This window comes from Phalacrocorax carbo, chromosome Z, assembly GCF_963921805.1.
Source record: "Phalacrocorax carbo chromosome Z, bPhaCar2.1, whole genome shotgun sequence".
Classification (NCBI taxonomy): Eukaryota; Metazoa; Chordata; class Aves; order Suliformes; family Phalacrocoracidae; genus Phalacrocorax; species Phalacrocorax carbo.
The window spans coordinates 3,010,018-3,064,779 of NC_087548.1; the positions used below are offsets into that span (position 1 = coordinate 3,010,018).

Below are 54,762 nucleotides of genomic sequence, written 5' to 3' on the forward strand. Positions count from 1 at the left end.
GTACCGGGCATGCGCCCCACTGCTGAGTGGGAGGCAGGGGTATGCAGAGCAGTTATTGACTATGCAAGAGAGCAACCTTACAAAAGGGGGAAACAGTGGAGATGACAGAGGTGCGTTCTGGAACATCCCCCCCCTCCACCGGCTTCAAAGATGCATCGGACACCTGGACTCCCCACCACCCGGACCAGATGGGCTGCCGCAGATCCGTGGTGCTAGCTATCGCAACAGTCCCGCTCTCTCCCTCCCTCTCTCCTGCTCGTTCCCTTTCCCCCCTCTGTTGTTTTTTTTCCACTCTTTCTTTGCTTTTCTCTCTGGTATCTATTTCTGGCCAAACAAAGTGACTTGGCACCTGACTCCGTTTTGAGTCTCAATTCTGTTTCCAAGAATGTAAAAGGAACCTAGTCACGATAACACATTGGAGTTAATCAGAAGTTAAGCCCAGCTGCCCCCAGCCTCCCAGAATTATCTGAGGTAGGTTGAAAAGCAAGGGGGTTCAACCTCTGCCAAACTGTTCAACCCAGCCATGGATGGTGACATCCTATCAGTTCAGTCCCACATGGGAAGAAGTCTTCTTTGTCAGAGGGTGCAGTGAAGAGACTGTCCAAGCTGAAGATGGGGTTTTATATTTTTTTAGACACATTAATACAATCCAGGTGGCCTCAGCGCCTACGCAGTGTGGACTTGGGTCACCAGAAACAGCATAATTCCCTTTTCTAGTCTAACCTCTGTTACTTAAATACCAATCCAGGTGAACAAAGTGCTTAGTCACGTGCATGCACGCAACAAAGCGCAAGAGTAATCTCCACTGACTTAAATGACTCTGCTGACCCGCTTGATGACACCATGCTTAAATACTTTGCTGGAGAAAACCTACCAGATGCGATTCAGCAAAACAAAGCGCCTCCTGGCTTCATTCCGAGGAGCGGGGAACGCTCACCACCCTGCAAGCCCAGACCTACAGCTGCTCCGCGCTGCTCACACCTAGGCCAAATAGGTCTGATCCCATTATTTCCCCCTGCAGGGGGGAAAGCTTGATGTCAAATCACCAACTGCTGGTACGCCCTCGCCTTGCAGCTCTTCTGCACATCACGGGCACTAAAAATGGAAGTCTGCTGGAGGATGTGAGGCCACGGCGGGGCTCTCGCCCTGGGTGGTGTCATCAGTTTGAATCCCCTGTGGGGCTGATCTGTAGGGTTTAAACCAGGCAGTGAATTAGAAAAGGCCAGAACCCCACTTTTATCATCTCCCCTGCAGAGGGCGGTCCGTCCTTGCCTAAGACAGCTCCAAGAGCTGCACATCTCTGAAGTCAGAGACTTTTAACCAGAAAATACAATTAGAATCATAGAATCGTGGAATCATAGAATACCCTGAGTTGGAAGGGACCCACAAAGACATCGAGTGCAGCTCCTGTCCCTGCAAAGGACAACCCCAAATTCACCCCGTGTCTCTGAGGGCCTTGTCCAAGTGCTTCTGGAATAGCGTCAGGAATATTGTCATTCTTCCCACCTGCCCAGTGGCCGGAAAGACCTGCCCTCCAGCGGGACATCCTCGGCTTGGGGACATCCTCCTGAAGGACACCTTTGGCTGGTTCTGCACCCCAGATACCAACAGGCCTCCAGGACCTGGTGGGAGTCCCTGAATCCACTACTGGCTCCTCTTCTTCCATCTGCCTGCTCAGCGCTCTATCCCCTCGGCTTCCTCTCCCCTAGGTTTCTCCCTCCACGCCTTTTTTTCTCTAGTCATCTCCTCAAAAAGCCAATCCCAGCTCTTTTATGGCTGCTGTGGAGCCACCAGCAGGAGCCTCAGCCAGAAACAGAGTGACAGTAGCTGGGGCGTGTGGGCTGGGTGTCTGCCCTTCCCCAGCTGAGCCCGTGCAGCAGCAGGGCTCCCTGCGGGCTGCCGCTCAGCCCATTCACGATAACTTCACCACCATAAACTAGATGATCTTTCAAGGTCCCTTCCAATGCAAACCATTTTACGATCCTATAAAAGCTTAATGATTGGAGAAGAAAACCAGAGGATACCTCACTCTTTTCATCAATCAGTCTAAAAGCTTTTTTTTTTCACATCTCCCATTTTACAGACGCGGTTAAAGACTGCAGAGTGAGCCCCAGCGCAGCGCTCTGCCTCGCTCCTAATCACCAAGCCAGGAAATAAGGCTTGGCTCTAATGGAAACGGAGCGTGTGCACAGCGATGCTCATCTGGAGATGCAGCAGCACAGAGACACCGCACAGCTCCTGGGGGTGCAGCTCGAAGCGGCAGGCAAGAGGATGGAAGATCTTAGCATTTACTGGCAACTGCTGCGTTTGCGGGTTTGAGGGACATCTTTTAGAGCAACAAAGTACCTGCTGTGGGAACGGACCCTCACTCGGTGGAGAGATGACGAACGGGTCTTGCCCATGTCTGGTTTATAATGAGCCAGTTCAGTTGGTGTGAAATATCAGTCGGTGTCTCTGGAGACAGAGAAGTCACAGCCAAAAGAGAAAAACTAAGGTTCCTGTTGTTCAGCCCCTCCATAAATGGCTCTGTGATTAAATATTTCAATTTGTTGCTCAGCAGTTCCTGGGCTGAAATTTTTGCCACCATTTCCTTCCATTTCCCGTTTGTTTTTTTCATCAGAGACTGAGCGAAGGCACAGCCTGGCTGAGGATTAAGGGGCGACACACAAATGAACTGCCACTGCCAGCTCCCTGCAGACGCACAACTCCGCGTGCCAGCACCGCCTCTGTTCCCAGCCCAGCCTGTCCCTCTGCCGTGGGAGGATGAGGAAGCTCAGGCAAAGCCCGTCCGGCTCCGGCGGCACTTGGGGAGGTGGTGGGGTGCAGCTCCAGAAGCAGACAGCAGGATGAGATGCGCAGCGGCCATGTCTGAGAGATGGCGTGGACCATGCGCGGGCAGTGTGGGCCCCGATTTGCTTCTAATTCTGGCCAGAAAAGCTAATTTCTCTGCATCCTTTTGTAGGAAGAGAATCATGCGCTATCGTGGTTGGTGGGACCACAGAGGGCTCCAGCTGCTCAGCATGCTGAATTAGTGGCAGAAGCACTCAGATGTAAGGCCTTGTTTTGCTGCCGTGACAGCCTTTTCAGCCTGCGATGAATAACCATCATGTACCGTCTTCTCTGGAGAGAAAGGCTTTTCTTCTTCCTTTCACAGCTGACAGTTGCATGGGATTACACAAGAAAAATCTGGAGGCCCCTCCAAATAATTTTTAACTGTTTCCAGGAAGGTTGTGTCTCATTTCCAGACCTCCCTGGAGACTGTTTTTCTCCACTGGACAGATGGCAGGCATCCGCGTGTCCCTCTTGCCTTGCCTAGCCTTCCTCACACCTGGCTGTGCCCAACGATTGACTCTCGAAGCTGAGGAGACCTTCTCAGTTGAAGGTCGGTCTCCTCCTCCCCAGCAGCGACTGCTTTGGGGACTGATGAGTCTTCCTTGGTAGGATGCGAACGCTGCCCATCCACAAATATGGTTAGGCTCATCGAACTCCTAAAAATACGGGCTACTCACTCAGGGAAGAACGTGAGTATCAACCATCTCCAGCAAGCTGAAAAAGCCGATGAGTTGTATGGGGACAGCTCGGCTCCTCTGAGCATTTGCTTTGTTGTATTCTGGCTCCTGGTGTTTTTATTCCTACAACAGTGCCAAGAAGCCCCTGTTGTGGGGAAGGAGTTCGCGTCTCCAGAGGGGAAGGAGGCTGAAGAGACATGGCTGAACTCCATGATGAGAGGAAGAGATGGAACTCTAAGGATGGAAACAAACCCTTCCAATCCAGAGGCGCGATCCAGAGGCTCCCCCAGGCTTTCAGCACATGAAACGTGCATTTCTATACCTGCACTTGCGCACAGACGATCTGCTGTGCCTGACCAAGCCCAGTTCATTCACATGGCACGTCTCCTTTCACCTTCCACCTCCTGCATCGCTGTCAAGTGTTTTAGAGAAGGACTTACCCAGGTGACCAGCAGCATCCTGGCACCCAGCGCTCACGAGCACAGGTCCTTTGCAGAACAGAGCAAAAACGCTTTGGGCTAAAGCCATTTTCTTCCCTTACTGCACATTATTGATTGGCAGGGGAATTTCATCATCTCTGTATGCTCACGTGCTCTCTTCCCCATCCCATCCCCCAACAGCAGTGTGTTTTCACTGTCCTCCTCACTCGGGGAGATGCAGCAATGAACTTGTGTAGAGCAAGAGGCTTTTTACTGTGGCTCTGTCCTGGGTGCTCCGGCTGGCACTGAAGCTGTTAACAACAACCAGCAGGATTTGGGGACAGACAGCATATATTTTTAAAGGGAACTTTTCTTTATTAAATTGTCATTCCAAGATCTATTTCACCCCATCCATCTGACATCAACCCGTCCTATTCTTGCTCCAAGAGCACCGGGGTAACCGCACGGAAGCATGATGGTGCTGCCCATCCCGTCACCCAGCCCTGTTTGCAGCCCGGTGGTTACTCATCCTGGAGCAAAACTTCCCTTTATAATTGAACCTGGCTGAGTTCAAGCCGTTCCATCGATCTTTACTTCTCTCCTGACGTGCCAGCGGGACCAACAGAAATGCCCCAGGATTTAAAAATAGTTACTGCAATAACCACAGGGGAGCAGCCAGCCCGGCGCTGCCTGCTCCGTCCCAGAGCAGCGCTGCCGCCAGAGGCACGGCATTCCCAGGGCATTCACTAACCCGGCATTGCCCTTCTTGCACTGAAATGTCAACCTGCAGCAGAGGAGAAATGGCAGGAGGGGGCAGGAAATCATGAACATGGTCAGCGTTGCACCCACATTTGTTGAGTCAAAAATTGGTTTGCGTACAGTTAGAAACGTAGACCAGCTCCTTTTAAACAGTTGTTAGAATTATCCAGGGGTGCCTTGCTGGTTTTTGGTGGCGGTTATGGAAGGAACTGCCGTAACAGGCACCGAGGGATGCAAAAGCACAGGCCACGGCAGCAAGACGGGACGTCACCACCAGCTCGTTCCCTCCTGCTCCCCGCGCGCCCAGGGCAGAGCTGGCAGGTGCTAACGGGCGTACGTACAGCGCTACGGAGGAGGTGCTGGCAGCCCCAGGCGCCCAAGCAGCGATACCAACGGGGGACGCGAGGCAGGAGCGAAGGCTCCGCAGAGCTTGAAGATTTTGCAATTTTTAGCAGCTGGTTCGTGATGGTGGTTTTAGCCAAGCTGCGAGGTTCAGGCTGCTCCTTTGGGGACTGTTTTCGTTAGACTTGGCACTAGGCTTAGGCTGTTCAAATCAGTTTTGAGTACAGGGCCATACAAAAATAGGCTATAATGAGAAACTCCTTATTCTTCAAAAAAAAACCAACACCAAATAAATCGCAGTTCTTCCCTCTGCTATCCCTGACCACAGAGCTGCTCCCACATACTGGTTATTCTTTCCTGCTCCATTCTGCAGCCTGGACTATCAAAGTTTTGTTTAATTACCCCAGATTTTCCCCCAGATATTTATACCACCACCAGTGTGAACCTACGTAGGATAGAGCCCGAACGCGAGGACAGAGCCGGCATCCAAGCACTAAGTGGTGGTCGGAGGGGCCCCGAGTGGTTCTCACGTGCAGGTACCAAAGCATGAAGTAAGCAGAGTTCAAATCACACCTTGAAGCACCTTTACCTACATCTATTGCCATTTTCTGGGAGGAATATTTTAAGCTTAAACTTAAGCTAAAAGCTTAAACAATATACCATCTGTGTGTACACACAAACACTTCATGCAACAGTGATATATCACAGGAATTAATTATATTTTCAGGTATAGTCTGTCTCGTCAAAGATGTACTTGGGTTTATTCTCTCCAAAGCTTAATAAAATTTATAGACTTCCTAAAACACCTTATTTTCACTGCAAGATTAATCAAAGCAACCCTTCTGAGATCCTGCTGTTGCAATCTATTCTGCTGCAACCCAAGAGCCGACAGAATAAGCCCTTATGAGAAAAGGTTGTCTTTTTAAGACAGATTCTCCTTTTTTTGACAAATAAAATCCTACTCTTTGAATTTAGCAACATGATTGTCACAATCCAGCTCTGACAGCAGCCAGATGGCAGTTCAAAATACCGTGGTAAGCACGGTCTCGGAAAGTGGAGATGCACTTTGAGAGGACTACGCTCACCCGAGTATTGTAGTACTTCAAAATCAAACTCCGCCTTTGAAAATGTCAAAGGCAGCTATTCAGGAGCAAACACCATACGGTGTATTTGTCCCCTTCAATCCCTCTTGCAACCAATGGGGGGAAAAAGAAAAGAACATTCCGGACCTGAAATGACTGCGTGCCACGTCGCAAGCTCTCCAAAACGTTAGATGGTGACATGAAATTGCTCAAATACGTGTTTGTTGGATGAAAGGGGACAGAACTCATCAGCCCTCCAGCCTCCAATAGCTCCGTTTGGAATATCCAGTGACACGGCGCTGTGGTTTTACTTTGGGGTCTGGCTGTGGCTCGTGCAGGAAACACTTCCTAGGATGCCCCTAAAACTATATTTAAAAGTAAGCTGAAGTTGATTTTTTTTCATGACTCTAATGGTAAAGCTCTGAAGATCTTGTTAACGCAGCTCTGTGATGGTGCAACAGCTGCTGAATCCCAACACGATTAAAAATAAACTGCAGTAAAAATAGTCCCTTATTTGTGACTGGGAAGAACAATCACCAGGCCAGCAACTGCACTGGAGGAGGCATCATTTCGACATTTAAAGGTGTTTTTAAGAGAAGCTGAGGAGGCAGCTGCACCCTCGTCTCCCTGATGGATTCCCAGTCCCCAGCTTGGTGGTTGTGGCTGTAGGGGAAAGGACAGATGCTCACATGGAGGCCACCACATGCAGCTCCCGCAGGTTCAGGGCTGGGGGGAAGCTGCTCCCCTTGTTCTTCTTCAAATAAAACCATGTAAAGAGCCGGCCACAACGGCTGGGACTCACAAGGCCACTTGCATACCTGATCAGCGACCCAACTGCCAGCTTCTAAACAACTTGAGGTCCTCCTCATCCCGAAGACATCTGCGGTGAAGTCCCCTGCGTCGTCATCGCGGTGCCTCCCCACGTCACCGCACAGGATGACATCGCTCACTCCTGAGCCTTGGAAATCACAAGCACCCTCTGTCCCTCCCGCCTCTGCCCAGCCAGCATATCTCCAAACCCAGGACGCCCATCCACCCTGCTGCCACGTGGCCTCGGTGGCCCAACACACCAGCTACACTATTAACGATAGCAACGCTCCCTTTCTTCTCTTTCGCAAGCGGCATCTGCAAATTTATTGAAATACCCGATGGTTAACCTTGCCCTGAAATGATTCTTCAAACTCCTGCAAGAAGTAGTAGTTTGAAGAAGTCACCGTGTTGATGACAAGGTCTAAATTCCCTCCCCGTGACCCTGAGCGCTCAGACGGCCTGCACCCGCCAAAGCAAAGCTCGGTGAAAAGCCACCCAACGCCAAATAACCCCAGAACGCAAATACCCATGCGATGTATGTGCTAATTCAGGTGTTCGTGATCGTTCGCAGAAGAAACCTAGCTACAAGTGCTGAAATAAACCTTTCAAGTCTCATAATAAGCAAAATAATTACACGCTACCAAGCAAGGAAGGCTCAAGCCTTAAATTTTATTGTTGTAGATGAGAAATAAGTCTGGCTTACGATCGGCTGAGCACACTCGGGTAACAAATTAAAGCCACCCCTCTTGTTACCCCCCCCTTTCCCAGCACGTGACGCCGAGGTTTTGGAACAACGTTAAATAACAGCTCGTGAACCGAGGTGGAAAATCTGGAGCAGCGGCAATAAACTTGTGAAGTTAATATTAGACCTTAACTGTGGGCCTCCAAGCTCCCACTCCTCCTTAGAAGATAATATTCAAAAGCCAACCTGTTACTTTCATGGCCATAATAAATAGTCCCGTACGCCTCTGGTGCAGACGTTCAGGCCGAATGTAACCACCCCCAGAAAATGGCTTCTGGCTTCAGAGGACGTGGCGACTGATGCCCGCCGAGGAAAACGCCGGCGTGGTTTGATCGCTGCTGATTTCACATGTCAGCGCCTCTCCGTGTTTAACCCAACGGTAGCAAATAGTTGCTAAATCTGTCAGAAGAGAGTTTTAAAAGTCAGCTCTCGCATTGCTGATCTTATCCTTCAGGTTTAAACTCCATCAGCTCCCAAACATTCAGTTGATGCCTCCGGCTGCAGCGTTTGTGCACCTCCCATCAGAGGCTGGGTGTTACCTGCTCCTCCTAGGGTGGCCCCAGGGAGTGATGGGGCACAGCTGTGGCTGCTGCCACCTCCTCCTCTCTGGGCACACGCTCACTCAAGCGCCGGCAATCCCAATCCCAGCTTCTTTTTTGGCCGCTGCCGGGTGCACGGCGAAGCTGAGCAGGACCACAGGCGGTGAGTCGTGGGCTGCCGGGGCCGGATTTGGCTGCGCCTCACTGCAGGGGCGGCTGCTTCGGCGTCTGAATTTCTCCCACCATGTGTAAAAGTGCTGAGCTTTAGTTGAGGTATATCAATAATCTGCAACACCCTGGAAACCAACCCTCTGTTTCTCCCTTGTTTCCCCTCTCTAAACCACCGTGGGGGATGTCCAAGCACCCGAAGCAAAGACCAGAGCCCAACGGCTTTGCCTTCCAGGTGCCTTCTCCAAAGGCTTTGCCTTCCAGATGCCTTCTCCACCCCTGCCCCAGGACTTCCACCCCATCCCGTCCATGCAGCCGGCAGCCTTCACATCTATGCTGCTCACCAGCTGGCGTAACGGCATTTCAAGCAGCCTAAGGAGAGATCTTCACAATAAGAAGTTTTTGGGCTTGTCGATGCCTTGCACAAGCTCTCCTACAGCTAAACCTGTACCTGATCCCACCAAGAACAGACACCAGGGTTAATACAGTAAATGCTGCTGTTAGTTATCATCCGAGTCTCACATGAGTTTCCTTCGCATCTCAGAACGTCGAGTAGATTGCTTGCTAAAAGGTTTGAAATGATTCATACAGGAATAATAGCTAAATGTGGACCTTGGAGTTACTAAGTACAGTAGTTTCTCTTTTACAAAGAGATAATTGTGCTGGAGAGCACAGCGACACGACAGCAAGGAAAGCGGAGATTGGCTTTTATGACAGCATTTACAGGTTTTCCATTTAAAAAACTGCCGAGTTTGATTAAATATAAGTATAGATCATTTCTTCCATATACAAACTCTTGTTAGCTGATTAATTATTAAGGTGCTCAGAAGTGTGGATGAAAACAGAAGTTACAGTAGATCAGTTGTGTTTGCGTCTATTTACAAACCGTGCTCGGTTGCCTGCTGACACCAGCATCTTCCAAGGAAGCTGGAAGCGAAGCGGCCTGTTACGAATCTAATGCCACAGGAACTGTTGTTTTCTTCACAACATCTTTGTCAGAAGGTAAAAGAGTAGTACTTCCATTCCTTTTTTTATTAGCAAAGGTGGGTGCCCTTGCTGAGTCTGCGTAGCTGGTGGTGCCAGGCAGCGTCGCACCGTCAGACACCCTGTTTGTAGCTCTCGACTCCCGCCCAGCCCTTACCACCAGAATTCGCTGGTCTGCTCGGCAGCTGCCCGAGACAGGATTCACAGCACCAGGTTGTTACACTGAAATGCATCGTATGGGGCCTCCTAAGGACTCAGAGAGCTCACGTCTACCCCGTACAACAGAAGGGAGAACTTATGTGTGAGAAACCAAACAAGGAGAACGCGCTTAGCAAAAATTTTGTCTTCCAATCAGAAAGAATAAAATCAAATCCCAAGCGGCCCATATTTTTGAGGTCAAATTCCTTCCCCGTTAACATTTTCTGTCCGATGGCCAAACTCTACCTTTAGTTCCATTCTCTGCCGACTGACAGCTGACCACGGACGCTGCCTGGCATCGCTTCTCTCCACACCGCCTGTACTCACACGGGTGTCTCAGAGGAGCTCAAAGTCTGGCGTTTTTTTGGGAACCCATCAAGCCAGGAGGGTATCTGACCATAACGAAAATGCTGATTTTGTCCTTGTCATTTTAAGATGCTATAGAAAAAGAAAGGAAAAGTTGATTTGACTTCTGTTTGTAAACTTATCACGTACTGTCATCTTTCCCTTGTACATTTAAGTTTCAAACAGGTCCCAGAGATTGCAAGGCAAGAGTGTTAAGGCAGTATAAGAAACTCAGTATTTCATTCACACCTCTTGATTCCCTTAAAGGTATTTCTAAGGCATCAAAAGGGGCATGTGGTTTGTGCTTGCCTTTTCAGAAAAAGGCATTCGGTATAGTGTAAAAAACAGATGCTCAATGACAGATGGAAGCCACTCAGCCCCGGGCAATGGCCGCACCATCGGAGAGGAACGGGAGATACAGCGGGGTTTCCTGGGTGCGGGTTCCTCACCATCGCTCCTTCTGGTACACCTCTGTTTGTACAATCTCACCGGGGTGCTCAGATATGCAGGCCCCGTTGATATCACTGAGCTTGTTGTCTGGAAGATCCTCGGGTTTTGTGCAAAGTTTCAGTGCCCTGGAGATGAAGACGTCCAAGTTAAACTCAGGGTCTGTTTCGCTGTTCACCTCTGTGGGTTCCTGGTGGAGATGGCGAGGAGAAGACGGCAGGCTCCGTTCTTGGATCTCCGGGAGAGGACTGGGACACTCAAGACCCACCTGCGTGCTCTTCACCCACTGAGCGATCTCCAGAAAGAGGTTGGATGGTTCTTCTTCCAGCGAGAGCTCAGCTGCGGGTGCTATAGTTGCTCTTTTCCAATGGGATAAATCTAAAATTAGCTTGGGCTCTGAGTAATGATGGGGCTTATTGTCTCTCCACAGCAATTTGTCCAAGTAGGAGGGTGACCCCACTTTGTAATCACACGATTTTCCACAATCGGCATCAAATACTCGGTCCATGGATGAGTGGGATAGCTCCAAGAACCTCTCCGAGCTGCTCTGTGAGTATTTCCGTGGATCAACTTGCGCTTCTTCAGCGATGGATTCAGACCCTGCCCGGGGGTCCCGCTGAACCTCATCCATGTCGTGGTATTTATCGTGCCTCCATTCCAAGTCAGAGGAGAGGCTTACGTGATACCTGCGAAAGACATGCTGCTATTAGACCCGCAGACGACGGCTTTGTTAGTAACAGCTGTGCTCAAAGAGATAGGCATGCTGCTGCTGCTCTTTTAATCTTTCTTTTTTTGCTAATATGCCACTTACCTACAGATCTTTAAGTTCTTATTAATATTAGAGACCTTTTTCTTGTGTGTTAAAAAAAGGCGGGGGGGGCTGAGTAATTTATGAGGGGTCTGAGGCTTGCCCAGGCTGCATGGACAGGACCATCTTGGGATCAAAACGTGATTAACAATATTAATAATGAAACCGTCCCCCAGCCCAGAGACAAGCACAGTGTGAGCGCTCCTTGTTTGTGGCCATAAAAGTAAAATAACTGAGCTTAAATCCCCACTGAGACCGGGCATCACCAGTTTACTCTGACATCGCGGACCAAAACCATCCCTGAGGGGTCACCTTACTAAGCGATAACTTCTCAAGCCAGTCAAACTCCCTTGAGCGCAATTACCCAACAACACCCATTCTTAGACATGGTTTTCAAAGCACCACCTAATTTACTGGCTCCTAACTGAGCTGCCTTTAAAAATGTGTTATCCCAGGTATTGGGGTTCTGTGTCCTGGCAATGAAATTCCCTTCAGGTGTCCCACAACAAACATTAATTTTCCATCTCAACTATCATTTTCCATCTCTAAAATAATTTTCCATCTAAAACACTCAGCTTATGTTGCAAAATTTACGGCCTTACAGCAGATATCCCCAGCTGGGTGGCAGGACCAACGGTCTAGGTTCCAGCTTCTTGTGCCACGCCAATAAAGCCGAGAGATAAAAAGGTGACAAGGTGACCTCCAGCAACGGATTTGCTGCTCTGGGGACTATAACTGGCAGGGATGCTGGAGCTGTGGGGATACGCTGAAGATAGATGATATCCTGAGAAAAGCTTCCAGCTTCCCTCCTTACCTAATTTACCTGCTTGTCCCTGCCAGCCGCCAACCTGATACTTGTTCACCCAGCCAAAGAGATTAATGATAGTGAAGGCAAGGAATTTCTTTAGATTAATTTTTTCAATGCTGGTGAAATATAGTGCATTAAGAAGGCGAGGAGATGTAATTGCTATGCAGAGAGGAACAACGCTGCAGACATCCTCAGCCAGCTCACCCCGCAGGAGCTCTGTAGGAAAGTAAACCTAGTTAATTCTTAGCTGCTTGTTTTGTCCTACCTGGTCCGGTACTGGGACTGGCCTAGTAACTGAGGTAGTCATCTAGGACATGAGAGACCTCAGCTCAAGGCTTTGATCTGCTCTAAACTTCCTGTACGACTTTCAGCAAACCACTTAAAAGTCAATGCAATTAAGGATTTTTTAAAAGACCCCAGATCTGTGGCCTCTGGGGCTTACATGCCTTGAAAAGTGATAAATATAGAGCTCCAAATCAGGCCCAGTCCCCAAAAGGTACAAGAACTACATTCTTTTATAACTTGTATTATAGGGACAGAGGGAAGAACTGTAGCGTCACTTAGACAGGTGTAACTCAAATGATGACAACATAGGCTGTGAATAAAACCAAGAGCAGGAAGATACTCAGTAACCAGAACTTGCAGACTCAACGTCTAATCCCTGTGCAAACCAATGCCGAAGCTCTCGTTGGCTTCAGCAAGGTGCCAGCTCGGGCCAGAATTACAATATGGCATAAAGAAGGAAGAGCAGGTGCCTTTTGTGGGTCTGGAACATGTGTGACTGTACCCAGTCACGAGCAGGTCAGAGACTCACCAGTCAAGTTCTGCCTAAAGAATTTAAGCCAGTATCTAGTCTCTGGCCCAGCCTTGGGTACCATACCTGTCCCAGTTAGACATCTGGCTCTGGTTGGCTTCCATCAGTAAAATATCATCAATCTCATCCTCAATCCGGAATGGATGCTGAGACACTGGTTCATCCTCGGGGCAGGAATACGGCCTCATGTAAGGATGCTGCAGACCCATCTCAGCCGTTAATCGATCCATAGGGTTAAATGTCAGTATTTTCTCCAGAAAATCAATAGCTGTGAAGCAGAGAGAAACAAGCTCACTAATTCCTCAAAAGCAATACCAGCTTCCTTTCCTCGTGAATCCCCCATAACAAATCCCCGCCCAGTAAGGAAGGAATTAAAGGTCGCAACCCGTGTACATCTAAAATGGGCACTTCTGCCCTTGCTGCGCCCGTCTTACGCCCCACGGGAGCGATCCTGCAGCCCGCAGGCCTTGGTTCATCTAGGGAGGCAGGAGAAACGACTGTGAGAGCATCACACCTCCACAGGACAGCTGCGATCCTGGGCCAGAACGCTAAGCTCGCACCCCAGAAAGACCTTTGGACTGTGTTGGGATTTGGTCCCACGCTCTCAGGTCCATTCGACAAGCGCATTGTGTTTCAGACAACTGATGGCACATCTTTACGGGCAGCTGAAGCCGGATTAGATTTGAAGTGTGATTTTTAAAAGTCCTCGGCGTGACCAACACTATGAAACTATTTTGCCCATTAATATTTAAAGAATCCTGAGCGCCTAAAATTATGTTAGAGAGACCGGGGAGCGTGAACTCTTTCTAGGATGATGAAGGAGGAAATTAAGCGCAGTTAAAGTGAGTAGAATGAACTCTAAACGTATAGGGTTTATTGTGATTTCTTTGATGCTTCTCTTTACTGAGGTTATGTGAAAAGATCAAATCCTATCATTGAAGATGTTGTTTATTCAGCTGATTCCTGGAGCATGGAAGAGTCCCTTCGAGTTCAGATAATACAAACAGGAATACGCCTTTCTTCAGTTCCATCTTTTGCACTGTACCTTCAGAAATATCCCCATTAAAGACTTGATTGTGTGAATGGGACCGTTTCTTTAGGGGCAAAATCACTCAGCAGAAAAGAAGGGCCGTACCTACTGCCTCAGTGCTTAAACATTAACCAATATCCGATTGTCTCCCATGGGACTACTTCATTGCTTGGACTAATTAAGTAGGAAGGAATCAATAGCTTCATAAGGTCACCGACTGTGGGCAAGAAGCACGGTGGAACGATATATTACGAGTTATATATTACGATATATTACGGGTCAGAGAGGCAGGAAAATGTTGACGAATTATGCAAGGGGTGCAGGTGACCTTTCTTCCCACAGTAACGACAGGGAATAAATCCATTCCTGCTTGCTGGGGGCTGACGCGGTCCCCGGTAACCCGCGCCGACGTGTATTGCATTGCCAAGCCCATATAGTGGCCGTCCTATAATGAAGAGTTACACCAGGGAACGTAAGCTGGGCTTGGTCTTGACGCCTTCCCAAAAGCAAGTGGCCAGGTCCCCCAGCCCAGTTTAAGCCTTGGAAGGAGCTCAGAAGAGCTGACGTGCCCTGGTCTGCGCTGCTCAAGTCTGGCTGCCGCCCTGCGAGCTCTCACTGTCTGCGAAGCCGCTCCAGGCAAAAGTTCAGGTCCAAAAGCCTGTGGTTTGCAGCCCCCTTGCAACAGCGCGCTGCTGATTTTTTTTTTCCAGCTTTAGCCAAAGGAGGGAAGTGGCTGAAGTGGTATCTGAGCATTGCAAGCTGTGACAGCCCAACGCGAGTGGTTACCAAGCCTCAGAGCACTCGGAGGATGTTTCTGCCTGTAGCAACCACCTCATGGAGTTCAGATATTTATGAAGTAAAAGCATTTACTTTCTTGTACTAGACAACTGCGTTCATGCAAGGGGCACAGCAGGAAAATGACAGGGCTTGAAGATAACCTCTGCGCTGAACCCTCGCTTACAGCTCAGGAAGAGGCACAGGAAGGCAGGGACGGACCTTGAAAGAGTATTGGAACAGTCTTGGAAGACTATTTCACCCTCATTTCTGTATGAGCTACCTGCAAGAAAGCTACTGCGTCATGAGCACTGTCCTCCAGCCCATGCCTTCCCCGGTGGGACGGTGAGCAGGACCTGGGGGGACAGCGGTGGGGACATGTAAGTGCCAGGCGGGAGCAAGCATCGCAGACCCTCAGATATCAGAACTCTCATTCACCAGCTTTCATGCATGTGGCCTTAGAGGATGATTCCTGTCACCCCCTGGGAGAAATAGGTCTGAAAACACGGCAGCCGGGGGAAGTCCCAGGAGGAGGACACCGCCAAAGCCAGCAGGTGCTACGGTACCTTCGCTGTCCACTTCGGGGAGCAGCTTGCGCAGCGGCTTCCGCACTTCCCAGGTGCTGTTGATAAATGTGGGCATCACTTTGAGCAGCTCCTCTTTGTCTTCCTCGTGGATAACGGGGATTGTCTCCAGAATAAGCTGCATCTGTTCCAGCTCGTGACCCCCTAAATGGGTAGAAAACAGGCAGTGAGTTGAGACCCAGAAGTTAAATTGGGGGTGTGTGTGTGTGATATTATCAGCCACCTCCCACGTGGCCACCGCTCTGAAATGAGCTACATCACCGCAGCACCGCATCTCATAGAATCATAGAATTATTAAGGCTGGAAAAGACCTCTTGGATCATCAAGTCCAACCGCCAACCCAACCCCCCCAGGCCTCCTAAACCATGTCCCCAAGTGCCACGTCTACACATCTTTTAAATACCTCCAGGGATGGTGGAGTCACCATCCCTGCGAGCCCCTCCACGCTGACACGTCCCCACGTCAGCCACCACTCTTTGCTCCAAGGAAAATGTGGTGGGGGTCCCAGCCAGGTCACCTCTTTTTAAGGGTGAAAGGGTTAACCTAAACAATTTGCCCTCCTGGTGTAACCACCCTGTGAAGCTTTTCAACTAACCTAGCCATCTATTTAAAAAATCTATGAAGCAGAAACCATACCCGTCTGAAATCACGGGGTATCTATCAGTGGGGTCCATCCTGCATGACGGAAAGAGATGGATGTTGGCTCTAACGGCCTCAAAACTGATGACCCTCTTTAATCAATCCTATGGCTGGGCTTGTTCGTAACCCCAAATAAAGCAGCTCAGCTGATTCAGCTGCGGCCAGGCAGGGCAGCGCCCGATGCCGTCCCTGCCATGTGCTGTGCTACACTGAGAAGCAAAGCCCCTCCATGCAGCAGCGACAAAAAGCGCTGCCGCATCCCCAACGATAACAAGAAGATCGTGAACCCAGCTCCATGAGTCCCAGAGCTTCATCTTTAAATGAACGCGAGTGCCTGACCTCTGCGCTTTGCTGATGGGAAAGGGCTTTTCTGACCGGGTCCCACCTGGCTGCTGGGCACCGAGTCAAGGCTCTCATGGTGATGATCCCCACAGCTACCATGAGCAATCATATATTTTAAATCCTTCAGGACATATTTACCCGTGCATCCCTAAGCCTCCGCTCAGGACTGGCTACCAGTCAGTGAGAGGAGAGAAGCAGCAGCGCCGGCGGAGCGGAGCCAACCGCCTCATTAATGAACGTTAATCCCATTCTTTAGTGCGCTATTGGACATGATCAAGAGCTCCGCGGCTGATTTCCAGCTTCCTACATGTACAGAGAAGCAGCCTGGCAGAAATACTGAGTTGTGCTATTGATTTTCTGTCTGCCAGAAACGCTGGTTATAAATACTCTGTCATCAGAGGCAGGACTATCCATTTAGACAGCAAGCTGGCTGGGGCGGACAAACCAACGGGGATTTTTGGGCTACCAAGCCCCTTGCTGTCCCACTGATGGATTTTAGGCTGCTTGACTGGCAAGCAGTGCCCAGCTCATCCACAGCAAGAGGAATGAAGCTCATTTATGGCACAACACTTCTGATCGGTCTGCAGGGAGGGCGGAGAGACCAGCTCGTAGGGGATTGTGGAGACCATCGCTGGCTTCACACCCTCAAGCAACCCCGTACCTTTCAAGGTCCCTGGCAGCTCACAGGGGCTGCCCTTCCCAGCCCAGAGCTCCCTGTGGGTCTGCAGGAGGTTTCCAGACTCACGTCCATGGAACTGACCTTGAACACCCTCCCCCCACCCCCAGAGCAAGGGGAGCTCCAAATATCAAGGTTGGGAAAGGGTCTCCATGCATCATGGCCTCATCACTCCAACAAGGTTTGGTTCAGTGCAGCCGTGGCCACTTTCACCCCGAACAGCAGAGCTCCGAGCCAAGACATGGCAATGAAATCAGACAACCCTAAACTAACACTGATGTTAGCACAGCTCGTCACCGTCACGCCACACGTCCGCTCAGAACAAACCCTCAGAAGAAGATAGAGCAACAGGAAAAGCGAAAGACAGAGGGACACCCTCCTAATACCAATCCTGGGCAAATAAATTCACTTTCCTATAGAAAAATACTAATTTTAGGTCATTTAGAGGTTCACGGCATGGCTCAAGGAGAAACTAAAGATGAAAAGCGAACACTTCCCCAGGCTTGCAACCAAGTCCTGGGTGAGCACCCAAGCCCTGCTCCTCTGGGAGCAAGTACTGATCCCATGGGAAAAGCCACCGCCCTCGGTCATGGGCACGGCCCCACCGCTGAACCCCATGGAGATCCGCGAGGACAGGCGGCTTTTCTTTTTCTCCTGTTTTCTCTTGCTTCCACTGGCGGTGCTTTCAGATAGGCTTGGACAGCAGAGGGTGGAGAAGTCACTGGAGGGAGCTGTAGCCACCCAGTTATGGAAGCTCTTCCTTGTTTTCCATGCCGCTCGTGGTGCAGAGCCCTCCAAAGGTCTGTGAACCAGATTTTAGCTGTTGGAGACACACTACGCTCCTGGGAGCTTTGGGTTAGCCAAATTTCCTGTGCCCTCCGAGGGCTCTGCCAAACCCAGAGCTGCTCCTGCCACCACATCGCCCAGAGAAGGGGCTGTGGGGAGGGCAAGGGCGCTGGGGTCCCTCTCTGCTGGGTGTTCATTACCTTGTGCAGAAGAACGAAAGCAGCGAGTGACATCTATTCCTAATATCTGATCACCTTAATTTAACCACATCGCTTAAGCACCCCAGATAGACTCCTGAGTTAATTATATTGACTTATGCTAAGCACCCAATTTACATTGTGCTGCTCACGCATAGTCAAAGACCAATTTATCCAGCGTAAGGCAATTACTGGAGGTTTGCAGCTTTCTGGGAACTACGTCGCTGTTAGTTCCTGTGGGGTGTGACCCAGGAGTCTCCGAAAGTCTCGTCCTTCAGCGATGCGGGCTGTAGCTGGCTCAGGGCAAACTCCTCCCAAAGAGGAAAAAAGCAAAAGCAAAGATGAACCCACGCTGTCATGCAAGTTTTTGCCAGTTTTACCTATTCTGAGTGGTTGGGTTTTATTCTCCTCCTCCTTGGACACCAGCAGATGAAAGATGGTACATGGCATCGGACACCACAAGCACCCTGCCCCACTGCCGGGCTCCCACCCCGGCTCTTCTTTACTTACTGTTATAGGAGGAGGCCAGGAAAATGTGGCACAGGGCCAGAATCTACCCCTAACAACTCTACGGACTATTTTTAAAGGAATATGTATATTTTGAGCTTTGGTTTTGATCCCCGCCCATTAACTAGTATCCTACCATCAGCTTGGGGCTTATTAAGAGATTGCACAGGGCTGGAAAGCCGAGAAGCAGGGATGCTCAGAGCACCTGACTGGCTGAGCGCAGTCTGTGATCTGCCAAATCCCATCTCCTGATCTCTAACCTAAGCTGGACTCTGAGGAACCGACCTGCAAAGTAGGTTCCTGTTCAGCTGCTCTGGGGCGTCTCCCTGGGCAGCTGGGACAGAACTGATCTCACCTGTATCACGTGCAACACAAGCATGGGCACTTCAGCGTGTTCTCCAGATGCTCTTTATGAGCATTAGTGGAAAAATAAGTAGTACTATGGCACAATCTCATAAAGTCATAGAATCATTAAGGTTGGGAAGGACCTGTGGGATCATCAAGGCCAACCCCCAACCCAACACCCCCAGGCCTCCTAAACCATGGCCCCAAGGGCCATGTCTGCACGTCCTTTGAACCCCCCAGGGACGGTGACTCCCCCACCTCTCTGGGCAGCCTGTGCCAGGGCCTGACCCCTCTGGCAGGGAAGACCTTTCCCCTCATCTCCAACCTAAACCTCCCCTGACGCAGCCTGAGGCCGTTCCCTCTCGTCCTGTCCCTGGTGACTTGGGAGCAGAGACCGACCCCCCCTCACTCCGGCCCCTCTCAGGCAGCTGCAGAGAGCGAGAAGGGCTCCCCTCAGCCCCCTCTTCTCCAGGCTAAACCCCCCCAGCCCCCTCAGCCGCCCCCCAGCACACTTGTGCTCCAGACCCTGACCCAGCCCCGCTGCCCTTCTCTGGACACGCTCCAGCCCCTCAAGGCCCTTCTTGTCCCGAGGGGCCCAAACCTGAGCCCAGCATTCGAGGTGGGTCCTCCCCAGGGCCCAGCACAGGGGCCCCATCCCTGCCCGGCTCCTGCTGGCCACACCAGCGCTGACACAAGCCCGGGGGCTGGTGGCCTCCTTGCCCACCCGGGCACTGCTGGCTCATGCCCAGCCGGCTGTCAGCCAGCACCCCCAGGGCCTTCTCCGCCGGGCACTTCCCAGCCCCTCTGCCCCAGGCCTGGGGCGTTGCCTGGGGTTGTCGTGACCTGATCTCAGCTGAAGGCAGACAGCTAACAGAGGCCAGATGAATCACATCCTCAAGCTACCTCTGCCTTGACCATGAAGGGAGCTTTAGGGAGCAGCTGGGACACCTAGGCAGTAGATGGCTGGTGTCAGTCAACACAGCTTCTACCCCTGGGGTTCACAAGCAGCACAAAAAACCAAGCTGGGCTGAGACAGGGGTCAATCACAGTTTGGAAAGCTAGGATGAAGGTGAGTGCTAGGGTGCTCTAATAACATGGCCAGAGAAGGACCTGGCAAGACACTTTGTTTTGCTGTATGAGGCACAAGTAGATGAAAGGAGATTGTCCTAAGAGTCCAAAAGGATTTCCCTGGGACTCCAGCTACACCCAGCTTAATACAAGGCAGTGCATTGCTCTGGTCTGGTGCAAATCCTGCAGGACCGAGACCCTGCCATCTGCGCTTGGGTTTGCTTCTGCTGCTCTGGTTTGCTTCTGCTGCTCTGGTTTACCTGGGGCTAGTTCAGTCCCTGGACCAGTAGCTCTGCCTTGGAAAGGCATCGTCCAGTTTGCTTCCACCCAAAAAGCTCAGAGACTCTTCCACGGTGCAAACCATGGCTTGGCAAGGGGAGGCAGCTGGCAGAGCTGCCTCGGGAGCTCTCTCACGTGCAGCACCTCCCAGCGAGACCAGAAAATGCCCTGTGCCTGCAGGGACAAGCGGCACGTGGAGATGCCCCTGCTCTTGGAATATATCCCGAGGAGGCGGCAGGAGCAGCCAGGTCTGATGCACAATTTCCAGAGCTGAAGTCCCTGGACTTGAAAATTTTTGGGAGGGAAGACCAAGGACAATAGGAAGGAAAGAGAGGGAGGCACTTTTAACGATCTCTTCAAAATGATACCGACTGCTTAATTTTCAGCTTTCACAAAAGAAATATGGAAGCTGCAAGCGGGAACGGGGAGGGAGTGACAGAGCAGCTGCAATCAAACACCGGCTGCGGAGCTTTGCGGTGCACTGAAATATTTGTGAAGAAAATGTCCTTCTCCATTATTAATGAGTCTAATTATTTATTTACACAACTCTCTGAACAGCTGCTCAAAAAATGCGTTAAACCTTGTCATTCAGAACACTAACGGGCGGTGGAGAGACAACCAAGGAGGAGCGTTGCTGCAGTCCCTGGGCAGGGAGGCAGCTTGTTCAACAGGCAGAGAGCGGCTGCTTCATTCCTGAACGAACGGCTCCGCGTTCCAGCTTGGGAAGCACAGCTTTGCTCCTGGCTGTAGCATTTTTGGAATTGTATTAAATAAAGATTTGCTTCTCAAGAATATCAGAGTTGAGCTTCAAACGCTGCACTGATAATTATGCGCTCCTTGCCGGTGCTTTTTTGTCTGCTTTTCCTTGCACTGCACCTTTACAACTCCAATACCTGCTTACAGGAAAATCTTGAGAACAGGTAGCGGCATTCAAATGTCTTCCCTCAAAGAAAAGAAATACCTTGAAGACACCAATCACAATTCAAATCCACAGCAGAGAATACAAACCTCTTGGGACAGAGCCACATTACCTCCTGGCCTTATATTCCACCCCGTGATATTTTTTTAGCATCCTCCCTTCCAACAAAAAGCTCTCTTGGAGAGAGCTTTCTCTGTTGGAAATCCAGAAACAGAAAAAGGTTTTGTTGTTGCATGAGAATTGTTCTTTGTCTGAGGTTTTGCTTTAGGCAGCAGACCGTCCCTGCCCAGCAGGGCTCGGTACGGAGGCACCGATGACTCCCCGCTGGTGTCCATCGCACCCATACCACCGCGTGTCCTTCCCAGACAAGCCCGAGACGGCTCAGTGAAAATCAAGATGGTAACTCTTCTCCATCCCCAAGGGCCTGCCTGTATTGGGGAAACTGGCATCAACCAAGGGACCCTCTAATAGATTGTGCAAGTGAAGTTTGTTCTCAGGACAGCTCTCGCACCTAATAACTGACCGTAGCATCCCTGTAGTGACGTTACAAGCATTGCCTTGGCTGGCGAGGAGAGAATTCCCCCTGCCATGCTAAAAAGCCTTGGAATTGGGTAGCAAGGAAGGAAGGATGGAGAAAATAAAATTAATCAACGGGAGCCAGAAACCTACCAGCGAAGAGCATCCTTCCCGTCAGCATCTCGGCCAGGATGCAGCCGGCCGCCCACATATCAATGGCTTTGGTGTAGTTGTTCGGCGAGAGGAGGAGGCGGGGGGAGCGATACCATTTTGTTACTAAGCCTTCGGAAAGATAACCCTGAAAAAGCAGAGATAGAGACGTCAGTGACCTTGCAAGAGAGCTCCTCGGCGGTCGCTCCTCACCACCCACCGTGGCCCCGCCATCGGATCCTGCAGAGAAGCCTGCCCACCAAGCTCGTGCTGCATCTATGGCGGGCTGCGGTTGTACGTCTTGCAGGAAGTAAGAGAGAAGTTTTTGCTCCCCAAAAACTTATTTGCTGTTTGTCACCATGGTATTGAAGCATATTCTGTAAAGGACAGATGGCTTTAATAGCACGGATTCACGGATCATACCTGCAAAAGTGATTTCACATCACTGTTAGAAGACTTAGATGTATTATATAAATCCCAATTTGACCAACTGAGACATTTTGGAAATTAAGGACGTTATTTAAGAACTTTGGTGAGTCCCAGCTATAACCCGCCGGCACGTGAAGGAAGCCTTTCCCAGCTCAGTACCCACAAGCACAGCACTTGGATGTCCAGAAGTTATCAGTCTACAATCTTTTGCCAATTATATCTCCAGTTAAGCCTGTATCTATAGTCCCTCCACAGCCACCTAAACCACTGGTTACAGCAAACTATGTGGTGCTGAATTCCCACAGACCCAACTCCCAGCCCCAATGCTGAAATTGAAGATTTGAAGGGCAGGAGCTCCCTGGGGAGCCCATGCAAGAGCCGCTGCCTTTGGGTCAGCCCTGGCCGGGCACGAACCCGCAGTGAGCACCAGGGGATGTGCGAGACTGGGGCAGAGGTGGCATGGGGAGCACAGAGGTCTCCCAAGTGGGCAGCACCCAGAGGATGTGCTCAGCGGGATCCGGGCTCTCACAGAAGCCAGCTGAGTTCGCCTGCCTGCATCCTCAGGATGCTGCTGCAGCGAATCCCGCTCCGGTCTGGGACACGTGCTGGGAACTGCGGACAAGCCCATGCAGCATCTCACAGGGGTGGGATGTAGGATCTCATAATAAAGATGAGAACAAGGGGATTCGTGGAAAAACAGATTTATGGAAGAAAATCACTACTGCCTGGAAGGAAAGTCTGGACCAGCAGATGTCTTAAAGCATCGCTGAGTGGGTAACACAGCCCCGCAAGGGCTCCTAGCCAAGATTCTTGAAAATAAGACACCACGGGGTAAGTCGGAAAGCCCTTTCGGGGATTAGCTAGGTGATGAAGAGCTAGGAGATCCTGCCCTCTCTGCACTGAGCCTGGGTCCTGCCTAATAAATCGCCTCCCTCCCTTGCCAGCCAGCCGCTGGAGCCCCAGCATCGCCTCCGGCAGCCAGGCGGCATGGGGCAGCTCCTCGTCCTCCATCCTACTTTGCTCCCACTGAGGATGGTGGGTTGCGATGTCTGTCCTGGTTTTAAAGGAGATGCCGTCAGCAGCACCCCACGGGACAAAGACCGAGTGTCGTCACCTCTTTGGACCGCAGCCCTCCCCCTTCCTGAACTCACCCAGGAGACCTGACACGAGCGCCAAGCGCTCAGCAGCTCCTGCTGAAATCAAGGGGGTGCGTTCAATCCTGCAAAGAACGCTGGCATCGTAAGGGATGGCCCAGCGCTGCCGGCTTCGCCCACCGGCCGAGCTCCGGATGCGCGGGTGCCGCGCCGGGGTTGGACACGAACGGCTATTTCATCAGGGTAATGTTGGAATATTCATAAGCTGTATTTTCTATATTAAGTATAACGTATTAACAGAAGGAGGTAGATTGAAACACAGTCGAAAATACAAAATAAAATGAAATGATAAAGCTGAATTGCATTTAGATGCCATGAAGCATTTGGGGAGTATCGAAATGCAATGACAGTGTGAACACAGTGCATGTAAAAAATCAGTTAAAACCTCCATCCTAACTGATATAATTTCATAAACTGTTTTCAGTTGCAATATAACCGCTGCAGTTACGCTATGTAACATCTCCTAGGATGTTACAGGATACATCTCTCAGCCTAAACATGAGAGCAGCGCTCCATCACAAGCACTACGAGGTTTATACCGCTCCTCTTACCCCAATGCAGGTTTTTGTCCCAATTTCCAAACGTGCAAGTCATCAGGCTTTTAATCATAAAGGGTTTGCTTTTAAAAGAACGTTTTCATTTTGGTTTTCTTAAGGTAAGTTGTAACAGAGACTGATTAGCTAAGAAGTTTCAGTTAATGCTGTTATATTTTTGCTAATGCTGCTGAATCAGAACTGGCACAAAAGCCCCCAGGCCTTATCCCATCAGTCCGCCGCTTTCTGCAATTATTCCCAACAGTGGAGACATGGCTATTTATTGGAAAAATCCTAAGAAAATAAACTTTGGGGTTAGTGATCCAGGGCAATTCCTGGCTGGAGCAATTCCCTCCCTTTCCCATCAAAGGAAGGCCACTCTCCTTATAGATTTAACGCTCAGTTCATACATTTCTCCTCTCTAACAGCAAGATGGATTTGAATTCTCAGGGGTGCGCACACCATGCAAAATATATGAGCAACATACCAAAAATACCTGTATGTTGCAACAAACCAAACCTTTTCTTCCCCGGGCACCTCTCGTGTATCGGAGAAAATTCCCTGCAAAAACTCACCGAATATTTTGGACCCATCTTCAACCCCTCCCCCTGCCGTATGAGGTTACTGGTGGTAAATTAATTAGCAGCACTTCTCATGCAGTCACTGCACAGCTGTGGGATGCTTAGGTAAGGATCCACCTAAACCTGGCTTAGGCATGGGCTCAGCTCTTACCCAAGGAGCCAAGACCTACATGAGGGCGGCAGCGGTGCCAGGATGGAGAGAGCCAGAGCGCTTCCAGCCATCACCCATGCAAGGGATGGGCTTTAGCACGAGAATTTAATCATTCATGTAGATTCAACTGGACAGAAAGTCCAAGAACAGAGCATATTAATTAGTTCTAATTAAGACACAACATACATCTTCATGACAATATTCTGTGGATTCAGCACAGCCCTTTCTGAACTGAAAAACCACTGGAATCTATTTAAAAACCAATATAACAGAGTTAATTTAAAACCAGAAATAGTTTCAAGTCCAAGGCTTGCTCGCAAGCCCTCCCATGCTATTTTGTTTTTTGCAGTTTTCAAGTATCATTTTTCTGCTTCTCCTCTGCTCCCGCAGCACTTGCAGGAACAGCCCAGGCAATCTATAAAGGTGGTGAATTCACTACAGGTAGGTTAAGCATCGAGCCTTATCAAATGGCACAGCAAGGAAACTGAAAAGCAAAGAAAACCGAATGCTTTTTCTAATCTTTACACAACGGGGGTTTTGTGCGTTGCTCGTAACACCAGAAGGAGAAACAATTTCGGGCATCCCGGTGCCATACTGGTCACGGCACGCTGGACCGTCTGCATCCCCAGCACGCCGAGGGAAGCTGGCGCGGCACGGCATGGCACGGCAGCGCGTGGGGAGCATGGCAAGACCCGCCGGTGCCCCAGTACAACCGCTGCCCAAGCCTGGAGCTCCTCCTTGGAGCTGGAGGGACCAAGGGCGGGTCTTCTCAAGGTGGATGCCGAAATTCAGGAGCCCACCTATTGCAAACCAAGCAGCCCCTAATGCTGCAGCCCAAAGCTTCTCCTGAGAGTATTTCACTCCAAAATCTATCTTCCTGCACCCAGAAAGCCACAGAGGTGCAGACCAGGCACCCACAAACTGGAAATCCAGCAGGATCCAGCCGCAGCCTGTGCATCTGCGCCTCCAGCCACAGCCAGGAAGGAGATTTCTGCTGCTGCACCCGCAGGAGCCAGTCGGCTCCTGGTGCAGACGGCTGCAGTGCCGAGGGGGGGACCCCAAAATAGCAACAACCCCAAGCTTTTGGAATAATCCTGGCGCAGCAGCAGGCTGGTGCCTCTTCGCAGCATGTTTTTTAAGCTTATTTTTTTTAAAAGGCAGGTAGGGCAGTTGTAGGAGAGGCTGGGAGAGACGCAGGGTTTGCAGGAACGTTGCTCCGTAACAAAATAACAGCAATGCCGTTGTGTATGGCTCCAGCAACGTGACGGGTGTTCTCGTCCTTTTGGGATGACAGAACGCATTTATTTCAGGACCGCAGACTGTTACGTGCTTCATCAGAGGACAGAGAAGGAGAATAACTGAGTGGGGGGTCGCAGAGGGAAGGCTCGGCGCTGGCTGCACGGGGCCGCAGGCAGCTGCCCGAGGGCTGAACGTGGAGGGTGTTCCTCTCCAGGGCGAGCATGAAGCAACATCCCACATCCTCATCCCCTTTGAAGACCTCCGCATGATGACCCACCTGGGAATTTTATTATTTTACTGGATGAACTGGAAGCTATTACTTTTGCACTGATCTGCAAGTACAAAACGAAGGGAGGACTTCAAAGGTTTGAAGATGTTCTGGAAACTATTTACTACAGGATCTCCGCCTTAGCGTGGAATTTCTGCCAATTAATTCTGTAATTAATGTTGCCAATAGGCAGAGAGGGTCCCCTGGCAGCACCATGCCAACGGCCCCAAGTGCTTTGGGGCACCAGGCAGAGCCCCCAGACCCCCAGAAGAGATAATCTGACTATACTGTGCAACGCAGGCAGGCTAAGGACCGTCCCAATTCGCTGTCTCGTCCCCTGAGTAAAGAGATTCAGCAAGCCTCCGTATCCCCATAGAGCAGGTAATTCTGTTGTCTTCTCCAGAATGGACCACCCAACCCAACGGCTCCTCTCCGACCGGCGCTGGGCAACACACCATGTGCAGGCCAGGGCTGAGCCTCCCCTCTGAAACATCTATTATTTTTAAGTCTAGACATTCATTGGTATTTATCCCAATTTTTAATGCTTGACTTCGCTGTCTCCCTGCTCTCCCGTCCCTCCTGCCCACCACAAGCTGAGGGTGCTCAAGGGAGGACAGCACCTCACTTTTATACCCTCTTCCTCCCCGAACTTGGGGCAGATCACATCTGGACTCTGTTTTGGAGACAAAGATATTTATTAGGGTGTAGGAGTGTGGATGGACGGATGGATGGGCAGGGGCTGGACCTTGGTGGAAAGGCAGCGAGGCATGGGGCAGGCGGGACCACGAGGCTGCAGACAGAGAGGGCACTGCAGAGCGCTCTGATGGTGAAGGCGAGTTGCTTGCATTTAGTAGGAGCTGGTTTATGAAGAGGGAAATGCTTGCCTTTGTTTTGCGTAAGGATAAGGACCTCATGGAGGCCAGAACTGTCCCTTATCTTCAACTCCAACACTCCTCTGCTCGCCGTTTGGGCGCGGAGCAAAGCGTTCAGACCACAAACACGGATGTCTGGGGAAAAAGAGAGTAATATGGAGATGTTCTAGAGGAATAGACAGCAGGATTAGTGACTCCCGGGGATAAAAAGAGTAGTAAGAAGGAAGAGAAAAGAGCCTGCGTGGCTGGATGGTGAGAGCATCGGGGAAGAGGCAGGGTGACAGAGAGAGGGGGATGCACAGGATCATCTCCCAAGGGTCCTCTCCTGCTAGACCTGATATTCTGTGCCCTAAAGAGTACGTGAGCACCCAGGGAGCTTAAAAGTGTGTTTATTTGAGACAGGGCTAAAGTTTAAGCTGTCGGGTCTAAGCAGCCCATGAAGGTGCAGACCCAGATCTAGACATGACCTTGGCAGCTTGAAATTCATCTCGTTCGCTACTGGCAGGTTTCAGATGAACAGCTGCCCCCACACTGCTCTTACCACATGGAGGAAGGGACCCGAGCAGCAAACGCTGGCCAAATGGTGGGAGAAACACAGGTGAAGCTGCTCTACGTCAAAGCTGGTGAAGGCCAGCACCCTGCTGTGGTCCAGGGCATCTCCCAGAGAAGAGCTCTCCCTTTCCCACCAAATTATCCTAACTTAATGGTTGCTTGCTGCAAGTCATGTAAACAAGACACAGTGCAAGTAAGAACTATTATTTAGGTGGAATATGTATTTCTAACCCGTGTTTAAAACTCTGCTCAGAATCTACTGCAGTTATTATTCGCCATTTTAACACTCAGCAGGATGGTTTGGGATTTGAGAAACATCAGATCAGAAGAGCTGTGACCCTTTAGATGGATGACAACACACAACCTGCAATTGTTCATGTTAGCAGACCCCAGCCATCAATCTAAGCATGTTCCAGACACAAAACATCATATAGGCGAAAAAAAATCCAAGCATTTAAGACAACCCTTCCTCACTGCAAAGGCTTGCAAGCAAAGTATTACTCTAGAGCTGTAGCTCTGCGCTGCCTTCAGAGGTTTGGATCTACTGGGTCTTTTCAGCAATTAATTACCCAGGGAGGAGGATTTCATCTGCTTTTGGGCAGCGCTGCGTTAGCACCTGCTGGCAGCACCAAAAATTCGGGGTGAAAGGATCCCTGTTCTGCTCAGTGCCCGTCGGCGGTGGGGTGGAGGCTCAGCAGCTTCAGACACGGTGATGCTCCAGTCCGCGCCCTCTTGCTGGTGCTCTTTGCGAGAGCACAGACCGAGGAGCTTATAAATCTGCACAAGCCCCTAAGGAAAGCAGAGGCTGAAAGAGAAATACAGAAGGGAACTGATTTTTCTGAGTCATCTGAGAAGATCTGGAAATCAAAGGCAGGACTGACCCAAGCCCTCCTGTTGTAGCTCTGCCTTTGCAGTGCCCGTCACCCAGCTTCGGCAAACACAGTCCTCCCCATCACCAGAACTTACAAATAACTGGCATTATTCGTGGTGCTGGATGCTCACCACAGCGCTGCTATTTACGGCTCTGCTCTAGAGCAGTATCCAGGTCTCTCTGCTTTTTTTTTTCTTGCACTGATGCTCCGGCCTCCCACTCCTGGGAGGAATCGGAGGCTGCTCATGCAATGGCATCTTGCAAAGTTATGTCCTACCACGAAGCCACAGTCCTGGCCACCCTCCTGATGGCACCTTCCCGCTGCACTGGCTGTCATTAAGGCAATGGAGAATTGCTTAGAAATAACAATAATTCTGCAGCAGATGCGTACAGGTGACCCCTACCCTGATCCTGCAGCCTCTGACAAGATGACGCTCCTTAAATCAGTGATTTTCTGCGTTCATGTAGCACTGCTTTGCTTGCAGGGGTTTTCTCCAGGAGTTACCCTCCCTTGAGAGAAGCTTCTGAATGCACCTGACTTTGAATAAAAACCCAAACCAGCCCAAACCACTCACTTAAAATGGCTCTTCCTGAGCTGGATAATAACGACCTCATGAGGGAGGGAGCACAGGAAGGGGAGGCAGCAGCCACAAGGACCCTGCGCTCACTCCCCAATGTCCCTTGCAACCTTATTCCTTTTCCCCAGGCTCTGTTTCTCCCCAAACACCAGACTCGAAACCAGAATAAATCAGGGCTCAGCTTCAGGATCACGAGATGGTCTTTGCGCTGTCCTTTTTCCTCTCCCCTTCCCTGCCTCCCCGCACAAAGCAACAGTGCCCAAATCAGAGCCGCGCTGGGCAGAAACCCACCGGTAAACGCAAAGAGTATTTAAATCTCAGCACAGGCTCAACAGCAGGTCCATGGGGGACACTGAACACGTCCACGAGGGACACTGAACTCGTCCACACAAACATCCAGCTCAAGAAAATAGATTTTATCTTACAATACTAAATAGGAACTTTAACCAGGAGCTGGCTGCAAACTGCATCACGTCCACTGGCACAGAGCACGCGATACTTTGCTTTCTCCCTGGACCACGTGGATCCGTGAGCCGATGAAGCCTCCACCACGCCGCTCAAAACCTCCAGCCTGCACAGCAACCTGCATTAAACATCTGCGACTCCCTTCAAAATCCATTAGCACCAGGACTGTGTGTTACAGAGACTTCTCACCCATTTCTGCCTTGCCTCCCTTCCTCCCACACTGCCTGCCCGCTCTCAGCACCGCCACCGCTGCCACCTTGAGCGGCTCCACCAGCAAAGACGCCATGAGCTGCTCCCAGCTCCAACCTCCCTTTCACCAGGGCACAGAGGAGACCCAGGGCAGCCCGGGTCCCTTCCCAGCCCCTGTCCCAAGAGAGAGCAACACATCCAGGGCTACCCCACCGGCAGGGTTTCACTGCAAGAGACTGCCACACCAAATTACGTTTGCTAGAGAAAAAACGCAGCTCTTTTAAAAGCTGCATTTGTGCTTGAGTGTAGAACTGTTTCCAGTACCTGCAATTATTTTGCAGGGTTTGGCAGACGCCTGGCAGACCCTTCCGGGAGGAGCCCACAGCCTGTGGCTCACTAGTTGCTTGTTAGAAAGTGCCCCTTCAGGGGAGTTTCAGCCCTCCTTGGGCAGAGGGAAAATGGTGACAGCAGCAGGAGAGGAAAACTGAGTCAGTCCCAAAGACCCCCCCAAGGAGGGGATGGATTTGCCCTACTTAAGGGCAGGTATTTGTTTTCCTGAGTTTTGCTTCATTCTTCCTTTCCTTCCCTTCTCCACCCCAGCCAGACTGCTGCGAGAAGGCATGCACGGACCAATGGACGGGATCGCAGGGGATGCCCAGGCTGGGGGGTCCGGGGGGATTCCCTGCCCCAAGCAGGGCAGCGGTGAGGCACACCAGGCTGACCCGGGCTGCACCCAGCCACTCACACATATTATTGCATTATAATACAGTATTTAGGTAGAAACAGCAAAAGAAATTTGTGTTATTTGGATCTCTACCTCAGATGAAAGAATACGACTGTATCTCAAAGACCCATCCCTCTTTCCCTACAATTAAGTGAGCATAATTCAGGCAGAGTTGGGTTTTTAAGAAGCGGGTTGGCACAGAAGTGAGGACAAAGACAAGCAGAGTGGCTGCGGACGAGCCAGGTCCCATTTCCACGTGGTTCTGCTGTGAGCACGAATGGCAGCTCATGTTTTATAAAAGCAGCAAAGCAAGAAACAGAAACTTTAGTCATTTAAGTAAAGCGAGCAAACCCACATCTCCCGCAGTCCATTGCTGGGATGGAATAAAATATATATTTGATATATACAAGCAATAAAGGACACTTGAAGCCTTCCTGTGTCCTGCTCACTGCTTTGTGGCTGGAAAACCCCAGGTCATGCTTGGCAGATCTCAACCCACGGGCTTTGCCCAAGAAATGCATCTTGGCTCAGGGCAGGGAGGGGAACCACCACCAGCGACCGACCCAGCAGCGCTTAGAGCTGCCTGAACAGCTTCAAGAATCGGTTTCTCCTGAAAAGATCTACCAACTGCTTCACCCCACACGCGTTCAACGCCTCCCCGTGCCAGCCAGCAGCTCGACAAGAGAGCACCGGCCTCGGCGACTCGGCATCACCTACCTTGTGCGAGTAATGCTGATCCACGATTCTGGCCAGCCCGAAGTCGCCGATCTTCAGCACCAGGTCTTCCGTGCTGATGAAAATATTGGCCGGCTTGAGGTCGCGGTGGAGGACGTTGGCCGAGTGGATGTACTTCAGGCCCCGCAGCAGCTGGTACATGAAGAGCTTGGCGTGCTCCTCGGCGAGCTTCCCCTGCTCCAGCAGCCGCGCCAGGTCTGTCTCCATGTATTCCTGGACGATGTACACCATGTTAAACTTGAAAAAATCCCCACGCAGGTTGGTCCCCTTCGGCCCCAACACCTCGTACACCTTCACGATGTTATCGTGGTCCAGGCGGCGGATGATTTTGATCTCGCGGAAAGCGTGCTTCATGCTCCGCGCATCACCGATGGTGATCTTCTTCACTGCCACTTTGCGGCAGCTCTTGCTGTCGAGGGCTGATAGCACCAGCCCGTTGGCCCCAAAGCCCAAGGGGCGAAAATTAATGAAGCGACAGCCCAGGTCGTACCCGTACATGCTGGCGATACAGTCGCACTTCTCTGCCATCGCGGGCTCTGTCCTCTTTCGGCTTCTTCCTCTTCGTCACTTGAAAAGCTGGGAGAGTTCAAGGGCTTCCAGATCGCAAATGTGGTTTGAAATCAAGCGCCTCATTATTACTTACAGCTGCTTGGGGCGGTCTCGCTCTGAGCCCATCACTTCGAGATGATACGCAGATGCAGGGACAATAGATGCGAGCACACAGACACACACACAAATAAAATGTTTTAAACTGTGTGAGAAATCCAGGGGTAGAAGAGGCTTTCCAAGCAGTGTGGATAAACGCTGCCCAGAGATCTCTAGCAAGTCAAAAAGGCTATTTTTCTTGACGCTAACAGATCAGTGCTGCTACATTTTTCAGCCACCTTCTTGTTTTCCTTCTCTGATGGCCCCAAGACGATGACGACGCGTGGGGCTGGCGGTGCAGCCAGATGCCGGGCCCAGTGTCCCCGGTGTCTCAGTGCCGGCGCAGCTGGCTGGCCCCACCATGGGGCAGAGCCCAGAGCAGCCCCATGGCCCCTCCAGTGCCCCAAACCCTCCCTGCCCACAAGTTTTGACTGTGTTTTCTCCACCAGTGAGGCGCATCCAGGCACTGGCCAGGCTCCCCAGCGGTCAGCAAAGCTTCGCCCTTCTCGTCGCTCCCTTTTCCGTGCAGGCAGACCCCATCTTCCCCATCAGCGGACAGAAATCTCACCAGCAGCAAATATTTTGCAGACCAAAACTCACTTTCTGTCTTCAGTGCAGCAAGTTTCCACGTTTGCAGTTCCAACACCTTCCCCCTGTATGCCTTTTGTCGGTGAAGCCAAGTGCCATCCGATCCTTACAGCTTGCTGGAGGAGTTCCCTGCGCTGCGCTGCCCTGGTTATCCCTCAGCAGGTCTCAGTCCCACTCCTGGAAGAAAAAAAGGAGATGGATTCATTTGATACCAGCACTACCTACGCCCTGCCTATGTAATGGCTTGCTGAAGGTCAACCATGAGCAAAACTGTGACCTTTTTGAGACTGATTAATTATCCCGTCCAAAAGCATGCATCATTACTAGCGTTTTTCAGATGGTTAATTTTTCCTTTTCAATTTGTAACACACAGAAAACGGTAACTCTTCCTTTCCCCTTTGTTGGGGTTTTTTTTGTCATTTTCATCTGTCTGAAAACGTTACAGAGCCATTTGCAGAAGGTGAAGGTTGTACAGCGCAATACGCCTCCGACTGTCCATTTAAACCACAAGGAATGCAAGGTAGCTGCCTGCAAGGGTATGAACCCTCCCTGCCAAGCAACTCAGAGCAGATACGGCCACAGTTTCTCAGCTTATAAAGCTCAAAATTGCTCAGGCAAACGAGGCGGTGCCACCCTGGCCGGTTTTGCAGAGAGTGATAAAAACCAGCTGCAAGGGTGGGACTGCCCCTGAATTCGGGGTCCCACAGCAAACCTTGGCAGCAGCCTGGGGATGCCGCTGGCTCCGTCCCTGCGGTTGCGGGAGCTGCCAACCCCTTCCCTCACGCAGCAAAACCACACCATTTTAGTGCGTTTATAAAGAGAAATGCTCCGGCATTGCTCAGCCTGGGGCACACAAGCAGCTAACACAGCTTGTTTCTCCTTTCTTTCCGGGGGAAGGAAAGCATCCTCATTGAGATGGATGAGCCCTGTCGTCAGCCACGGGGATTTGCCATCCGTCAGCAGCGCCTGCGACCGCAGCTCAGGCGCCCGGCTCCGCCGAGGGCCGCTCGGCACAGGCAGGCGGCCCGTTGCTTCTCCGGCAGCTTTCCTGGTGACGAATGCAGGGGTGGGAAGACCCGGTGGGAAAACAGGAGCTGATTTCATCTCTCGCCTTGTCCTTCGGAAGGAGGCGCTCGGCACTCAGATGCCATAAAAACACTTCCCCCGGCTGTCCAAGTTTAGCACTACTCCCTTCCGAGGCATAAGCCAGCCCGCAGCCTCCCAGCTTTGCTCTTCTCCTCAAGCAGGACATGCTTTCACAGACCTAAGAACTCCTCCATCCAAACACCTGCTACAAGGTGTCTTAGGGTCCTATGGTCCTCTTTGAAAGTATAGCTGAATAGATAAATATATATATAAAACCACACGAATGATAGAATTTAAATTGTGGGATTTTTCACTCCCTGTTAATACAAAAAGACTTTATGACACCCTTCGCATTAAGAAGCTGGAACAAACAAATGTGGGCCCAACGCAAGCGAGGTGAGCAAGAGCAGCGATTTGCGGCGTCTCAAGAGCATAACCCCATGTTTCAAAGCCTCTCTGTGCCAACACATGCTCCCCCGATCGACGGAGGAATCTCTTATCAAGACGCACTGGCTTTTAAAGAGAAGAAAAGCAGCAGAGGAACCTGCTGGCACCACGGGAGACCCCTCAGCCACCTGCCAGCAGTGGCGTAACGGGCAAATACCAAAGTCTGCTGGGGACGAGGATGCAGATTTAACCAGAGGCATGGACGATCCTGATATTTGGGGGATTTTCCTGACAAAATGTCATTTTCCAGTGGCAGGTCACCACGCAGGGATGGCCATGGGCAAGGAACCACCTCTTGCAGATGTTCCAGTTAGGAAAAGGTGGTTCGAAACACTTCAAGTTTTCTACATTAAACAGTGGGATTTTTCACCTGCAATTAATTAGTTTAGAAACAGAATTGAACAAAAGGCACGAAGTGTTAAGGAAATGAATGGGGATTTTTTTTCCAGATCGTCAGCTCATCGAAGCTTCCGACCTACCACATCTCCCTGCCAATCTGTAAGAACCACGTAGACACTAGTCCCAGTGCTGCAGAGGGAAGGAAAGAAATAAAATTACCCTGGATCTGCTCCCGTTGTGTTCTCCATGCCAGATTAATGCCTCTGTTATAGCCCTTAATCACCAGAGCCGCTCCATTAACCCAGTGGTGGATTCACAGCCTGGTCCTTCACCCTGCGCTCCCCAAGCATCACCAGCGGTACCCTCCTGCTCTCTGGCAGAGGTTACCCCGAGTAACGATAGGGAGAACATCGAATGCTGAGCTTTGTTTTGGTTTGCAACCATCAATCATTAAAGGAAGAGAACTGTAACGCTTCAGGAGCGGCTATTTGAAGCGGGATCTAGTTAATGGTTAAAATCAAGACATATGGACCATATGACGGCAGCGGAGGATGTAGGCAGGGCAGGGATACCCTCCGAAGAGCATCTGCCAGCAGTTACCAAGCAGATTGGCAAACACTGCTTGCTCCTGTAGTTGGAAGCAAAAATAATTACAGCCTCTCTTCAATTCAGCAATTATCTTGTGCTGGCTTTTGCACGCAAGGACTGAGCGGAGAAAGTCGCTCTCGCTACTAGGAAACGGGGCAAAGCAGAAAAGTGCCTTGGTCCATAGTCACAGGCAGGGAAAAAAAGGGATGAGAAACAAGGAGTGAAGGGGAAAAGGAAGGTAAATAAATCCTGAGGCTCTGCAAGGACAGCAGGAAAGAGCACCCTGTGTGGGAAGGTTACCCCGGCGTCGCAACCCAGCTGCACGGCCGTGGAAAGGGAGCACCCGTTGCTTAAACCCCAAGAAGGCGGTGAGGGGGTCTGAGGGCCATGGGAAGGTTTAAGAACAGGTTGGGACCTGATGAGCAACCAGGGGGCTGCAGCAAAACTGGAGTTTTTCCACTTGTGGTGACTAACCTGAGCTTCCTAAGCCTGCGCGGAAGACCTCAGTCTCTGCACGGGTCTCCTGGATGTCTGAGGAGGAAAAAAAAACAACGAAGAAAAGTAGGAAAAATTTCCTACTGGCAAAGGGAACTCTGTGAAATAAATAGTTCTTGGGTCAATATGCTTCAACAAGTTGCCACGTTGGGGTTGAGATCCATCTCCATACCTCATCTCTCAGCCCCACCACCCAGAACCCACCGCATTTCTCAGCTTTTTGGCACTATGAGACAAACCCCACAGGGTTTGCTGAGACCAGGTGGGGCGGGATGAGGCACGGTGCTAGCTCCCACGCTGAGCTTCTTGGCTTAGTCTAGATGCAATGGAAGGAAACCAAGTTTTGCCTCGTCAGCTTAATTATTAATAATCACTACAGTTCTAGAAGCACTGAAAGAGAAAATGAGATGCATAAGACTGAAAGGGAAGAAAGAGCCCTATTTCATCTCACGAGCAAAGCCATGGCCTTCGCGGTGCTCCTGGCTACATCTCAGTCCCCAGCTGAGTGATGACCCTGCAGCACCTTCCGCAATTAGGGGGGCTGAGGTAGAATCAACCCTAAAAGGATGACCCTGAAGGGCGGCAAGCGGTGCTCCTGTCCTCGCTCTCGTGGCCGAGTCCTTCTCGCTGAACCATCCAGGGAAAAGCTGCTGGTGAATATGGGGAGATGCACCGTGGCCAAAGGACCAGCAGGCGACATGCTCCCATGGGACTGACTGCCATCTCCGTTTGTCCTTCTTACCTCTGCCTCCTCCAACCAAGAGGACAGCGAAGCTAAAGGATCAGGCTGACCAGCCAGAAATGCTACAGGAGTTATTCTTCCAGTGCTCTCCATTATCCAAACCAGACACCGCTTCTGGCCGGTTATTTCATTAGAAGCCCTGAAGAACTGAAGCCAAGCGTGCACGCAGCCGGGGTGCGGCTCCCGAGTTATCTGAGCAGCTGATGCCTGGAAACCGCAGCCGGGGAACAACCACCTGACTATTTAAATGTGCATTTCCAACGAAGGGCTGGATCCTGGGGCAGTACTGCAGCTAACTAAGGGGGAGTTTCGGGATGCCGGCCTCATCAGCAGAAATCCCATTTTTCCCTCTCTTCTTAGTTCTCCAAGTCTATTGTAATGAAATAGTATTATTTCAGCGGCCTAATGAAAATAGCTTCCGAGACCAACAGCAGTCATAAAACCAGCAGCGATGCTATTTGGCTGCAGATGATGGAAAACATGGTCTATTTTCATGAAACTACGAACAAGAGTCCCAGGGGTTTTTCAGCTGATGAGGCCAGGATCTGCCACCCACTGGAAAAGCCGAATTCAATGGGAGCTTCAGGGCAAACTCCAGCCAAATACGGCCAACAAACAGGTCCTGAAGCACGACAGAGGGTCAGGAGCAGAGAGCGATAAATCTTGCAGTTACACTGAGACAACGGGCATGGAGAATACATCGGACTTGTTTGTATCGGTGGCGTCACCCCAACCTTTTGCTCATGTGCTCGACAGAGGGTTCTGCTGGGGTGCTGGAAGATGGTAAAACACAAAGGGACAACAGTTTTAAGGGATTTGAGTGCTAACTTTATCCCCATCTCCTCTCCCACCTCCTATCTATCCTAGTTTTAAAGCTAAGAAAGCTTTGTGATACTTGCAGAAAGCATATACCAAAAATTTTCTCTGCTGGAAAATTCTCCCGGTCCGCAGACCATAAATCCTGTCGATTTAACCAATATCTGTGAGGTCAAAGACATCGTTCAAAGCTGCAGCTCGGCCAGAGGGAAGGGTCAGGAGCTCCCGCGATGCCCTGCAGAGCCCACGCTCCCACCAGCCTGCCCTCCAGTCTCCTGGGCACGGAGAGGTGGCTGAGGAAGGGATGCAGTTGTTTATACAGAGAATTATGCAATTAAATTCCCAAGAAACGTTGTGCATATAAGAATAATGCAGGAAGTGTAGAGACGTGTTCCCTCTTTATGAACACTAAACGTATTTTACAGTTTCAATTTACCTCTTGCTCGCTTTTTCACTGGGGGTAGCATACCTGTTCCACTCTTTGCACATCACCCCTGAGAATCGGGACCTCTTGCGCCATGCAACGCAAGGATGAGGGAATTAAGAAATTGCCTTTTATTCTTCCATTCTTTCTCTCTCTCCCCCATACCGCTCTGTGCAAGGAAAGCACCTGTCCTCGCGTTGCTGCTGCGATTTGCGCTGACCTTTCTGCTCCCCTCACTCCTCCGAAGGCTCGGGGGGCTCTGGGTGCCCTCGCACGGGTTCCCCGCTGCCGGCTCCCAGCCGGCTCCCAGCATTTCCCAGCGCAAGACCTGACCGCGAGGCTGTGATGAGCTTTTCCTTTTCACCGAATCCACTCCAAGCGGCAGCAATCTCTAGCTGGATGAATTCATTAAAGCTCAAGTGTCATAATAAGATGTCTGTTATTAACAGAGCACCACAGGTGCTAATTAAAGGAGGATAACAGCAATCTCTCACTTGAACACCTTGTAAAGGGCCGGATCCTGCAAACCATTACATCTCAACAGCCTTTTCGACTGGGCCCAAGATTAAACACCGTGCTGCAGAGCAGGAGGGGTCTGGCAGGGGCTGTGTTCATTGCACGGGCTTAGCTTATTGCTTCCTGTATCGGGTAGATCTGGCAGAAGCACGATGAAATTCATTTTTTTGTTCCCTCTCTTCGCCCCAGCATCCCTCCCCCCTTCACCGAAAGCCCTTCAAATGTCCTTTATCTCTGCCTCACCGCTCCCCGCGCCGCAGCAGCAGCATCCCCGCTGCGCACGGCGGAGGCCATCTCCGACCCGCAGGAGCCGAGCAGCAGAGACCCCGCGGCGGAGGGTGCAGCGGACCGAGACCGGGGAGTTTGGTGCCCGCCGCTCCTGTGCTGGACTTGCATGTCTTTAGGAAATCTCTCCAAGCTTTAGTCACAGTAACAGAGTTACTGAAGCAGAGGGAAATACGGGCAAGTCTCCTGTAGCTCTATGGCTCCCAGGCCAGCAACTGCTTCAAGGCTGAAACTTAATTAGTCCTTCCCATCAATAAACACAGGCTCCTGGTGCTCAGTTCTGCAGGAACATCCTGCAGAGAGCCCACGGGAGGGTCACTCAAGGCTTAATGCAGGTAAAGGCAATGCTTCTGCTCTTGTCTTGGCAAACAGCCTCTTCCCTTCCCTCCTAAAGGATCTGTTTCCCTGCTTCAGAACCTCCCGCACCTCCCAGGAGTATGAGGTTTCTATCACAGAGCTGGGGGGCCTCATGCCCTGCCCCTGCTCAGGCCCTCCACGTGCCCCGATGCCCACAGGCTGTGCTCTGCACCAGCCCCACACTGGGCACCCCGGGAGAAGCAAGCACACCAGGAGACCAGATCTAGCAGATGGGATCCCAGTGAAACAGGAAAACAGGGGGCAAGAGCCCGCCCCAACAAAACCAGTCTGACCTGAGAGGAACAAGCTGCTCCCCAAACCTCATGACGAAGACAGCCAGCAACAGGAACAGTTCAGCCTTTGAAGGATGCTGAAGGACAGGCGACGCTCTCGTGCTGTGTGTCCTCAGCTACCTCGGTGCCGGGGCCTCCACCAGAGACACCCCACCCTGGTACCCCAGGAAGCATCACGAGCCTGCGCACAGACACTGACAAGCACTTGGACCTGTCTGAAAGCACGCCGCAAAGTCAGAGGGCTGCTGTTGTGAGCTCCTCTGAGTGAAGCTCTTGCTAATTGTCACCGGCAGAGTCTTCCCCCCGGGCAGAATCAGACCCTTTTACGCCAGAGCTGCTTACAGCAAAGAGTCAGAGATTACTAGAGTCAAATCGATGAGCACACTCCGGGTTTCTGAACACGGGTTTTCTCCTCCCAGCTTCATTAGAGCTGCCGATGCGTGGCACATCAGGTACCCCGGGTAATCTGAAGTAACCTGTTTTTGGTGAAGGGTGTTTCTCCTTTGGGATGCATCACGCCCCGACAACCCCGCTCAGGAGTGGATCATATACCTATTTCCCCCCAAGATAGTATTTATTAGATGCCTTAAATACCAGGATCCAAACAGAAACCTATTGGGAAGGAGATGAGCAGAGCTGCCACCAGCAAAAGGCCAGAAGGCTCTGCCCCAGAAGGAAGGTGAAATCTTCATAAGCCTTGGGGGAAAAGCTGGAGGGAGAAGGCAAAACCAAAGGGAAGGAGCATAAAAATGACCCCAGAGTCTTGACACACACACACACAATTTCCCCATGCACACCACGGTACCATAAGCAAGCGGAGCGGCATCACTCAGCACTGCAAAGCCACCTCAGCCGCCCAAACCTCTCGCAGGAAAACAGGAATTTTCCTCCTTAACGGCTAGGGCACTTGTGGCGAGGCCAAATTACACTCAGAAAAAAAGAAAAAAAAAAATCAGACAACGCTCATTAGTTCACAGAAAGAACAGAAAACAATGAAGAATTGCTGACACTCGCAGGGATTTTAAGCAGTGCGGGAAAGCCACCCGGCTGCCCCTGGCCAGACAGCCGGTTTTGGTAAATCAGCCATGGCAGGGGGCCACGAGTGGCAGAACACAGGCGAGACGTGGGGAAAGGTCTCGTTTCCCAGCGGGACCCAGCACACGAAACCGCTCTGGGCTGGGCGGTCTGCGGCCAGACAGCAACCAGACAGTGCCTCAAACAAACACGGTTCAGTAGATGTGCCCCGCAGCCAACCCACCCTCTCCCACCAGCCTAAATACATTTGTTTGACATGGTATTAAGCTGGAAAAGCCCAGCTCCACCTCTATGAATGCATCTGCCTCTGTCAAGCTGTCCATGAGACAGACAGACATACATCACAGCCAGTGTATTTTGCTGCTCCTGTAACCTCCATCCTGCTCCCTCTTCAGCCCTAGTCCCGCCAGCCGTGGTTTTCATGCCGCACAGGCTTTTAATGGCTGACAACACATTGATTTAAAACCAGCAGAATTATTTCCGTTACCTAAATAAAGCTATTCCTAGAATGGATGACTCAGAAGCCTCTCCCCTAGCCATAAATCAGAGCAGAAATGCGATACCTCAACGGGGCAAATCACTTTGCCCTTTTGGTTTGGCACCTACAGTTTTTTCTTCTAAAAAAGAGACGAGAAGGTCCGCTCTCTGCCGGCACGTCATCGGAGAGCTGGGCCTCTGCTCCCCAGGACACCGCAGGTCAGGACTTCGCCTGTGTTATCACTGGAGGGGCTGGACCAAGATAAGCAAAAGCACGATGGTTATTAAAAAAAAATAGTCAAAAAAAATATAGAAACAGCCCTAGAGGTTTTTTTTTTTTAGTATGACTGAGGAGCCTGCACCAGGAATTTGCCCCAAAGGAGGTACATGCAGGATGTGCCAGCAGGCAGAGAGATGGCAGAGCGACTCCTTCGACTCGCCCCTACCCTCCACGGGCCCCAAGAGGTACCTCTGCAAGCAGAGAGCCTGATGTCCTCTCAAAACACTGCACTGGGATCTCGCAAAAGTGCTTGCGCTTGTGTCTCTCAGAGTCAGTCTGTAACCTCCCTCTTAATCCCTCTGTTCACTGGCTAATCTCACCCAGTTTATTTTGGGGGACGGGGCTAGACCGCTTGCAGATCTACATGCTCAGCTTGGGAAAACATTGAAGCCAGGCTTTAGGGAGAGGCAAAAAAACCTGCATTTGTCTGCAGAAACTGCTTTGTAAAAGGTTTCCACCCCCACTCCTCCCACTGCAGTCCCGCAGCGATGGCCCCACACTGCTGCAGCCCCAACACGCCTACAGGAGAGATGCTCCCCCAGCGCCTGAGGGAGGAAAGGGGGTAAAACTATGTGGTGCGGAGATTTCCCCAGCACCCCAGTCAGAAACACCCCCCCGATGCTCCTCTCCTCCCAGGCAGCGCCACCGGGGGCTTGGGGAAGCCGTACCTCTAGCCACACGCTCTTGCATCCATCATCCTCGAGAAGAGCAAGCGATTGGAGACATCCACCTACAAACAACCCTCTGGGAGGGCGACGGCAGCCTTCGCCCAACCAGTGCTCCCCTGAGGCGTCGGGGCTGCCGGACAGAGGGGCACGGCCAGGCCGAGTGCACAGAGAACATGAACCTGTAACCGATCATAAACGGCACGGGCTGTTCAAACCTCAAGGAGAATTAATCATACACCCAGGAGACCGTCCAGATGTGGTATTTCACCATAAGCTCTGTGATATTTGGCCACAGTTGAAGAGTCAATCCTTGATCCAAGTGCATGGGGGTTTAGGCAGCAACGTGTCCTGGAGGATGCTCCTCTTGAAGGGCAGGTCTGAGCCGTGTTTCAAGCCCAAACTGCTTCTCTGCTCCTACAGACGCAAGCCTCTCTCATGGTCATGTTTCCGTGGTGCACACCTCTGCCCCGCGTTATCTCCCAGCACAGTCGAAAGGGCAGTCCCCCGCAGCCTGACCCACGCATCCAGCCCATCTGCCTGGGGAGCAAGGCAGGTCTTTCCCAACGATGAGGACTCGGCATCCCAAACTTCAGCCCTTCCCTTGGTCTGACTCCCTAAAGAGCAAGGTGACAAGGTCCCATAGCTGCAAACAGATGATGGAGACCAGGAATCCCACACTTACAACTTCACATGGCAAAGCTTCCCCTCTTCTACTCTAGGGAAAAGGTCTCTGTTGTTTTAATGCTTCCCAGTCTCATGATTTTGGGAGACAGCGGTGTGTAGTCATAAAACGCCAGCAGCCGGCAAGCTGAAAGCCAGTGGCAGTGGAAGAAATGTGCCAGCATCATCAAAAATAATGTGGGAGATTTTCCAGAGACTTAAAACAAAGATGTTGTAAATCCTGGTCCTAAAACAGCCCGAGCAAAACCAAAACACATTCTCAGTGACATCCAAATAATAGATGGAGAATAAAAGGCTTTGCTGGACCACTGCTAAAACTTGCTTTCAGTATAAACACCTACTACTATAATGAGATTACGTGGATTAACTGTGTTTTAAGAGAATGTCAATGAACTGGACAGCCTTTCTAGGCAGGGTTTTTAGTGCTACGCAGAATAATACCGGAAAGACACCAAAGCAGGCAGCTATTTTTAGAAAGCATTCCTCTAAATAACCTAGGTGGAGAGAGATCGCAAGGCAACAGAGGTGCGTTAACGCAGGCGGTAGCTGAATGAATGAATGTTGCAGAGAAAACCAGATTCATCCCTGCTTTCTCTTGGCCATGTTACACAAGAAATTAATTCAGCCAGACCCGAGCCTGCATTCCTCCAATGCTGTGTTGTGAAATGGACTCAAATGTTGCGCTCTTGCTCAGAAACCCCAGCGCTCACATACTCGCTCTCATTTTCTCCTAACTATCCTCAGGATTTAAAAGAAACTCTCAGAGAATCTGGGTTTTTTTCATTGCTTTTTGACCCTGGAGCTTACTCCTGCAAAACACCCAGCAACTTCAAAACAAGCTGGACACTGCACTGTCCGAAGCCCTTTACTCTTCGTTTCTAGGACAGATGTAAGCTGGAGCCCTGGGGACTGAAGCCTGGACATTTTGCTCCCCATGTTCTATCTGGTGGCATCTCTGCGCCTTCTCTCTCTTTGTGACTCGACTAAGGCCTGCGAATAAAACCCAATTAGGGATTAAGCATCAGAGCAGCACAGCAGAAGGACAGCCACTACCCCAGGCAGCTCACAGCCTGGGATCTTTAGCTCCCACCCTGGTGAAGTGACAAAAATAACCCATTAAAAAAGGCACTTTAATTGCCTTGCCAGTGTTTCACACAAACTCCAGCTAATGCTTGAGGTTAAAAATGAATTAAGCCTTAAATAACAAATTTCCTTCCATATCTCCCACTTTTACCCTTAAGTTTTAATAGGGTCGTGGTGAGGGGGGGAACAGATCCAGTCAGTCCTCCAGCTCTTGTACCCAGCTCCGCTGAAACAAGGCCCAGGCTTGGTGCTGCTGGGTTTGCTCCACCACGGGCTGCCATTGCAGGCACCCAGTCTGTTTGACAGAATCACAGAATCATTAAGGTTGGAAAAGACCTCTGGGACCATCAAGGCCAACCCCCAACCCAACACCCCCAGGCCTCCTAAACCATGGCCCCAAGGACCACGGCTGCACGTCCTTTGAACCCCCCCAGGGACGGTGACACCCCCACCTCTCTGGGCAGCCTGTGCCAGGGCCTGACCACTCTGGCAGGGAAGACATTTCCCCTCAGCTCCAACCTAAACCTCCCCTGACGCAGCCTGAGGCCGTTCCCTCTCGTCCTGTCCCTGGTGACTTGGGAGCAGAGACCAGCCCCCCCCTCACTCCAGCCCCTCTCAGGCAGCTGCAGAGAGCGAGAAGGGCTCCCCTCAGCCCCCTCTTCTCCAGGCTAAACCCCCCCAGCCCCCTCAGCCGCCCCCCAGCACACTTGTGCTCCAGACCCTGCCCCAGCCCCGCTGCCCTTCTCTGGACACGCTCCAGCCCCTCCAGGCCCTTCTTGTCCCGAGGGGCCCAAACCTGAGCCCAGCATTTGAGGTGGGGCCTCCCCAGGGCCCAGCACAGGGGCCCCATCCCTGCCTTGGGCACACTGCTGGCTCACATTCAGCTCGTTTTGGGACACAGCACCCAGGCTGCTGCCTAGATTGCAATTAGAACAGTTACTAAGTCCATATTCTTCATGCCAGAAGTGGTCTTAACCGGATGAGAAAAATGAGAGGGTGCCACCATGCACTATGGTCATCCAGAGCCCTGGGAAGACGTGCTCCATCACACGCTGGGCTCATGCTTCACAGACATTGCTCAGCACTTCATGTCCGTGTATTCAGAAGGAGAAATGTTCCACCACCACATTTTTGTTGGAAAAAAGATGCAAACAGGAGGTGAAAATATGTAGCAATGCCCAAACAGAACGTCACAGGAGCGGAAGCAGAGCGGTGTCTGCCTCCTGCCTGGCTATGGCTGCCTGCTACGTGAGGATCACCCAAACTGGGCACGATCCGGCTCCCCATTGAGACCTGGGTGCCCCAAAGGGAGGAGGGAGCGAGACAGCAGCTCCATGGCAAAACTGGGAGGCTGCTGAAGGTTTGGGCTGGTTTGCTCTGTTTTCAAATCTGATGTTTAAACGCAGGGTTAGAGCATCAGCCTGCCCCACGCTTTGCTGAGGGCAATGCAATTGAGGTCCTCTGCTCCTGCTCGGGCTCTGGACTGCCAGTGCCCAGCATTCAGCCAAAGATCGCTCTTGAAACATCCCTTTTCCTCTGCGTAGGGCTGTAAAAGAGTGATCAGGATGGAGCAATTTCTCAGCCTCAATCCATGCCTTCACTTTTGGCTCCAGCGGGCAGTAAGATACCCATTTTGCAAAAGGAATCATGCCAAGAAAACCTGGCTGAGTGGTTGGGTTTGCAAGGCTCAAGTCTCAGAGATTTACCCTTTTTTCCATTTCAATATCTATTGCTCGAAAAATGCTTCTGTTTCTGAAGCATGCTGCAGATCTTACAGTACTTTGCGGGGATAAAGGAAAGCTAACAAACATATTATGGCAATAAAGATTACTTTTTCTCTCTGAATAGTAGCAGGCACATGAGATTTATTCAGATAAAAAAGACCAGTGTAGGAGATGAGCTTGTATTTCAGGATGTAAACCTAAATCGTGGGGAGATTTCGAGACTCCATGGAAACCTGCATCCGCATCCCCAGTGGGGGATGCCCTGTGTTAAAAGCAGCATCCCCATACCCTTCCCAGGGTCAGCAGGGCTGTCTGCCCTCCTCAGCCTCGCGGCACTGGTGAAATGAAAGGGCTGAGATGATCAAAAGTACTAACCCGCGCTCCTCCGCAGGCAAAAAAGGAGATTTCCAAACTTTGCCGTCGCATTTTTTCCCTAGCTTTCAGCGACTGCATTAATCCTGCGGCTGCTCCCGGGATCTGCTGAAACACACATTTTTCATGTACTGAAAAGATGTTGCGAGTATTATCATCGGCATTTCCTTCAAATTCCCTCCCTTTTTCCAAACCACACACTGCCCATTTTGCTGCGTTCGAAGAGCAGATAGCAATTAGCTTTCCAGCTCAGGAAGATATATATTTTTTTGTCATCCTTAGACCTATCTAACAGACGAGATTGTGGCATTTCTGATGATTTAAGGAGACAAAGACTGTAAAAGCCTTTCCCAAACGCAGAAATGCCTCCGTGCTCTCCAAACACTCAGGATAATGATGCCCTTCAAGTGCCACGGCCAAACTCCTTCCTACCAGCCCGGTTAGCGCCGCTAACAACCCTGCTTGCGCCTCTTCCACCCTCACCCTGTTCAGCAAAGCGCGCTCTGCAGTACTTAAACTTTGTTAATCAGTTGGTATTTACCAGAAATGTGAGGTCGCCTGTGCTGAGCTGCTCTGCCTGCTCACCTGCCTTAACATCAGGGGATGCAGCGATGCAATCGCTAACCTGGGGCAAAACCCGGTGCCGAAGAGGCACGCAGATGGCACGGACGTCTGTCGTGCTTAAAATCAAGCAGGTATTTTGGGAGCGAGTGCGGCCACCTTGTTACTCTCAGAATTTTTGTTTTCTTTTCAAATAAGCAGAACGAGCCTCCATCTAATAACAAGAGTAGGCAGGACTCGGGTGAAGCTGAAACGTGAGACAAGTTGAAGAGTCAGTAATATCAACCCTTGATATTGTTTGGCAAACGTAAAGCCCACCAAGATGCCAGCTGAGATTTCCCTGCCCCTTATTCAAGCGAGAGGGGAGACGACTCAGTGATGACACCATCGGGATCCCTTCACAGCCACCGGTTATGAGTCGAGCTTTGTATTTCTAGGAGCGTCTTGTCAAATTTCCTTCTTTGCCTCTGTTGCCAAAGAACCCAAAATTGACCTCAGGTGTGAAGAAAACAGAAAAAAGAGAAACTTAGATACGAAATTTCACCTTTGCATTATCTCACTGAAGTTTATCAAACGGTGGCACACGTGCGCAGGAGCGAGGAACATGTGCCAGCTGTCGTTGCTGGCACAGCTGTATGCACATCTGGCCCCAGTCCTGCAGCATCCCCCTTCAACCCAGCAGCAACGGGAGCAACGAGAGCTGTCCCTTTCCACCCTGCAAGCATTTTTTTTCTGCTTCATGAGACTTCCCGTTTTGGCTCAATCATAAACCCGCTTCCCCGCCAGCTCCCTGGCCACCCATTTCCCGCTCCCTGCCTTCCTTAGCAAGACGACAAGCCTTGCTTACCTTCACAGAAGCAGCAGCAGTCTGCTCTGTGCTTACTGGCTTACAAAAAGCACAGAATTATTTCTAATTTATGGCATTTCTGACCACACTCAGCCCGGGAGATATGTGCAAGGAAACCAAGGCTGGCCTGCTCATTTCAGGCTCCGAGGCTGATACAACCTCGACTTAAAAAAAAAAAAGGGAGAAAGCGGAATTCCCAGAGAGCAAAAGAATTGTCATGCTTAAAAGAAATTATCTGAAAAACTCTCCGGGTCAGACTCATTGCTTGTAGAAGAGATGCAAACAAGTCCCAACATTTCAAGCTGCAATATTGACAGAAATGCAAGGAAAATCCTTTTCCCCCCCCCTTTCCATTCTCCTTGATCTCATTTTAATTGGAACTGGTCCCAGCTGAATTGGATCCCGAGAAGCCCAGCATCTACCCTCTGTCCTTGAAGTCATTTTAAGCCAGGACCTATTTCCACATCCATGTTGCCAGCCCTGCCTCCTCCCAGCAGGCCAGGGTTTAATTTCCCTTTCCCCAAAGGCACTTTCTAATAGTTCAAAACTTTCCGTATTTCACAGGACGGGGCAGGGGGAGTTAATGGAGCACACAGCCCCGGCGAGGGGCCGGGTCCAACTGGTGCTGTGACAGCAGATGTGGCACTGCCAGCCTGGTTTGCTGAGGTGCAGAGGATGGAGCATCCCCCCAGATCCTTCGGGAACAGCCCGGGAGGATTTAACGCCGGGTCCCCAGGATGCAGGTGCTGAGCAGCCTGCACGTGCGCGACAGCAGCATGTTTGGGTCCCCTGGGAATTAAAAATGGAACGAGTCACCTCTACACCCTGCAGTCGACCACGACGCAGGCTGCGCCCTGGCTTGTGTCTTGCATCAGACACACTGGAAAACCTCCCAAAGTGGAGGTGAATTGCTGGGAGCGATGGCTGGGACCGGCTTGGAGGCCGCTGGTTCCTTGCCTCCAGCGGACGTGCCTGTCTGCTCGTCCCGGAGCAGCGCTGAGCAGCTCAAACTGGGCAATTCCTCCCCACATCAGCAGTTTACTTTGCAGAAGCGGGATGATATTCTACCTCATTCACAACTGTGATCCAGCCTGGGTTTTCTTCCACCTCCTCCATAAACCCCCAGACCAGGAACACGCGCTTGGGGCTGGGGATACCCCCAGCTCTTTCCAGAGGGACCCGCAGCATCGCAGCCACAAAAGAGAGAGATGGGAAAGGGGGAACAACTCCTTCCAGCTCATGCCTCCATAGCTGAAACGCTGCATTCCCCCTGCCCCATTTTCACTTACATGTAGGAACAAGCCTCTCTCAGGGTCCGGAGATGATCTGCAGCTTCCTTTAGGAAGGGATTTTGGGAAGAGGGCTTAGGAAGCCTCCAAAAGGAAGCAGCCTGTACTCTGAAACATGAAGTTTATTTAGGCTTTTTATCTTAGTTTACATAGCTAATTGTTGCAGGTGTATCAGTTACTATGTAATTAACACCGTTGTAAAATCAGGTGTAGCCAAAAACTGACTTGTGCAAACAATCCAAACAGCTAGGACAGATGGACACTGATGGATATCGGCCCAGGGAGTTGTTTGGTCTTCCCTGAATCTGGAGGGATTCTAACATGAAGCCGAGACACAGCCAATTCGATTCCCTGAGAGATCATATGGACTCAGAAAGCATCCCATTGCTCAGCCTGGGAGTAAGACAACAGCTTGGGCAGCGGAGGGTAACTTCTCCTCCTCCGCAGGTCACGGCTGGTAAGGAAGGCACTAAGGGTGCAAGAGCAGATGCAAGACTAAGGGCACAAAAGCAGAAAGTAGGTCTCCCACCTGCATGCAGCAGATCTACACTGGGTCCCAGGAGGGGACCACTCTCACCCTGCAGAGTGGCCGTGCAGCCGGAACGATGAACGAGCATCCATGCCGGCGACCTGACAGACAAGCACATACCCGGGCACTGCTTCTCACGCCACTGGGGAATGCTCACATCAGTACACTGGAAAGCTTTTTCCTCGAGTTACCCTGCTCCTTCCCTTCCTCCCAGGAACGCCCCGAGGATAAGCACGCTGAGAGCCATGTAGCACTGGGCTGCTGCAGTGGCGTGGGCTGGCCAGCTTCCTACAGAGATGACTGTTGTGTATAATATAGAAACTGAGCTGCTTGTTCCAAGCACAACCACGCTGGCTGCTTTTTAAAGACAGGCGTAGCTCAGATGCGAAGTGCTGCAGGAACAAGCAGCGCTAATTCCCCCTGCAGCCTCCAAGCCAGGGGATGCTGTTGGCGGTGAGATCTGGGAGCTTGTCCCGCTCCTGACCCAGCCCCATGGGCAGGGAGCGCCCACAAGGTCATCCTGGCACCTTTCAGCAGGGCTGAAATCGGCTCCTGTAAATCCTCACATGCAACCCTGCCTGGAAAGGCCTCAAAGCAGATCACTGTTAAACCTCGCCCTAGCACGGATCACGGGAAACACGCAGCAGCTTCCCGGTGCCAAGCTTGGAGCTGCACCGGTCGGCATCGCGCCTGCCTGGGAAGCGCAGCTGGTGAGGTCTGAAAGGTGCAGCCATCGGTTAGGAGCGGGGTATGAGGACATCGGGGCACGAAAGAAGAGATTCGGTGCTTAAATGTGCAAAAATAATTCAAACAGTATGCAGTATGTGATTTTCTTTCACGGTGGCGTCAAAGACACTCGAAGACCATTTGCGAGGCGTTCACAGGCTGTAAGCACCGAATTTCACTCTCTTCTATGCATTCAGTCGCACTGGTACAAGGAGGACGACATCTTGCCACTATTCATCACATACATACACCCAGAGAGGCAAATAAAAGTACCACAATGCAAACAACTAATGAATAATCAATACCAGACCTAAGGACCACACCGATAAGTGTTTCGGATGAAAAGCCGCTGGCGGCACGCGGAATAGCTCAGGCTTCAGAGTTTATTGCCCACGGAGCAGCAGCAGAGCTACGCGACAAGGACAAAGCCAAAATGAATTGCATGTCTAAGACAAGTCCTCTTCCATTATAGCTTCTTTCCATTTCTGTGCCAGTCACAGAAACAATGAGCCCAAAACAATGGCAGCAGTGTCTAAATTTAAAAGGGCAAATTTTACAAAACCGGAAGCAGTTGCTAGCATCGCTGAGGGTATGGGAGTCGTTTAAAGCATCTACCAAAGACCCCAAAAAGTTACAAATCCAGAAAAGCAGCGAGAGTTAAATCAGGCAAAAATCATTCTGGCAAAAATGAGATGTGGAAAACGCATGGAAACGTGGTCTGTGTGAAAGGCACAGAAAAGGAAGAGGAAAAAGAAACGGCACTGAGAAAGAAACGTGCAGGGTCGGTGATGGATGAGGACATCTAATGGAATCCATTACATCTGAACAGCCAACAGAATTAATTGTAAAGTACAGGCCTTTTTAAGCATGTTAAGAACAGAGAATTAGATACCTGCTGGATTCACTATTAGGTACCACCAGTAAAATTGGAAGAGAGTACTGCACTGCCGATGGGATACTGGGGATGGGATAAAACAGTTACCAAAGAGGACGAGAGAAACTCTGTCTACAGCTTAACCACGTGCGCCCCGTCCTGCAAAAGTAGGGTCTTTCCCAACAACCTCCTGTATAACCGGCCTTAAAATCCCTTAATGACACAAATTTCAGTATTGCCGAACATCTGCTAAAACAAAGCGCTTTAAGATCAACGGGTGAAATGCAGAGAAACTTTGTGTAGTTGCAGTATTTGAAGAAAGAACAGAAGGCGACAGGCAGGAGCAGCAGGCAACATGGGGTCGGCTCCGGCTAGAGCAGCGGGACAGAAACTTCAGGTAAATACATGAACTGGAGACTTAAAAATACAATTCCAATCACCCAGCTGAGTTTCTTGGAATTAGGTCTATTTAAAAGACTTATATTTTTCTTTGACAGCCAACAGGGCTGCATGACGCAGGCAACTGCCTCAACTCAGCGCTTGCCCAAATTTCTCCAAACCCCAGAATGTTTTGAGGATAAATCTCACACCAGGTGAAATGAAACCCACACACATTAGGTGTGCGCCTGCACAGCCCCAAGCGTGGCTGTTGATGGGGCGAGAGCAGGGAGGAAAGCCAGCACCCAAACACGGTCCTCAGGGATTATTGTCACTGCTAGGTCTCATCCGTGATTCCTTCTGGGGGATTATATTAAATATAAACCTGTAACACACACAGAAAAAAGCAGCAACTAACGGGTGGTTGGTCAATGACTCAGTTGCATGGAGAACCAAATCACCTCGGCGATGGTCACAGTCCAACAGACCATGTTTTTGTGCGGCAAAGTAATACAGGAGGCCACAAAAGGGATCTCTACCCGAGCCAGGAAGGTATTTGGGATGAGCGTGGGGATTCTCTTCCACGTATGCTATCAGAGCAAAGCCAGAGCAAAAGGAGGTGGTCCTTGAAGGTGTGATGGGAAATACGTCCAGTAGAAGTTGGAAAGCAAGCTCGCACCAACACACAGCATTGCCAAGGTCATGCTGCATCCAAACCGGCACCTGAACAATGCGGTCACACCAGCGAAGTCCTAAGGGTGGCCTCAGAAACCATACGGGATGGAGCAGGAGCCTTTCGGCGTGAGGTTGTAGCACCTGAAATACTTCAGCCTCCTGAGGAGCAGGTGAAGAGGTGACCCAATTCCTGCGGACAAGGAGCTGGGAGCGACGAGTCACCTTTGTGACAAAGGCACAACAACATCCCCCTCTCTGCAAGTCAGAGCTAGATAAGTTCGACCTTGAAATGAGATAGCATCTCCCCAGAGCAAGAGCAATTAAATGTTGGCACAAGGTATGGGAGGAAGGGGTGTATATGGTGGGGTCACCATTGCTTAGAGCCATTAAAATAAAATTAACAGGCTGGTTTTTAACCCAGCCTTCTATGTCTGCAGGAGGATGAGCTGCAAACACTTCCCTGCAGTTGCATTTCTGCAACACCTCCCACCTGGGGCCATGGAAAGTTTCAGAAGCATTATTTATGCCTCAAAAAAGGCCTGAGTGATAGGAGAACAGCAGGATCATGCTAAAAAAAGAAAGATCAAGGCAAAAGGACTAAAAACCAAGGTTTGCAAGCGTTGGGTGAGATTCACCTCCCTTAAATTTAGACCTCTCAAACTCAGATATCCAAGCCAGAACCAGCACCCTGCAAGGCATTTCCCCGCCCTGCCTCTGATAGTTACCGCAGGGTGAAACGAACCCCGTCTGGGAGGTGCCTCTCCCCTCCTTTTTGTGGGGGTCAGCTCAGACTAGACGCTTCTAGATGCCCAAGCTAGGATAAATGAATCACATCCACCAGAAGAGCCCCAAATGCGAGCGAGCTGCCTCACGCCGCCTGGAAAATGGAGAGGTAATTTTGGCTCGTAATGCCAATTCTGGCGATTTTGCCTTGCTGAGTTGCCCAGCACCCAGGACGCAGGAAAAGCCAGTCCAGCACATGGAGGGAGGTCTTCATGTCTCTCTTCTAGGTATAAAGAAGAGATAAGCAGAGATCATCTGCATAAAGCATTCAACCTGGTGAGCCTGAGGTTGGCAGAGATGCTCACAGTTCCTCATCCTCCTTTCTGAACATGGGTTGTTTGACTGGGATTTCAGACCTTGTCAGTCCTTACTAACAGTCTGGGCTCAGCTTAGCAAGGGAAAGGACTGCAGTGAGCCTGACTTCTCAGCTTTGGCTCCAAAAGCCAGGCAGAGGCTCACAGTAGTGCTTCTCCCAAGCACAGGGAAATCAATGGTACGTGGGTTATTGCATCCCTCTATGCTCTCCTCTTTTGCAGGGAGGGAGGAATGCTGATATTCACCTGCTGTGTATGAGATTTATCCTCAAAATATTACATGCAACTCCAGCCCTGGCTCCTGCTATATCCTCGCTACAGTCCTGGTCTCCCTTTCCCTGTAATCATTCGCGCACACACACCTCTACGGGGCTTCCCTGTCACCTTCAACCTGATCATAGCATGGATGTCTGTCCATCTGAAAGGAGGAAAGTGCAAATCTGAGTCTCAGTTGCACCCCTTGAGCATATCCAAGGCGGTGAAAAAGATGTCAGCGTCCCCAGGCCTCGTTCTGCAGGGGAGGGAAAAGCACTCTGTGTTTCCTGGGAAGATCCCAGCACTAGGTAGGATTCAATGTGCCTAATTAACAGCAAGGAGCAAGCGACACAGAGCTGAATGCAGGGACCAAAACCCCTCTCAGCAGTATCCCAGCATTATGTCTCCAAAACCAAGCGAGCTGCTTCGTCAAGAGAAACCCTCGATGCTCCACATCACCTTCTCTGGCCACGACACCCCCCCCAAGCACACAGGCGCGAGACAGACTCGAGGAACAGGTAGCAGAAATACCCAAACACCTCCAACACGCAGAGAAAGCTGAGCTCTGGGTGCACACCGCACCCCGGGGGGACCCCTCTCCCCTAACCCACCCCACATGTCAGGGCTGGGCAAAGCGCTGTGTGGGGATGGGTCGGGGTTTTTCCCCCCCTTTTTGGTACTCACGCTACACCAGCTCACGCTGAATCTTCCCGAGGTGCCGTGTCTCCCGGCGCGGCAGCCAGAGGCGCCTTCACCGCGCATCGAGGGCATTTGATGCCATTAAAGCCTGGACCATCGCCACCTGCCATCTCCAGCGCACGCTCTCAGACCCGAGAAGTAAATAAATAAGACTGAGAACAAACGCAGCCTTTGCTTTGGAGAGGGGGAGAAGCAGGTTTTCCTCTCCGGACACTGGGAAGGGCGCTGGGAACCTGCTGGGCATGCTGATACCAGCTTGGCTGTGCACAGGCTTAGCTGTGGAAGCCCAAAATCTATATGTATATATACATAAAGCACGTATATACACATAGAGCACGTATAAAAGGGGGGAGAAGCAAATGCATATATACTCACTCGCCCTCCCGGGCAGCAAACAGGCGCTGCGGGGGTCTCAGCGGTTCGCAGCCCCCGTTCCAAGGAGGGGGTCTCCGGCAGGCCCGGCGGCGGGGTCGTGCCGGGCTGAGCCCCGGGGAAGGGCGAGGCGGCACCGGCACCGGCACCGGCACCGGCGGGCGCTTCCAGGGACGGTTCGCCGGGCGGGTCCCGGCGGGCTCCCCGCTGCCGGCCCCGAGCTCCGGTCCCGCACAGGATGGCAAGCAGCGAGGCACCCCGGCCGCGAAGCCGCCCCCCCCCACCCCCCACCCCGGCCGCCTCACCCCGCAGCCCGTCGCTTCGGATCCCCTCACCGGCGGCCCCCGGCCGGCTCAGCCCGCAGCACCGGGGAGGCGCGGGGGGAGCGGGAGCAGCGCCCGGGCGGGGCGCGGCACTTACCGGGGGCCGCTCCGCACCGCACCGCACCGCTCGGCTCCGCACCGCTCACCCCACGGCCCGGCCCGGCCCGGCGCACCGGCACCGCGCGCCCGCCCCCGCCGCTGACGTCACCCACCGGCCTCAGCCGCCGCGCGAGGGCCACCTGCCGGGGGAGGGGCGGGAGAGGGGAGGGGGCGATCCCCGGTGAGGGGATCCGGTCGGTCACACGCACACACACCCCGGGGCTACCCGCGGCCGTCGCCGGGATCCAGTGTCCCCACCCCCACCACGGCCCGGCCAGCCCCCGTGAGGAGCCGCCTGGGGGGATCTGGTTGTACCCCTACGCTCCCGCCACAGTCCTTGTGAGATGCTGCCTGAGGGGATCTGGTGTCCATCTACCCCCACGGCGCCACAGTCCTCGTGAGGAACCACCTGAGGGGATTTGGTGTCCGTGTCCGCCCGTGTCCTCCCGCCTTCCCCACCATAGTCCCTGTGAGGAACCACCTGAGGGGATCTGGTGTCCGTGTCCGTCCGTGTCCTCCCCCCTTCCCCACCATAGTCCCTGTGAGGAACCACCTGAGGGGGTCTGGTGTCCGTGTCCGCCCGTGTCCTCCCCCCTTCCCCACCATAGTCCCTGTGAGGAACCACCTGAGGGGATCTGGTGTCCGTGTCCGCCCGTGTCCTCCCCCCTTCCCCACCATAGTCCCTGTGAGGAACCACCTGAGGGGATCTGGTGTCCGTGTCCGTCCGTGTCCTCCCCCCTTCCCCACCATAGTCCCTGTGAGGAGCCGCCTGAGGGGGTCTGGTGTCCGTCTTTCCTCCACTCCCGTCCCAGTCCCTGTTAGGAGCCACCTGAGGGTAGCTGGTGTCCGTGTCCATCCTCCGTCCACCCCCTGCCATAGTCCCTGTGAGGAGCCGCAGTCCCCGTGAGGAGGCACCTGAGGGGGTCTGGGCCCTGTGTGTGTGACCCTGCTCCCGCCATAGTCCCTGGGAGGAGCCGCCTGAGGAGGATCTGGTGGCCCACCCTGCCCCACCATACTCCCTGTGAGGAGCCACCACGGGGGGATCCCACCGGGACCCCCACCTTAAGGTGTCCCTTGCAGCAGGGACAGACACCTGAAGTGAACCCCCTCGCTCCAAACACCGAGACAATCCTGGCTGGGCTACCTGCCCTTTCCCCCCCATAGCCAACC

At 51.6% G+C, this 54,762-nt stretch overlaps 1 protein-coding gene across 1 annotated transcript; it reads right to left on the minus strand.

Annotated features, from left to right (window-relative positions):
* Positions 1-7,597: 7,597 nt before the first annotated feature.
* MAPK4 (mitogen-activated protein kinase 4) lies at positions 7,598-53,691 on the minus strand. The gene is made up of 6 exons (XM_064438552.1): positions 53,591-53,691; positions 30,910-32,337; positions 21,590-21,734; positions 15,145-15,306; positions 12,841-13,042; positions 7,598-11,030 (listed from the first exon to the last, which is right to left on the minus strand). Exons 2-6 carry the CDS (start codon positions 31,453-31,455, stop codon positions 10,343-10,345), a joined length of 1,743 nt encoding a protein of 580 aa, XP_064294622.1. The 5' UTR covers positions 31,456-32,337; positions 53,591-53,691; the 3' UTR covers positions 7,598-10,342.
* Positions 53,692-54,762: the final 1,071 nt, after the last annotated feature.

Coding starts and splice junctions, on each gene's coding strand:
- MAPK4 (XM_064438552.1), bottom strand. CDS start 31,455: ATGGCAGAGAAGTGCGACTGTATCGCCAGCATGTACGGGTACGACCTG. Junction 13,043..15,144: donor CCCCGAAGTGGACAGCGAAG/GTACCGTAGCAC, acceptor TCTGCTTCACAG/CTATTGATTTTCTGGAGAAA. Junction 11,031..12,840: donor CAGATGTCTAACTGGGACAG/GTATGGTACCCA, acceptor TGTCTTTCGCAG/GTATCACGTAAGCCTCTCCT.